This window comes from Populus alba, chromosome 2 (genome assembly GCF_005239225.2).
Source record: "Populus alba chromosome 2, ASM523922v2, whole genome shotgun sequence".
Lineage (NCBI taxonomy): Eukaryota > Viridiplantae > Streptophyta > Magnoliopsida > Malpighiales > Salicaceae > Populus > Populus alba.
The window spans coordinates 16,236,052-16,308,140 of NC_133285.1; the positions used below are offsets into that span (position 1 = coordinate 16,236,052).

Below are 72,089 nucleotides of genomic sequence, written 5' to 3' on the forward strand. Positions count from 1 at the left end.
AGGGACTTTTTGTAGGTATTGGTTAATTACTAGACATTATCTACTACTATTATAGCTATCGATCACCTTAGTTTACTAGACATTATCTGCTACCAACCTCCTAGACTTTTCATATCAAACCGTCATGTAAGCCCCACTTAAATATTTTGAGATATTAAAAATTAAACCCGGAGATAAAAAGGGTTAGGCTAGTTTTAAGGAAACTTGTATTAAATTCAATAAAAGGGGTGAAATTAAAAGTGATAAAGGAGTGCATGACACAAATTTTTAGAAGAGAAAATAAGTGGAGACAAAACAAACCAATAGAACCATGAGGGGTTAATGTGTAAATATAAAAAGTTGGAGCTATAAATATTCTATTTCTTCCTCCTCAAAATCAACAGCAAATAGAGAAGGGGTAAGAAAATTTTCAATTCATTTCACCTAATTTAGAGGAAAATCACAAAAATTAGCAAGGTTTATACGAGATTAATGTTACCTAGTAGGGAAAACTTCATCTAAGGAAGAAATTAACTAGATTAAGTAGAAGAGTTATGAAAGTTAAAGAGATAAAGGGGTTGGCCAAGAGGAATAATGAAGAGGAGTTGAAAATTTTAAAGAGGTTGGGAGTTGAAGCGCACTTTACCACCAGGTAAGAAGCCTTAGGCTTGAATATGCAAGCCTAATTGAATTCGATCAAGAATTGATGCTTTGATCATGAATTTTGTGTTAGGGTTTTAGGTGGATTTTAGGGATATTGAGGAATTGATATGAAATGATGGAATTGAGTTAGTGTAGAGTTAAAATAATCTAAAACCATGAATAATTAGAGAAAAAAATTGAAGTGTTGGGTTATATAGGGTGTTAGCCACCTTATGCTTGGGAAAAAAGAGTTTGGTTAATTCAATGATCTTGTTGATTTTTAAAAAAAATTGATGTGTTAATGTATAAATGAAGGCTTATAATAGATTTTATTTAAATTATATCATTGTTAGTGTGAATTGGGTTGGTTGGTTTTAGAAGGTTTTATTTAGTGATGTTATATGATGTAAAACATGGCAATGGCTGTTTTGAGTTGTGAGAAGTCAACTACATATTTTTGGTTGTTTATTTAACCCATAGATAAAAACTAGACAATTTTGTCTCTTTAATTCCAGAGGAGATTAGAGCATGAAAATAGTATGATTTATGATGGGTTCCTTAACAAAAGGTATAGCTAATGATATTAACTTTCCAACGGGATTGACCTCGTTTCATTTAGAATTTGAAAACTCTATATATGGATAAATAATCTAAAGGGAGGTTAGACTAAAATTGTATTGGACAACTTTAGCGAGTTACGAAAAATTGGTAGTCTTGGTGCGTAAATAGCAAAATTGGGTTTCCTTTCCTTTAGTAAAAATGTAGTTTATATCTTAGGTTTTTTAAGCAAATAAGCCATGTTTGAAAATGAAATTTATGACATCAGTTATGATTTAAATAAAAAATAATGTTCTTCAATGATTAAATTAAGTTGGTTGGAAGTTGGCTAATTTCTACTTTGTTTATATATTGTTCTTAATGTAAGACCGAATCAGTGGAGATTGCACGGATGAAGTTCATGTATGCATGAATGCGTACGGGGATTATAAAAGTTTCTTTTTAATTTGAAATAAACTAATAAAAAAGGATTAAGTGAGAAATTGAAATGAAAATGTCTTAAGCTTATAATGACATCGCATTCATGCTAGGAGTGATCCTTATTCTATCTTATATTTTGTTATCTAGACTAGAAATATTATGTGTTTACTTTAAAATTATTTTGAATCATGGGTAACTTGTAATGTAATAATTAAACTTTTGATTTTAGAGAAATATGAATTTAATACACACACTCACAAGCTTTCTTTTAATGCAAATTAATGTTCCGCATTGTCATATGGAAAGTTGTGATATGGAGGTCATAATTATTGTAATTAGGATTCATGATAACGTCATAATTTATTTTTGTGTTATTTTCTAAATTCATATTATTTCCTTTCAAAATAAAAAAAAAATAAATATTAAAAAATGTAATAAAAATAATAGCAAGAAGACTGGTGTTTTACCAAAAGCAAGAAAAATCAAGCTACAATTTTAGACAAAATCAAGAACTTGATTGTACCATATTTTACCCAAAAAATAAAGAGACAATACAGATTAAAGGTCAAATTAAATGATTATTAGATGAATCTGCTTAAAAATTAATCCTAAGAACACAAATTATATTTTTTATAGGCCAATTTGATTTAATCATGGGTCAATTTAAATTTTAATTATGTTTAGGAATTAATTTTGGTCTAATTAAAGGATTTAATTAGGTGCAAGGACTTAATTATACTTTAAATAAGTCAAATTAATTTTATTAGGAGCTTAATTGATAAAAAAAAAAAATTTTAGGAACCTAAATTTGGTATTAATTGAGAAAACTAAAATTTTAGAAGACCAAATTTAATTTTTACCATGTCAATTGATTGAATTCAAGGGTAAAATTACAAGAAAATCAAAGTTTTGAGGTCAATTAAAGACTAAATTGAAGAAATTCATAGCCAATGAGTATTGTGCAAAAGACGTCAAACTCTATAGACCTAATTGGCTGCATTCAAGGGTGAAATTAAAAAAATATTGTTAAAAAATTATACCTAAAAAAGTATCTAAGTTGTTAAGTCAAACTGGTATCTCATAGCAAAGCATAAAGAATCATAGCCTGAAGAATCAAATTGGTATATATATTAATTTTCTTGAGATAATTTAAATATAAAAAGTAAACTCTTAAAAAATCATTAAGAAAAATTTAGTTCACACATAAAATAATTCAAAATATCCATGAATATTGAAAAACTCTTACACTTATAGCTATTAGATTGATTTAAAAACATACCTAGAAAAAATATCTACTTTATTAAGTTACAAAGCCAACCCGGGTCAATTATTTTTATTAAAACTATATCATTTTTTTTAAAAAAAAATTAATGTTAATCAAAACAAGTTTAAATTAGAAATGGTGAGGTCAATAAGATTTTATTGATTCAATATCTTATAATATTAATTCTATATTTTATAAAGTTGAACTAAATTCCTAGCTCAATTCAACTTATAAATACGTAAATGATTGGGAGGATAACTTTGATTTTTGTTTTAAATTATGTTATTTTATTATTTTTTAAAAAAATAAAATGATGTGAAAGCATTTATAACTGTAGGTTTTTTAAGGGTAGTAATGCCATTTAACTGTTAAAAAAACGTAATAGACTATTATAACCCCGTTCAATTGTACAATGAGAAATAGATTCCGTTAAAAAGACTATTTTCCCCTTGAATATAGGCTTTTTGTGTTTAGGAATAGAGGGCAAAGATGTTTTTACACTGTAATAATTCACTTTACAATGAGTCGCGTGGTAAATATCAAGACTAAAAAGAAAACTATTTTAGGTTTTTTTTTAATGTTAAAAAGAAAACTCAAGACATTGATTTTAGATAAAGCTTAAAGCGTTAAGAGCAGGGGTGAGTAAAAAAGATGCTTTCTATTCTAATCCCAGCGGCCGCCTCCTTCTCCCTCTCCTTGCTTCTCTCTGTATCCTGTGAAATCTTGTTGCGACACCGGTCGTCTCCATCCAAAGGCTTGTTGTAAGTAACACTGCTTTCCCTATCCACATTTCTCAACGAATCTCTACTGCCATGTCGCAGATCCCTGCTATTTCGAGACATTCTTTCACCATCAGAGTCATTATCAACCATGTCATGGTGTCTTTTTCTTGTCGAAAGAGCCTTGTATTCAGTAAGGCTATGAGAACGCGATCTCGCCCTAGCTAGTAGATCTGGCGACATTGATCTACTCCTAGCGTGAATCGGTTTCTTTGATTGTTGTTGGAGAGAAAAATTATGGCTGGCTCGGTTTTTTCTAGATTTTTTTATCAATTAACAGAATCGAATATGATTGGTTTGGTTTGAACCGGTTTTAATTTTTGATTTTAGGTTTTAATTTTTTTTTAAATCAATTTAATTATTTTTTAAAATAGAAGTCAAATCGAAATGAAAATAATCATCCTCGACTGAGAGCAATGTGAGGGTTTTTAGCTTCCAAGCTTGGGAGCGCGTGGACATGGCTATACGTCGAACATGCAACGGTAAGAACATTTATACGAAATAAAACAACCATTACATTTTATTCACTTTCATTTTATTTCATGTCGTTCTCCCGTCACTAAAATTCTTTCAATTTCTATTTTGAAGAAAGAGATATAATTGAGTTTTATTTCAATTTATACAAATCAAAGACATTCATTTTATGTATTATATTCATAGTTATTAGATACAGGTTAAGGCTCGGGTTTTGATTGGTTAGATTTACTCAACATCAGCGTGTTAACCTGAATTTATCGTAAAATAATATTACTTTTATTTTTTAACATGAATAATGTTGTATTAGATAAAAATAGATATAAAAAAACTAAAACAATATTTTTATATAAAATTTTAAAAAAAAATTCTTAAAACCTAACACAGTCAAAATTCATTTTTTCTCTTCTTCTTTTTTTTTTTTTTTTAATTTATTTTTCAATTTAAATTTTTTCTTTAGTCTTTAGATAATTTCTCCCACGTAATTGTTTTCTCCTTCCTTCATTTCTCATTTACATAATTGTTTTTAATTTAACTTTTATAAAATTATTTTTAAAATTCATGATTCCAAATCACGGGTTTAACAAGTTAAGTAGGTTAACTCAAGTTTTTATTTTTTTTTTTTTTTTTTTCAATTTTATTTTTAATATTGGATTAATTAAAAATTAGATTTTGTGATTTGTTTTGATATGTTTTATATAAAGCAATCTTTATCTTATAACTTAGGTCATAAATTTAGTAAGTTAATCCTTATTGACTTCAAATTATTTTTTTTTTATTTTTTTTTTTCAATTTCTTTTTTCACTGGGTTGAACAAAAATTGAGATCATATATATTTTTTTTTAATTTGTTTTCTATTGAGTTATCATGATTTTATGATTTTGGTTGCAGGTTTGGTAAGTTAACTCCAAGTTAACTCGGTTAATTTTTATTTTTATTTTTTTTAATTAATATTTTTTTTAATTTTATTTTTCAACATTAAGTCACATATTAATATTTATATATTGTGATTATAATAATTAAAAGAAAATAAACTAATGATATGTTTGGTTGAGATTATGTTTAAACATATTAATTTATACGAAGACTATCAACAAACATGAAGGATTAAATGAAGAAATAAAATAACGAGTCCAAGATACAAAGTAAGTGAAGACTAGTTTTTAAGGATTCATTTTAGTGTTAATTATGTAAATTTTTATATCTTAATTAATAGTATAAGTTTAAATGAATTCACATACTTCACATTGCATGCATTATATGATTGATATTCATTTATTCAGTTCAAGATTTACTAGTTTTAAACTGTCAAATTTGGGTTATGAGTTAAATCAGTCGACTACTCGAACTGATACCAAGTGAATCGGTCAACTGCTTGTTCATCAAGAATGAACAACTAGAAATTTACAAGAACTAGTCAACCGATTGTCCTGAACAATATGAATCGGTCGACCATTTCATCTATTAAATAATGACTATAAAACAACTAATTGAATATATATATCTTATCTAATTGAAGAATTAAGCATATAATATCTTATTTAAATATATCATATACAGGCTATTTAGGCTATTTTAAAAAAAACCACAACTTTAAATCATCAATTATAAATTATATTCATATTTGTGCATTAAAACTTTTATATTTTTGTATAAGAGCATAAATTCTTCATTAACTACACTTAAACATCTTCATATGTTCTAAGTGTTATTTAATGAACTGTAGATATATAATTTCAATTGTATTATTTACACTAAGATAATGTTGCTACATTTCAAACAATTGTAATCTTTCAAGAATTTAAGTAAAAAAATCTTAGTTATTATCAAGTACATCATCAAGGTGAAAAATCTTGAAGAAAATATTTCTTTAAGTAGTGAAAAAGATCTTGGTGAGGATTCATACCTGAGGAGTGGATATAGACTTACTGAACCACATTAAAAACCAAGTTTGCAATTTCTATACATATACTCTTTACTTTAAACAATTTAATTTTATTGTTGGTTAATTGTGTTTAATTGAATTAAACGTAATATTTTTTATTATTAATGAAACACTTAATCTACTTTTCTTGAATGTTATTGTTGTCTTGACCTTAAAACAATAATAACACTTAATCTACTTTTCTTGGATGTTATTGTTGTCTTGACCCTAAAACAATAATAACTTGGTATGTTAATTGATAAATTAACTCGGATTAATCTGAATTGATATAATATTTTATCATCTTAATTTTTATTAAAAAAATCTATCTTGGATATTTATATTAATTCAAACTATATTTTTATTGAGCATACAAATTACTTTTAAAACATGTTAAAACTAATCAATCATCTCAAATCAATTCTCATTATATATATATATATATATATATATATATATATATATATATATATATATATATAACAACTACTTAGATATTGAATCTTTCCCGCGGCAGTGAAATAATCTAATTATTATACGACAACTCCAGTTACTCCGCTAGCTATGAAATCAAAGAATAATAATAATAATAATAATAAAAAAGTAAAGAAAAAGTCACATCAACATTCTCCTTTTTAACCCCAGTGAGCTAGGCAGGGTTAGCTAGGCAGAGATCCAGAATTTGAGACTTTTTTTTTGTACGTGATTCTGCACACATGGCTTGTCTGGATTTTACTCCCAAACATAGCAAATTTATAGGCATGTGATTGGGATTTGAGAGAGAAAAGAAAGAGGCTCGTCAGCTCCAAGAAAAGATATATTTCTGGCAGGCGGGCTTTGAAAATGGTTCTGACGACGGCCATGTGAAGGAGGTTGTCTGGTAGGGAAGTTAAAGCATAAATGGTCAAGTCCCCACTCAACTGTCAGTGCTTTCTTTTCAATATTTGCTTTCTTTTTCAGTCGTGGAGATTGCATGTGACTCTCTCTCTTTCGATAATGCTTCTCCTCCCATCACAGCCACAAGAGACCTTCTTCTAGTTGCTTTAAATCCTAGCTAAGCTCTGTCCCTCTTTTTTACTCGCATTGCTTGTCTGCATATACTAATCAACAAGCTCCGTCGCACAGTCTGCTATCCTCACTAAACGTACGCACCCCATGAAGATGCAGAAGCAGCAAGCTTTCACCTTCCTTCTCCTTACAGTATCTCTCACGTTTCCCTCTCTGATCCACTGTACGCGGTCCTCTCTCTCGTTTTCTCTCTTTCACACACGCATTTGCACATAATGCTGATGTTTATTAGAAGCAAATCATTGTTAAATGAGGAGAAAATTGACTTCGAGATTTGCAGGTTTGGGGGCTAAGTGTGCAACCAATGCTCCAAGCGTCCAACAGACTCAAGTGGGGAATGGTACTCCTCCAAGATTTATGGTTGAAGTGCAAAACAACTGCCCTATGTGCCCAGTTATCAACATCCACTTGAAATGTGGAAGCTTTCCTCAAGCTCTCGTCAACCCTAGGTTGCTCAAAGTGGTAGCACCAGATGACTGTGTCGTTAATGGAGGCTTGCCACTCTCACCCCTACAAAGATTTTCCTTCAATTACTCCCATCAGAAGTATCTCATGCACCCATCTTCTTGGTCCTTCCAGTGCGAGTAAACATATCTACGTGTCCTCCTTAGCCTCTGATGCACTAGCTAGTGGACCGTGTATTTCAATAATTTAACCTATGTTCTGCCCTTTGCATTTTCATTTTGTTTTCTCTTCTTAGCACTGTCTCTCCTTCTTGTATCAAATCTCTAATCTGCAGATAATGCTTTCGTATTATGAGTCACTTGGATGCCTTAAGTAGGGTTTGGAAGTATGTTTGTGAAGCTCTAATCTTAATTATAATCAAATACATCACACACAAGAGCATATATAGTAAAAAGCTCCAATAAATTTATTCTTTAAAGATAAATAATCAATAAATTCTACATATGATGTGTTTTTTTAGTTAATAAATTCAGTTTTCAGGATTTTCATCTAAATAAGCCCATGTCTTATTATATTAATTTCTTGTTTAAACACAAAACATTTAATTTGTCTACAAAGAACTCTTTTTTTTTTTTTTAATTAAATCAGGTGGTTATTTTTTAGTAATTTAGTTCAAATTAATATCCTCGAAATTGATTTATTCATTGGAATAGCGAAAAAAGACTACCTGTTGCAGGGAGTATCAGGAGCTGGAAAATGAGCAGGATCATGCGACAGAGATTACAAGTGATTGCACGATGTTTGGACCTCGCCGTATTCTAAATCATTCTCATCAAGTCCCAGCTCCTCTTGTTCTTCACAAAGCTTGACTAGAATTTACAATCTGATGCTTCAAAATTTAATTTTGAATAATTCTCTATTAGGGCTGATAAATAAAAATTGTAATGATAGCTTTGATTATGATAGAGATGTCTTTTTATTATTTTTATGTTATGATAGCTTTGATTCATCAAGGAAACAACAAGCAGTAAAGATTGATGCATGTTATATCTTAATTCTTTTATGATTTTAAAATTAATAAAAATAATTAATTTGCATCTATTAATTGTCCATTTTGGTTTTTTATGTTACATAATTAATTAGTTAGAATTAAAAAAAGAAAAACAAATCCATCACCAAACTATTGGGTAATATCAATTTTACACCTACACTGTTTTCATATCTATTTTGAGATTTCTCAACTTATGACTTCTTGTTAGAATTACTTCACAAAATCCATTAAATTTCATAGGAGTGTTAATGAAACGCAGTTATACTCGTGTTTTTTTAAAAAATAATTTTATTTTTTATTAAAAAAAAATTTATTTTTTATATATTTTTGTATAGTTTTAATGCGTTGATCTTAAAAATAATTTTTTAAAAATAAAAAAAAATATATTATTTTGATATATTTTAACGTGATAAAAAATACTTTAAAAATAAACCATAACCAATCTCAAACAGTCCTAAATATGCTCATAAAATGACATCATTACAATCCTAATGGAAAAAAAAAGGATGCTTTTATGAAAGTTTTCAAAACAATATTATTTAAAATGAAATTCTTAAAAAAATCAACGATTCAATGAACTCGGATTTTTAATTAAATTAACTTTTTTTTAATTTTTATTTTTTAAAACTCAACCCAGCACAGTGATTGCATGTTAATGTCAGTCCATGTTCCATAACAGTGGATTTTTTGTCCCAAAAAAAGGCAGAAGCCAGCTCCAATAAACGAAAAACAGGATAGCACCAATAATAATGAACATTTTTCATGCATGCTGCAATGATCCACGTGTATATATAAACACCATTGCTCAACTATCCAATGAAGTGAAAAGGAGAGAAGATAAGTACTATATCCGAGTACGATGTTGGCTAAAAGAAACAAGAAAAGAGAGCAGCGCCAAGGGACCCCTCTTGCAAGAATCATGCCACTTGAGCACACAAGCTCACACAATTACAACACACAGTCAGGCGAGCAGAAGAGTAAAGTTGTATCACACACACACAGAGCACACTCCATAGATTATTAATCAACCATGCTGATCTCTGACTTGGTAAACCTAAATCCCCTTTCCTGCTGCTATTCCTAAGTGAGGCGAGCATTTTATGAGGGTGGCATCCTCCTCGAACAGTGATGATGCTTAGGATCTTCAAACTCCAATTGTAGTTGATATTTCTGGATAAAGTTGAACACAGATCAGGTAGGCCATCGGACATTTGGATACCACCACATTTGCGATGTAAATGCGAGGAAGAGTGCTGTAAAATAATATAAATTATATCCTAAGATTTTAACTATAAATTTAAATTATTGAATTGAAATAGTTATTTGACATGGTATCAGAGATTTATGATCAAGCGGTCATGAGTTCGAATCTCACAATTCCTATTTATTTAATTAAAAAAATCAAGCACATATATGGTAATATAGATTTATGTAAGTTTTAAATCCAAAAAGTTTTTATTTAAAGGGGTGTGTTAGAGAATAATATAAATTATATTTTGAAACCTCACCTAAAAACTTAAGTTATTGAATTGAAATGGTTCTTTAACAGGAAAAACACGAGAAAAGCTTACCTCCTTCTTATGGGATTCCACCCTTTCTTTAAGTACTATTTTCCAAGCCATGTTGGATAAATGCATGCAGATTTCTATGCTTCATTTTCGATCCCTTTTCTCCACTCTGTTACCCGCATTTACATGTTCTGAATTTTCACAGGTCAAAATGGATGAGTGTCTTCGAAATCCCATCATATTCAATCAGGCTTCTGTGTAGGCTTAAGAGGTGGTGCTTTAAGCTAGACAAAGACAAATGAACCTTAAACCAGGAGGTGCATATTGTCAGAGACTTGTGTAATATAAGGGGACTTGTTCTATCAAAACTCAAATTAAATATAATCTTATAATTGCATCTACTAGAAGACCTAAGCCATGTAAAATATCTCTGTACGCTACCTGGGACTAGCTGTAAGCTTTGTGGGTTTCCCCTGTTCACAATGGGAAAAAAATATTACCCCAAGTGAATGTATAGTGAAAAAAAAAATTGTATTCCACCATTCATCAATAAATCTAATGATTTCTTTTTTAATATCTGATTTTCTATATCTTAATTTTGACCATAGCTATTCTGTATTGGTTGTAGCATTTCAGCAAACTTTAGTGTACTTGGCAGCAAAAACAATATAGCCCGTCGCACATGCAAACCACGAGCAGAACTAATGGAGTGAGAGCCTGCTAAATGTAAAGTTCCAGTCCGTTCATGCTGCACTTTGATGCTTGAAAAGCCTGAAATCAACAACAATTTCAGCGTAAAAATGGATCAGGATGCAAGAAAACTAAATTCTAACTGCATAAATGATTCTTACCAAGCAATCTTCAGCGATAAGTCAAAACAGTTGTAGCATTTATTCTCTGAACTTTCAAAAATTTCAGACCAAATCATGACAAGCAAGATCTTCAGCTTTTGGCTTGAGCGCAGCCAGTTCCAAGTGTTGAGGATTAATATGTGAATATCAAGCAAATTACAAACAATGATTCTTTCCATTCTAGCGATTTGATTAGAATCGATTGGTTCCTTCCTGAAATACTGATTTTTCAGTTTATATAGCATTAACACTAAACAAGGACCTTGTCATTCAAGCTCAACTAAATTGATCAAATCAAACGTGTAAAGAAAGCGATTCTCACCTTAACACGTCTGTAATTTAGAACAACTAGAAGCAGCAACATTACAGCTATAATTTAGCATACCTAAACGAAGGAAATTAACAAAACAAAGAGCCAGAGAAGGAGATCAAACTAGGATATAGGAATAACTAGCATTCGGTTGAAATTCAAAATCCAAACTGATTGATTGAACGCAGTTATTTCAATATGAAGTTTTAAAGGTTCAGATCCTTTTCTATTAAAATCTATAGTAATGTATTCCAGTTTATGCTACAATTAAATATCACTTCATGTCAAGTTAGTATGCCAGTCCCATCAATCTAATCTCAGCATTTCTTGAAAACTTATTGTATATCTAGCTTGGGTACAACAGGAACTTGATCCCCACAATAAAAGCAGAGACCGTAAGTTTTTCTTGATGATAACATGGGCATGTCTAGATAACACAAAGATACAACACAAGTTATCAAATCATATTCTAATATCAACAGCCACTTGCATAAGAAAGAAATGTAAAACAGCAAACCAGGGTAGGGAAAATAGTTTTAGGCTCGCAGTTATAATCAGTCCATCCAACGATCTGATTCTCAAGATCATACAAGACTAGCTTATTTGAAAGTACTAAATCTGCACAAGAAAATATAGTATGAGAAAGGAAATAGAAGAATTTTACAAATGATCAAGTTTCTACTGATGGATAATCTCAGCGGTTGTCCCCTTGCTCTGAATATTATTGATTTGTCCTCACTGTCAAATATGATTCTATAAAACTTCATATAATTATCACCTAAGGCAACTATGATTGATAATACTCAGTCCATCCAAAGGCCTGATTTTCAAGATCATACAAGACTAACTTCTTTAAAAATACTAGATTAGACATAAAAATAAAGTAGAGCAAGGATTAGGAGAACTTTGGAAATTATTGAAGTTTTAGCTGGTGAATGATTACAATCGCAGTCCCTTTCTACTGTATATTGATCCCTCACACTGCCAAATATGATTTCTATTTGATGATAGTTTACAATCATAAGAAAGTGATACCAAACATCCACTTTACATGGTAGACAAGCCTCCACATCCCTCTTCCTGATAGAGGAGAGTCAAGAATCTATGTATGGTGCTCGTGAGGCTTAAGCATTTCTTATTTTAAGGATTGAAGCAGTCAAAGAAAAAGTATGTATTTTGTTTATACCTTCCAAAAGTGTCATGTTCCTTCCATCCCTCGATTGCAGGCCACTGTTTTGCCATCCAATGCACCACATACCTTCCTGTAAAAGTCCAAATTTGTAAATGATCATTTATGCATGTGAAGATGTTGGTAACAAACACAAATCAAAAATTCGCCAAGGAATAAATAAAGCATTGTGCTCTACAAGATATGTGAAGAATTTTAAGAGAAGTCTCTCTTTTCTTAATATTACCCGCAGTATTTTGTACAATAAATAGAGAAAAAAAGCTAAACTATTGACCCTTAAAACATGAAATAAATACTAGATAGAAAAGTATCCTACACTAAACTAGAAAGCAGTAATCTAGAGAATCTGCATAGTTAATACCAGATTCTCTTTCCTAAACCATATATACTAAGATTTCTATAATATCCCAACTAATTTTGAGATTGATTTCCACACTCCCTCTCAAGCTGGGTTGTATATGCCCAACTTGTGACTCAATTCTTTAAAATTAGTCCTTGGTAGAGCTTTGATGAGGATGTTTGCAATCTGAGATTTTGTTGGAGTGTAGATGAGGTGAACAATGTTCTTCTCAATCTTTTATGTGATGAAGTGTCGATCTATTTCAATGTGCTTTGTCCTGTCATGATGAACTAGATTCTTTTCTATGCTTATGGCTGCTTGATTATCACAATGCATCTGGATAGGTGTCAATAATTCCATGCCAAGTTCCTTAACTAATTTTTGTATCCACATCCCTTCATAGATACCAAAAGCTAGAGCTCTAAGCTCAGATTATGCACTGCTTCTAGATACTACATGTTCTTTCTTGCTTCTCCAAGTTACTAGATTTCCCCAAACATAGGAGCAATATCCAAAAGTAGATCTCCTATCTATAATGTCTCCTGCCCAGTCTGCATCTATGTAGATTTCAATATTTATGTTGTCACATTTCTTGTATAGAAAGCCTCCAGCAGGAGTCATTTTTAGATACCTCAAGATTCTATTAATTGCTGCCATATGATCTTCTATCGGATTGTTTATGAATTGGCTTACAAAACTAACAGAAAAGCTAATATCAGGTCTAGTATGTGAGAGATAGATGAGTCGACCCACAAGTCTTTGATATCTCCCATTATCCATTGGTATGCTATCATTTTTTGCTCCTATCTTCTTTGTTGAATCTATTGGAGTGTCTGCAAGTTTGCATCCAAGCATTCCTGCTTCTTTTAGTAGGTCCAAGATATATTTTCATTGAGAAACATATATACCTTTCCTTAATCGTGCCACTTTCATGCCAAGGAAGTATTTGAGATACCCAAGGTCTTTGATCTCAAATTCCTTGGCTAAAAGTTTCTTCAATCTCACTAGCTCTTCCTCATAATCCCTAGTTAAGATGATGTCATCCACATATATTATTAGGATTGCTATTTTTTTATGTCTAGTTGATGTAATGGCCATTCTTGGTAAGCTGCTAGGGATAAAAGTACTCTGATTGTATTAAGTTTGGCCACTGGAGCAAATGTTTCTTGATAATGTATTCCATAGGACTAAGTAAATCCTTTTACAACCAGACAAGCTTTTAACCTTTCAATACTTCCATCAACCTTATGTTTGATAGTAATTAACCATTTAAACCCAACTGGTTTCTTTCTAGGTGGAAGTTTAGAAATTTCCCAAGTTATATTCTTGTTTAAGGCACTGATTTCATAACCCACTGCCTTTCTCCACCCTGAATATTTGAGAGCTTCTTCAATAAACTTAGGAATCTGTACAATGTCAATGGTTGAAACTAATGCATGGTAGGTTGGTGATAACCCTTCATATAAAACAAATTTGTTGATGGGATGACTTGTGCATGATCTAACACCCTTTCTTAGAAAAATTAGAATATTTTAATCATCAATAACAGAGGCAGTATTCTCACAGTCAGAAGTTTCCATACCTGAGTATATTGGGGTAGAATCTGGACTTGGTTCTGAATCTTGGTCATGTGTAAGAGGTATTGTGTGTTCTATCTCCTTTCCAAGTTTTTTCCTTCTAGAATAGGTAAGAAGCTCATGATTTGTGATCTGTTTTGGTGTACGATGAATCTAGTCAAGAGATTGGACTAAGGTTGGTGGTGCTGGGACTAATTGGATTGAGGTTGGAGGTGTAATGTAAGGACTCAAAACAGGAGAGCTAACAAGGGAATAACTTTGGGCAAGACTCTATTGGTTGTCTCCTGAGTTAATTACATGATTAGATTGTATATCCCAATTCTAATATTCTCTCATGGTTGCCCCTTGAAGATCAGACTTAGGATAGTATGCTTGATGTTCAAAAAATATGACATCTATAGAAGCATAAACCTTTTTATGAACAGGGGAATAACATTTGTAACCTTTTTGATGTGAATAGTATCCTATAAAAATGCACTTGAGAGAGGTAGGGTCTAATTTTCCTCTATGGTGTATATGAACAAACACTAAGTAGCCAAATACTTTAAGGTCTAAGGAAGATAGTAGTTTGGTGTGTGGAAAAGCTTGTAAAAGGACTTGGCTGAGAGTTCTGAAGTTTAGAACTCTGGAAAGCATTTTATTGATGAGATAGGTTGTTGTGAGTACAGCTTCTCCCTAGAATTTTTTTGGCACATGAGTAGAGAGTATAAGGGATCTAACAACTTCCAACAGATGTTTATTCTTCCTTTCAGCCACTCCATTTTGTTATGGAGTGTTAACACAAGAGCTTATATGGATAATGCCTTGATTTAGACAATAAGTATTAAGGCTAGAATTGAAATATTCTTTAGCATTATCAGTTTTGAGGATTTGGATTTTAGTATGGAATTGAGTTTGTATCATGGCATAGAAGTTTTGAAAAATCTGGTTGACTTCAGATTTTTCTTTCATAAGGAATAACCAAGTCAATCTAATATGATCATCATCAAAGGAGACAAACCACCGAGTTCCAGTTATATTGTGCACTTGTGAGGGCCCCATACATCACTATGAATCATTGCAAATAGATGTGATGGTTTATATGAAATGGTGGGAGAGCTACTACGAACATGTTTAGAGAGTTGACATATTTCACATTTAAGGAATTATGAGCTTTTATTAGAAAAGAAAGATGGAAACAGCCTTTCAAGGTACATGAAGTTTGGATGACAAAGATGATAGTGTCATAACAGAACCTCACTATCTTTATTGACATGAAAATTTAAAGCTGACTAACCTTTGGATGATACATACCGTTGTTTTGAGTTTGCCTTCTTAGAGGATATTAGCAGTGCCAATCTTCTTCCCCATATCCAGATCCTGAAATATACGCAAATGAGGAAAGAACTTAGCAACACAATTCAGGTCACGAGTCAATTTGCTAATTGAGAGTAGGTTGCAGTTTAGGTTAGGAACATGAATGGAATAGAGTTTAGGATCATGTCCCTTGTCAAGTCTGCTCAAGCATATTCCCTTAACTTGGGAGGAAGACCCATCAACTATACGGACTGTAGAATTATTAGTGCACTGATTGTATTAATTAAGAAGAGTGGCATCTCTTGCCGTATGGTCTGATGCTCCGGAGTTGATGATCTAAGGGCTTGAGTGTTTCTCACTAACAGTAAGGGCTGTCAAAAATTTACCTTTTTATGCTAACAGTCCAGATCCAGAACTAGAGGCTGACATATTTGGTTGAGACAGTGAATTCTGACTGAAGAGTTTCTGTAAAATCTCAAGTTGTTCCTTGTTAAAAGGACTTGTTTCTGCTGGCAGAATGGTCTTATTCAATTGTTATTTGAGGTAACATTGGTGACATGTCTGTCTTTGTCATTTATTGATTTTGATGATTTCCAATCAACAGGTTTGCAATGAATCTTCAAGCAGTTTTCCTTAACATGTCCTGGTTTGTTGCAGTGATCACACCAAGGTCTTCCTTTCCTTTGTCAATTATCATAGTTGTTGTTTGAATAGCCTCAAGCAGCAAGGGCAGATCCTTCCATTATTAGAGCTGAGTTGTGAGGTCCCGTCATTACTTTTTTTCTACTTTCTTCACGTCTAACCTCAGAGAATGCTTCTCTGAGATTTGAAAGAGGTTTGGTTCCCATTATTCTTCCTCTAACTTCATCAAGATTCTTGTTGAGCTCAAGAAGAAATTTGAAAGTTCTTTTCTGCTCTACAATTCGACTATATAAGACTGTATCTTCAGGGCAATTCCAGCTGTGAATTTCAAAAATATCTACGTGTTGCCAATGACGGTAGAGAGTGTTGAAGTATTGAGTAATAAACAGATCTTATTAGCATAGATCATGTAACACTCCCTTAATCTCAAATAGTTCTGATGTATTTTCAAAACTTGAGTAGGTTTCTCTTGTTGCTTCATAGATTTCCTTTGATGTTCCATATAGGAGAAAATTTTCTCCAATTTCATTGGTCATTAAATTGATCAGCCATGACATTACCATATGATTTTCAGTATTTCATGTTTGAAACATGGGATCATTCTTTTCTGGTATGATGATATCTCTTGTGAGGTAGTCCTCTCTACCCTTTCCACAAATAAACATCATGACTGATGATGACCATTAAAGATAATTATATCCATTGACTTTATGTCCTGTGATTTGGTGTGACGTGCCTTCAGTGCCTCCTAAAAGGCTAACATGTGAGGTTGTTCCTGGCTATGAGGTCACCTCAGAGAAAGAGCTTTGTCTTGTTGCTACCATACCTTAGAGAAGCATATTAGGATTCAGGAGTAGGCTCTGATACCATGAAGAATTTTGAGAGAAGTCTTTCTCTTTTCTTAATATTACCTATAGTATTTTGTACAATAAATAGAGAAGAGAAACTAACCTATTGACCCTCAAAACAGGAAATAAATACTATATAGTAAAGTATCCTACACTAAACTAGAAAACAGTAATCTAGATAATCTAGATAGTTAATACCAGATTCTCTTTCCTAAACCATATATACTAAAATTTCTCTAAGATCCTAACTGATTTTGAGACTGATTTCCACAATATGCATCTAAGAAGAAAGGCAAGGCATAAATAAAGGATTGGCCATCAAAGAATTGACTTTCTAGACTTATTACAATGCTTGATATTATAGACCAATATATACACGAGTTGTATTATAATTATTCTTATATAAGGCCCTATACTTATACTCCTTTAGTGTGTATGAGGTTATTGCACATGTAATTATGGTATTGTAAACATGATCTAGCAACCCTAAACACACCCACGCACATGCACACATATATATATAATTGTTTAACTGAAGCCATATATCATTGTTCGTTAATAATTTTCTTCCATGTGCTTGTTTGCTTAATTTTAACTTTGAGCAACTTTTACAAGACAAAGAGCTTCCCCAAAGAAGTTGTCTAAACAAAGATCTAACAAATTAGGCCTTGGATTAAGCCAAAAAATTGACAGGGAAGCATTGACGTACCCATTCACACACATACAAACAAAATCCAACCAGCCAGTATTTTGCACATTCTAATCACCTAAAATCACCATTTTCACCTACAAAATCATGTCCACAACATCTAAATATTACTTTTTAAACTTGATTTAATTTTAAATCAAGTCTATTACATATAATGCTGGATGATTCAGATTTGAGGCATGCGGTCTGCTAAGGTACTATATGGAGATGAGAAGCTATTCTAAAATAAAAGGAACAAAAGATGTGCTAGAGAACTGCACAACCAAAGCAGTAAGAATTTTTACAGTGAAATACTTGTAAAGGGAAACAAATACTCATATGGATAAACATTCAAGATAACTGAGTTTTCAAAATGGAAAGTGACATTAGGAAATCAATCATCCACACTGCAAATGAAAACAAGACATGAATAAACAACTGCATTTTGTGCCTTAATAATGTCTGAACAAAGTATAAGGCTACCATAAAACAATAATCAATTTCCCAGAATCATTATTAAAAAAATTAACAAGCTGAGAAACAAACTATAATCCCTTACCAAACATATTATGACTAATAGAATCTGAAATAGAGTAGTGTGTTCAATCTAAAAATCATTAAAGAAAGCTCAAACTGAATGGAATGAAAAGGAATGAATCAAATTTATGCACTTTTACCAACACACTCTTATACAGTAAGCATTGCTTTTCTCAAATTTATCGTTATAGCCTATACAGAAGTAGTCATAGGATTTGCTTTCCTGTTTTTCTTCAACATTAATCGTCAAGATAATACAAAAGGAGCCCTAAAGGCTCCTCAGAGTAGTGACACCTTACAAGACACTCAACAAGGAAACAAAGCTAAAAAGAAGAGAGTTAAGAACATAAACACAATTGCTATACCCTCTTCTAATATAAAACGAAAGCATGTATATGCATGAGATATCTATTGCCATTTTTTTATATGATATTTATTAATGAATTAGCCCTATACTGATGTTTGATGCACATTAAACAAATCAGATGCAGAAGATTTAAAATATATTATCTAAAATCAATACAATTTAAAAGATAACCATAGATTTTTCAAATTTAAATCTAAAGTTAATGTTTGACTACTCTTTGGATATCTAGTCTAGGTGTATGTTTCTAGTGATGAGAGGTCAAAACTTGATGCGAAGTTTAGACAATGTGTTTTTTTAGGGTACCAAAAAAGGGTGAAAGGTTTCAAGCTCTAGGATTCGTAGGCAAACAAAGTGGTGATTAGTAGAGATGTGGTTTTTTATGAAAAATTCATGTTATAGCTTACTTAGAAGAAAAAAAAAAAAAAAAAAAACTAGTGCCAGAAAATGACAACAATAATGACCATAAGGTGCAAGTGAAGCTAAATACTCATATGAAGAAAGAAATCATTGAGAATTCAAGGAGTTCTAGTTCAAAAGATCAGTAACATGACAATATAGCTTTGGGTATGCCTAGATACACTATCAGGCCACCCATTAGGTATGGACTTGAAGATTTGGTCTCTTATGCACTTATTACTAGTAGCGAAGATCTTACTAGTTTTAAGAGGCATTACACGATCAAGATAAAAATATATGGATGAGTATTATGGAAGAAGAAATATAGTCTCTACATAAGAACCAGATATTAAAGTTGGTTGAACTTCCAGAGAGAAAGATGGCAATAGAATGCAAATGGGTGTAAAAAAGAAAAAAGTCAATATATGAAAAAAAGGGTGAGAAGTTCAAAGCTCATCTAGTAACAAAGCGTTACTCACATAAGAAATGGGTTGACTATGATGAGATATTTTCCCATATAGTTACTTCCATCAGAGCAGTGTTAAGCTTGATGGCATATTTTGATATGCAGTTAGAGCAGATGGATGTCAAGACATTTTTTTTCCATGGTGATTTGAAGGAGCAAGTTTACATGGTACAACCAGAAGGGTTTAGTCAACCTAGACAAGAACACTTGGTCTGTAAATAAAGGAAATCACTTTATGGACTGAAACAGTCTCCAAGTCAATGATACAAGCAATCTGAATTTAACCTGATCGGGATTAACTATAAAAGATATGAGTATAACTATTGTGTTTGCATAAAGAGCCTTGATGGTGATTCTTTCATTTTATTTTTTATTTATTACTTTATGTGGATGATATGTTGATTGATGTAAAGAGTATGAGTGAGGTCAACAAGTTGAAGATTTTGTTAAGTAGAGAATTTAACATGAAGGATTTAGGTGCTACTAAGAATATTCTTGGGATGGAGATTCGTAGAGATAAAACTATTAGGCGATTACAGTTATCTTAGTATAGCTATGTTAAGAAAGTGTTGGAAAGGTTTAACATGTATAATGCAAAACTAGTGAGTACACCTTCGCGAATCATTTCAAATTATCTATTGCACAATGCCCGAAGATAGATGATGAAGAGAAAAACATGTCAAAGGTCTCTTATACTAGTGCGGTAGGGTGATTAATGTATGTTATGGTTTGTATAAGACTAGATTTGGCACGCTCAATCAGTGTGGTGAGCAAATTTCTATCAAATCCAAAATGACATAATTGGACAAATGGATCTTCAAATGCTTAAGAGGTATTACAAACTATGGTATCATATTTAGTAGACAATAGGGTAATCCTTCAGTTATGGGATATGTAGATGCAGATTATGCATGGGACTTTGATGACAAGAGGTTTATCATAGGTTATGTATTTACTCTAGTAAGGAGGCTTATTTGTTGAAAGTCTATGGTTCAATCTCTAGTTACACTATCTATTACTGAGTTAGAATATTAGCAGTGGCTAAGGCTGCTAAAAAAGCCTTGTGGCTTACAGGTTTGGTCAAAAAGTTGGGTATTCAGTAGAGTGGAGTTCAATTGCATTGTGATAGTCAGAGTGTCATTTACTTGGCAAAGAACCAAGTACATGGATGTGAGGTTTCACAGGATCAGGGATTTGGTTTCATCTAGTGAATTGTTGCTTGAAAAAATTCACTTTTAAGAATGCAGCAAACATGTTGACAAAGCTTGTTACCATAGATAAATTCAACCAATGCTTTAAATTAATTAATGCTTCCGTATACCAGATGGGAGACGTCCCAACTTATTGTTTCAGGTAGAGTTTTCCCTACTTTTCTCCTAAAGGTTGAATATTCACCATTGTGAAGATTGTTGTAGTTTGTGGCTCATAGGCAAATGACATAGTGAAGCAGAGTGGAACAACAACATTTACCTCTCTAGGATTTATTTCTTGTTTAGTTGTCAAAGACGATTAATAGGTTGAAGGGGTACGGTAAAGGGGTATTAGAAAAAATTATTAATACTCCTTGGATGGTTAAGATTTCTTGAGCGGGTAGGTTTCTTTGGAAGGTTTAGGATCTACTATAAATACATATCATGTAACCCTATTTCAATATAGTAAAAAAGTAAAAGCTCCTCACTCCAATGAACGTATGCACATCATCAAACCACGTTAAATCTTATGTTTTTTATAGTCTTTCCACTATTGCAATATTCATCAATAATTGCTGCAAGTTTTTCACAACAAATCTGTTGATTAATGAATAAATAAAACCTTCATTGAAAAAGACTGCACAAGCAGTTAAAGCAGCGATTTGGAAAGCAAACCAAAAAATATATAATGAAGTGAGCATCCCATGCTTATATTTAATCAATTAATTTAATTTAATTCAAAAAAAAATTATTTAAAAAAAAGATAAATTTAACAAAGAAAAAAAGATTAAAAGATCTAAGATAACCCGAATCATTTTCAAAATCCATGATAGTTCTTATAAAAAGCAAATAAAAAAACAATGGAGCCCAATCTCTACTTGAATAAATATTGAAGGATGAAATTGAAAAACATGAGCTTAGAAAAAGAAAAAAACAAGCAAACTTGGGTGAACCTCTAAAACCCGGGTTAATTTTTCAAACTCACACCCGTGAAATTATAGACTTTGGCTTAATCAAAATATTCAATTCCAACCAATTTAATATTGAAAGATAAAATAAAAAAAAAATAACAATCAAAATAATAAAGATCAAATCTGATAGGAAAAAAAAAAGCTGAATGAAAATAAAATAGTAAAAAATCAATTTTAGAATTATTTCAAATAATAATAATAATAAAAAAAAAAGACCACATGTACTAGTATTATAAAACTCATTTTGTTACTATAGTTATGGAAAAGCTAATAATTCACAAATTTAATGGATGTAATTTCAAGATTATTATATATTCATCAAAACATGTATAGCAATTCAAATAAACTACTTCAAGATAGATTTCATGTTCGTACCTGTAGCAATGCAAGAGCACATGGACTAGCATCATCTAATCCGCTCAACAAAACCTAACAATCCAAATGCTGACACAATGTTTACCCCTTTTTTGATTCAATGATGACCAAATTTAGACCAAGTAAACCATGTGTAATTTGGTTTTATCGCAAATCACACTCCCGGATGAAATCACCAATTTTTATTTTTTTTTAAGATTAATATGGATGTCCAGGCTAGATCGCATGCACCTCGACTAATCTCACGGGCCCTGAAGTTAACAACCATGTAAGCCTCTAATGGACCTAAGGTTTGTGGGACTCGAACTAGTGACATCTAGGAAGCAAACCTAGAACCTAACCAGTTGGGTTACACCCCTCAGGGCTAATCACCAAATTTTCTTGCTTATGATGGTAATGGGAATGAACTTCTCTCTTAGAAACCAAACTGCATTGAAATCCCTCTCACATGCCCCCAATGAAACAAAAATATAAACATATGCAAGCTATTCTCATGAAAGGACCACCGGTTAGCATATTTTAACCAAAACAAGTAAGACAATCCAAAAAAATTATGAATTTGCAAGCAACGTATTGTTTTAAGCAATGACATTGTGACATGACTCTCGATCATATCATGAAAAAATCTAACTAAGATCCAACGCACCTAGTAGTGGGAAATTTTACAATTTCTTTCCTTCAAGACCAATGGCATTGTCTTTAGATTTAGATCATTGAAAACATTCTTAAACAACATTAGGGAAAGAAAATCATTGCAAATTACTTGTAGTAATTCAATCAAATGTTGTAAATATCTAGTTAAAGCACAAAAGTGAATCGGGTTCCATTAGAAAATATTTTCCTAGTATCAATGTTATTTGTTGGGAATAATTCCAAATTGGCTTGAAAGATTATAATGAGTGAAAATCACTTCAAGTTTTGTTCTACAATTTTATGCAATATTCAATCAAATATTGCAAATATCTAGTTAAAGCACAGAAGGTTCGACCAAATATTGTACTCAGATTCTCAGAATAATCATCCTTCCTCGGTAAAAACCAGCACAACCCACATGTGTTGAACCAATTAAGTTATTCAAATGTATGCACTAAATAGCATTGTTAGTAGATAGGCAGAATACAATATTATCCTTTAGGAAATTGTAAATTGAGGAGATTGATTACATAAGAGGCAAGGAGTTAACTGGATCAAATTTCAACAAATTCTTCCTAGGGAGTGAATTCCATTTGTCTTCTTCCAACTGCAATTAATTCTGTTGAATAACTTCGAGTTTTTTTGTAGCGAAGTTCTTGATTGAATTGATCCTACTGCTAAAGCATAAAAAGCTATTAATAAACAGCATTACACTTCTTTAGTCTCTTCTGCATTTGAGAATGAAGTGTACCTAATGCCTACTTTTGTTGACTTGGCTCTATAATAGTAGAGTTGAAGTCGCTTGTGGGATCTTAAACTGCCAAATTACGTAAACATTATTTATTTATTTTAGTTTGTTTTCTTTTGATTAGTTGTAAATTTCCTTTTATGAAAAACAAAAAAAAAAGTTAAAGATGATAGTAAAAAAAAAAAAAAAGGAAAAAAAAATAGAGAAAAAAGTCAAAGTAGCGAAAGGATATTATTTAAGACATCACAAGAGCAACTGCATGAAATCAACAACAGCACGCGTGATCCAAGTAGTCTATCGTCAACATTAAATAATTTGTTCGGTAAATTACTTAACTCTTTAATTCGTTGAATTTCATTTCTTTGATAATACACTTGTTATTCAACTTATCATTAATAGTATTTTTTATGCTTGAAACAAAATATTATCATCTTATTATATATTCCTATATCTTGCTCACTTTAGATTTTGTCATTCAAATTTTATCATTAGTTTTTTTTATTAATTTTGGAGCTTATCGAAACTAATTAAATTTTTTGACCTTTTATTTGATTAATCATTTACACTTAGGGTATAACGTTGCATGCTTAAAAAAATTATGGTGTTTTCTGTACTTGATTAATCTTCATGTTAAAAAATAAAAAATAAAATGAAATTAGCTTTAGTTTTATATTGTGATTCACTTGTGAAAATCGTATGTGATCTCAATTCTATTTCTAAATTAGTGCCACATGCATTTGTGTCATAATCTAGTGTCCAAATTTAATTTTACACTTACTGTAGACTTGACCCTTAGTCTTTTAGGGCCATTTGAAAGGAACTGCAAACCTAGATAACCAACATATTTAAAAGAACTTAACCCTAAAAGGGCTCTTAAATAAGACATTCAAAAACCAATAAATATCACAGGAATAACCATTATAGACAAGTTCACCCTGAGTGCCACCAATATGACTCATTTAAGTTACTCTAAACATGACCTTGATAAATGTGTTTTGAGCCCTAACAAAATAAAAGCCTCTATTTTTTATGGTCGTCATGATCCTTTGATCTTTGATATATGGATTCATAACATTGATCAATTATTTGAGTGACAGAACTTGTCTGGTAATAGGAGATTTAGATTTGCTAAGATGATACTCATTAGTGAAGTCAAACTTTATTTTGGAGATGTTGAGGATTGTTTAGAGAAAAAAGACAAACCTCTCATAACTTATTAAACTAAAATAAATCAAAAAATACATGAGAAATACATATCCTAGTCTTATAGGAATAAAGTTTTAGACCCTTGAAACAATATAAGATAAGGGAACAAGTTTGTCAATAAATATAGAACACAATTAGTGATTACAAGATGAGATGTTCTATGAGAAAAAATAAAGTCAAGACTTTGTGTAGATTTTATAAAGGTTTGAATGATGATTTTAGAAAAGCGATCAAGCTCATAGATGATTTTACTCTTGACTAGGCCTATAATTGTTTGATCAATTATTTGTAGTGCAGGACTAAGAGTTGCTTATAAAGAATCAATAGATAAAGCATCAAAACCCTCGTAATACCTCTTTTAGATCTAAAAATAGAAATGATAGTTCTTTGTTAGGTGCTCTGTCATATAGATTTAATCCTAGTTGTGCCCAAATTTATAAATAAGATAAGAAAAAAGGTGTTGTTAATTTGAGGTTAGAGGTTTAGTGTGCCAAAAGTCAAGATTTTGATCATATCTTTTTTAACTACACCTTTAAACCCTTAATCATCAAAGAACATGAAGATAAAGCTGAAAAGGAAAACTATTGTGTGCAAGTATACGAACTCCATTCTAATGACTTTATTGATTTAAATGAAAAGGTTGTGCAAGAAACGGGACTTAACACTATAAGTACAAATAAATCTTAAAATAAGATTAATAAAAAATATAGTAATTTTGCTTTAGTGATAAAGAAAGAAGTTTTAGGAAACTTTATATGGAATCGTTTGAAGAGGTAAGTATAGTCTTAGAAGAGTCGTGCTATTAGTCATCTTAAACTGCCTGATTCCCCACCCACAACGCTTAATGTCTAGCACGTCAAAAGTTTAAAGCAACATGCTTATCACCCCCTCATGTTAAAAGTCCAACACATCATAGGTTTGGATTATATAATAAATTCAAGCAAGTAAAGAACAACATAAATTTCAAGCTTATTTATATAAGTATCATGATGCATTTTATGTTGAAAATTATTTCATGATACAAATTGAACCTGAACAATGTCCTTTGAAAACCAATTATAAATTTTAAATAAGTAGTGCTAGACCATTTAAGGTGTTGCAAAGAATTAAATCAAATAGTTATATCACTAAACTGACATTATATTTTGATATTAACTTTACTTTTGATATGAAGAAATCATTATACATAAATTACAAAATATCTTTGATGCTTTTTTGGATACCCCATTATCCTTACCATTATAACACAAAAACATATTAATAATACTTTGAATGCACAAATTGTTTTTACCAAGAATTATATATAAAATAAACAACCAGATTCAGACTATATTTAAATTACTAGAAAAACATCACATTAACTTGATAAGTATTTTTAGAGCCACCTTGACAAGACATCACATCCAACTTGTTTATATTATTTTATTAAATTTTTATTAATCAATAGGTTTTAAGCCCAAATTTAATTATGATTAGAGTTTTACATGTAATTTTCTTGACATTGAATAAAATTTACAAAGTAGTAGATTTTTTCCATCCCCGACTCTTTCTCTTCTTCACTTTTTTTTTTTTTTTTTTTGGCTTCTTCTTAGCTGCTGCTTTTCTTTTTTTCTTTAGCCTTTTATCACATGCTCTATTTGACTTTCCCGCTCATTAAAGTATTCCAGGTCTTACTCTTCCTTAAATCGGGAACAACAATCTTCATACATCAGTCCCCAACACGTTCCAGCAAAGGAAGCACATGGGAATCTTCATAGATAGTGCGGCAAATTGTGGCAGTAGCTGGGGATGAAAAAAGATGATCTCGCCTGCTGTATCTTTTCTTCTAATTTGAGACTTAAAACAAATTTCCAGAATAAAGAGAACCCAATACCAAGCAGCTTGGTATGTTCATGATGCATCAAATTTCCAGCCGAACCACAGATGCCACTAGGAATCACAACATGCAAGAAACAACTCGCATTATGTTTGTCCTGACTCATAAGCGCTCAAAAAGTACTTCAGTGACACTCCTCCACTCGACTGAATATCACAGAGAGATTGTATCCTCCTGGAGTTCACCTGGATAATTAGAATCAAAGATTATCCATGTCGCCACCAATAGCACTACTAAACTGACATAAACTACAACTCCCAAATATCTTAGAATCCATTTTGTGACTTATGATAGCGTTTTTCATGATTCCCAAGATCAACTCCGTGGCACAAACACGACGTAAAAATCACTCTATATCAATTACCAGTGCCAACTACCACTGTGAGAGGAGCAACCTGCTCAGAGTTTGCAGGATCAGTAAAACAAAAGAGAATAAAATGGACACCAAGTTTGAAGCCAAAGAAATCCGGACTTGGATTATCCATTCCAAATTAAGAATGCATGAGGATTCCGTAACATGAGATAATATTCACTCGCTTCAAGAGAAATTACTAAAAGTGTTTGTAAAAGATTCAGGAAAATGGACTCGGAAATTGGCCTAATTTTGATAGCATTCCCTGTGGCCAAATATTAATAAATGAAATCTATAGCTAATACAGATAATGCCTTCATCTATGAAAATCCAACTTCAACATAAATGGCAATCAATATTTAGTTTGGATAGTTTTCAATGATAAATTGCAAACTTGAAAAACGAAAAGCCTTAAACAAAATTATAAAAAGAAATGCAACGAAAAATCAAAAGTTTGGACAGATCATTGAAATGGATGAATAAAGGGTGAGATTTCATTTATATCTAATTGCTTAAATATTAGTGTACCTGAGAAAAGTTACAGTGTGAGGCAAAGTGCCCCCCTGTGAGCTGAACTAAGATATTTTATGGACAAGTGAGATCTCAATTTGTGAATCAAGGTTCAAAAGTGGGGAAAGAACCAGAGGAAAAGAAGCTGGATCACTTAATATTTCTTTACAGCGGTAAGATGAGAGAACAGTACAAGATTATAGGACCATGGAAACAAAAGAACATGACCCTTTAGCATCCACAGAATGGTATGCTAGATGAGCAAATTGTGAAGAAGAAACAATCAGTCTTCAAAAGGATTTCACACGGGCATACCCAGTAATTGAGAAATCTCTGCACAAAGGAATTGGAAAGGATTATCAGTACAGGGTGCCAAAGGAAAATTCTGCTCAAGCAGCATTTTGCCAAAAGAGTGACATGATCTCAAAAAAAAAATGGATTTGCAAGAGGAAAAATAAAAAGCAAGAAAAACAAGATCGAACTAGACAAACATGAGATACAATGGAAGATTTGACAGCATGCTCTGAATGGAGAAAGATAAAAGGGCAATACAACAAAGAAGTCTTGAAGACACACGAGTCTGGTAGTGCAGATGCAAGCCCATCTGTGGATGGTATCAATTTTCATGGAATGAGATGATGAGACCATGAGACATTCAATGGCTATATTCCTTGTCTTCAGAAATTATATCTACCACCAACTTATCCCAAAGTTCCCAATAGTGTTAGCTTCATGGCTTGCATTTATTCAAGTATTATACAAACTTGAGGAGTAACAATAATATTTTCTTTGTTACAACCTTTAAAATCTCTATTGACCCAAAGTGAATTATAGTTGATTCAATTAAACCGCATTTGTTTAGTTGAGAAACCAAAAACAATTCTTGCTAAAGGAAGTGTTGATTGCCTTATTCCCATAATTACTTGAACTCCATGGTTATATATTTCTAGAACACTTAATTAAAATGTACAACTCAACTCAACTAAGCATGGACCATAAATTAACTGGAATACACTACATTAATATCCTTCCTCTTTTTCACCAATTCTGAATTCATATTCGTTGGATTTAATAAAATTATATTTTCTACTATCAACCTACATATCTTTATACTGAATTGGGACATGGCATGGAGAGACATATGACACACTAAGGAGAAAAATGGATGAACTTCAATAAATTGGATGAGCTTAAAATAGAAAATAAGAAATGTGGTGTTGACTTTGGTGCATTTTGATAGTGCTTCATGACTTCTCAGAATTGAATATAATTGATGGAAGTGATTTGGGATAGAATAGTATGATATTCCTTTTGAAAGGCTTCATGAGGAGTTTCTTTAACTAATGCTTAGAAATGTTTCAGTTATTTGTTTGCTTTACTTGTAGGAGGATACCTCATACTCATACCCTTTGTTTTAAAAGCTAATTTATCTCTTTTACAGTTATATTTTTCCTTTGATAAATAAATTAATTTTTTTGTAGTTTTGCTTAATGGACAAACATGGGACAAAGGGAGTATATTGCTAAAGACCATTTCATTTTTAATACAAAAGAACATGTTTTGCTTCCAATAAATAGAAGGAAATAATTTAAGTACTTGTAAAGTTTGTGATTTCAAACGTTAGATTTTCATTGTAGAAGAGCATGTTTCTTTGGAACTCAAGAGCACAATCACAACAGATAAGCATATACGTATCACAGTTTGCCTATTGTGATTCAATTTGTGAATAACAAGTTAATTGAAAGGATTTAGTTGTGTTTCCTACCTTGGGAGAAATCCATCATCCAAGCCATTTAGCATTTTCACCTTAATGGCAGAAGGTAGCATAAGTGATGGTTTAACAATAGCAAAAGTAACTACAAAAAGCAAAGTGTTCAATTCTTCTCGGGTGGTCATTCAGCACCCAGGAGAACAAAAATTATCAACAAGTAGCAGCACATCATTAGCAGGTTTCATAAATCTAAGTATCCTATGCTTTGGGAAATTCATATGCTTGGGCACCAGGTTTATTAGAAGCATATACAGGACTGCTATATAGGTAGCATTAAAACATTTGAGAAAATTTTAGAGGTAGTGTTGTTATATCTGATTCTTTTCCTAAACCAGTTTGGATGCACCCCATACCTCATGGATTCAATGCTTTCATTGAAATGAAAAAAACATCTCTTCAACATTTTGGTTTCTGATCCTTTTCCCACCAGAATAAATCTATCATGGACACTTCTTCCTTGACTAAAAGAACTTTGAGTAATGGAATTACTGAGTATTTTAGTTGAGTTTGAGGGTAGAGGCCATGTGTTCTCTGCTAGAAAAAAAGAGGCAGAGGTAGACCAGTTTCATAATTCTGAATAAACTTTCATTCAACTCAAACTCTCTTAATTGAAACACAGCAGAAGACACCTAAATAGACTTGCTAGGATAACAAAGTTACAGAAACATGCTGCAGAACTTCCTGAATAACTAACCACTAACAAAGACACTATAAATATATTGCTAAAGAATCCCAACCACTTGGACATATACTGGCTCACACTACAAGAAAATAGTACTTGAGCTAAAAAGCTAGAACTTGGAAAACATAAGACCAAGTCAGCTACGTCGAAATGCTTCTAACATGTTCTTCCATCCTCATCTTTTTTCCTCGCACCCCTTCTTCCTGCTACTCTATTCTTTATTGCTACAGTAACCTCGGATTACTATTTACAGCTACAATAACAATCCCAATTTTTTTATAAAAGACATCATTAATCAATACCAATTCCACACACATCAAACTCTAACCCTGATTCTCATCTAAAATCCCAAATTCTCCACTGCCCACCACAAATCCCTTTGTGGGACAAAAACCAAACTTGTCCTGCATCAAGCTCCTTTCTTATTTAGCTTTCTCATCCAAGTTACATAAACTTACACAATGTTCTCATGCCACTATGACCTGGTGGTGCATATATCACTATCTGGGTTCTTCATGTGATTGTTCATGCCATTCTTTCGTGTATTATCAACCTTGTATTTTGTGCATTAATAAGCCACAATGGATTCAACAAACATGAAAGAGATGCAAACAGACTAAGCAGACCTTTAATTCTGCTCACCTCTTTTATTCTCCTTTCCAGTCTGTCAATTCACTGCGTGGAGCATAGAGCTTTGCCACTTGCTCCTCAGCTTCTGTGTCATTAACCACACCACGGCATCGAGGGAAGCCACAATAGCATGCTAGTTTTTCTTCAATTGAGAAAAATCTGTAAGAAATGAAGTCAGCATCCCAGGGGAATAAAAAGGAACTTTTGTCACATAGGAGTCGAGGGAAACCTATAATCATATGTGAGCTCTTCCCATCTTTTAATATCTCTCTTTGCAAATATAATTATATGCTCATCACCATTAACGCTTATAACTCTCGAATAGCAATTGGGCTGCAAAAAAAGCAAAAGGAGATATAGCATTTGGTAAAGCAAATGTAGAAATAAATAGCAATATCAGAAGTATATTATCCATGTGACCTTTCATCTTCAAGCAAGTTTGAAAAGTTAAAGCGAGAAAAATGCTATAAAGTTGGATAAATTTATCAGTCAAAACTTAATCATAAAGCTTTTCTATAAATCATATATGGCATAGACCTTTTCATACATGTTTTCATATCCAATAGAAAGGCTATTAAACAGGATGAACAGATGATACACACCTCACAAGAGTGATTAATCAGATGAGCGATACTTCCAGCCCTTGTGGCATCAATGACTCGTTTATCATCAATTCTAAACATGTAAGTCCCAGCACCCTACATTAACAAGGAAAAGAAAAGGTAAACTTCAATCTCAACAGCTTTCTAGAGGACTTCAACACAGTAAGCCAACCTTTCAGAAATAAACACATTAGTTTTAGAATGATAGTTTGTAGTTGTGCTAGATGACAAATACATGCATACAAAGAGTAAGGACAATGGCAACATTCTCAATAGAAACATACCACCAATGAATTGTATATAAAGCGCTCTCTCCTATCAGCTATTGGAGGTCTGACAAGTTCACCAGTATATTCAATCACCTAAAAAATCATGTATTTGTAAAGAATCAATTCCAAATACAAGTCGAAAAGAGAAATATCATATCACATCAGCAAATTAATTTACCATGTCCCCAGCCCTATGTGGATGCTTTGCAAAGATGCCGAATCCATGGATTCCTGATTTGCCTATGGCATGATATATTTTAATGATCAGCAAAAGAAAAAAAATGACAATCATGTAGAGTCCCAAATGCTCCTTCAAATAAACTGGAAAATTCAAATAGAAATTTGGAATACCAACTTACCAAATGCTAATCTCTTGCAGGAGGTCAGCCGCATGTGTTGATACTTTTCAGCCATAGAGAGAATGTTACTAGGAGCACTAAGCCGAGAGGCTTTTAGCCTTTGAAGACTAGAAGAGAAGACAGACTTTATGAGTCCATTGGAAGCAATTGTACATCCTGATGATTCATGTTGAGAGTAACCGCCAACCAAGTACGGCTGATTCTCTACAAACAATCGCTTCAAGGATGCAGCAGCGAGGGCTTCTGGTTCTTTCCTCCCCCTTCTCCCAAAATAATTGTAAGGCTCTGCAAGGATAAAAGAAAGATATAAACAAAAATACTATTCAGATGTTTTGAACTGATAGATTCTATAAAGCAGCTACACATGTAATAAGGAAAAGTTTGCCAGAAAAGATGCAATTTCTAGATACAACCAAAGTTATTAACAGTTCAGATAAAACTCTGCTGCCAACTCAAAGACCGGAAACAAAGCCCGAAGGAAGGCATGCTTGAGAGAGAGTGGAGATGGGTAAAAGGTTCACAAACACGTCATTGCACACACATAAGTCAGAGAGTAGAAAATAAATATTTTACGAAGTAATTGGCCTTGTAGTACTGCAAATAGAACCACACAAGAATACAGAAAAGCGTACCAGTACGAGCACAGCCAGATGGATTACATGGTGGGATGTAGTCAGAACACCGACGAGGAATTCGACCAACCCGTTCATCTGTGACCATACGGTCATTAGAAGGCTGCCTATGCTTCTTGCAAAAGGAAAGTAAACGAATGCACTGATCTGCATCATCTTCATCTAGAGAAAGGAGATAGAGTCTGTCCTCATCCTCAAGCTATGCAATCATAAAAGAAAGATAAAATATATAAATGCAGACATGCAGGCAAGGACATGTAAAAATGAGAATGAGCACACACACTTGCAAACACAGCACAAATCTCTGAATGCTTGATAAATAATACCTCGACGCAAAGGCCAGCAGCACGTGCACAAAGTGGATGATATGCTACCCGACAAGAATTATTTGAACACTGTATACAACAAGCATTTCAAAAGGGTTACAACTAAGTACTAAACAAAAAAAAATGAGAGAAAGAGAGGAAGGAAGGAAAAGGGCAAGAGATGATAAGATACAAGTGAATCATTAGTGCACCCAGTAGAAAAGGTTAGCCCTTTTAAGTGTGGGAAATTCATAAGAATATACACTTCTTAAATAGCTATACAAGACCCTATCACCTAATATGTGCCAGTTGTCACGATAGTGATGCATACTCATCTATTCTTAAATTACCCAATATAGCTAGAGATATGTGGGACGGACAGGCTTTTGATATTTCTAGAGAATCTCCAGAGATCCTGAATAAAAAGAGGAAATTGCATGGAAACACTTTATGAGCTCTAGAAGGAAAAGGCTTCTGAAGATGTACAATTTTTGCAATTATTTGCAGTATCTGGTTGAAGCAGAGGTCTTTGAGGACCAATCTCCTCCACAGCAATTATTAGGGAACATGCTAGTTTTACGAACTTTACAAAATTCTGATTCAAGAACTTCCAATATCTCTGAAATTAATGTTCAATAAGACTAGAAATTGCCATATTTTTTATTCTTACTTTTTACTCTAGGAGGATGCCCCATTCTCCTTGTAAGCCTTCATTCTCCAGCATAGTAATTCATTCTTATTCCATCCATAGTTGATATTTTATAAGAGTATTCATCTTAGAAAATGTAAAAAGTAGAATCCAAGGAAAAATTTTATACAACTGTTTTAAAGATTTAGAATCTCTCATGTACTTCCTTGGAATGGAGATTGCTCGGTCAAAAAAAGGGATTGCTGTCTCCTAAAGAAAGTATGTTCTTGATCTTGAGGAGACTAGGATGAGTGGTTATAGGCCAACAAGTATCCCAATAGATCCTAATCAGAAACTTGGTGATGATAAAGAAGGCGATCCAGTTGATACAACACAGTATCAAAGTTGGTGGAAAAGCTAATCTACTTATCACATACACGGCTTGATATCATGTTTGATGTGAGTTTAGCAACCAAACCATGCACTCACCCTATGCAAAACATCTTGAAGCAGTTTATCAAATCCTCAAATACTTGAAAAGTACAACAGGCAAGGGTTTACTCTTTCATAAGACAACTTGGCAGACAATAGAAGCATACATTGATGTAGATTGGGCAGGTTCAGTCATTGATAGAAGATCCACATCAAGATAATGTACTTATGTTTGGGGAAATATGGTTACATGGCGAAGTTAGAAGCAAAATGTGGTTGCAAGAAGTTGTGTTGAGGCAAAATATAGGGCTACGGCTAATGGAGTGTGAAATGTTATGGCTAAAGAGAATTCTTAAAGAGCTGCAAGTGTCTGAAAATGTCAATGAAGTTGTATTGTGACAACAAAGCTGTTATAAGTATTGCACAAAATCCAATACAACATGATCGTACCAAACATGTAGCGATTGATAGACACTTCATAAAAAAAAATTTAAAAAAAGATTGATAGTGGAGTTATATGCATGCCTTTTGTTCCTACCACTCAACAAACAGCTGATATATTCACCAAATGACTCTTTAGACCTGTTTTGAGTTCTTTACAAGCAAGTTGGGAGTGATGGATATCTATGCACCAACTTGAGGGGGTGTTGGATTATTAGAAAATAAAGTAGAAAGTGATATTGCAAATAAAATCTGGAATTATTGTTTCAGATTTTTATGAGTTTTTGTTTCCTATTCTCTACCCTAAAGATCTGCTCTTTAATTTGACTTCTTGATGTTGTGTCCTTCCTAATTTGGTGGCCTTTTCTACTATAAATCTTGTAATCAGAACAATTGAATAAATAAGAAAGAAAGTTAGTTCTTATTCAAAAAACTACAATAAGTAATATAAATACCGCCACGATTCTTGATAGTTTAAGTTTAATGTTAGGATCCCATTCAGTTTCTTGCAACTCAAAGCTCACATCTAGAATTTTCCTTTTGTACGTCACAGCTTGCCCTTTCTTTAAATAACTAAATAAAATTTCTAATGCATTTTTCATGACTGAAGTTCAGTGGTGAAGATCCAAGGGTATTAATTTGCTACATTTTATACAAAAAAAGTAAACTAAAGATCCATAAAGATGATAGCATCACCTGAACACCCTTTAAATGATTGTATTTCATTTACAACATTAATTAGAGAACTGAATATCATCCTTCTCAAAAAAGGGACATTAAGTAGCCAGTAGTTGAGAGAGAATTCATGGTCTCACTAAAAAGTTGGGCTGAGGCTTCTTATATTTCCGATCATGTTAACAGTGCGACTATTGGAAGAGTTGATGGGGCAGGCAGCACGTCAGCTGTGACAATTACAATACAAATCTCACTAGCATAAAAGATGGTCCAGTAGGAAGACACAGTTACCATTCACAAGATTTCAATTCAGGAATGTTGAGTCCCTAGCTTTCTCTGCTGGTCATTCAGAGCTTTTTAAAGATGTGCTGAATTTTTTGTGAGCTCCAGAAAATGATAAAACTATTGCAAATGTGCCAAAATAAATTAAATAAGGATGTTTAAACAAGAATAGCTACATACAAATAGGGAACACCAAAAAGGAACCAGGAAAACTACTCATAAGCACCTGTCCAGAAAGTCACAACGCATATTAACAAGTATATTATCTTTGGGTTAATTTTGAGCTTACTTGGATACAAGCTCCATAAGCTACGCCGCAGATACTACATAAGAGCTTCCAACGATCCTAGTCAATCACAAAAGCCAGATTAGAAGGAAAACACATGCACACTGCTTGAACCCAGAATATCATATTTTAGTGATTCTGAAGTCAAGAAGCACTTGCAATACTAGATTACTACAGTAGACCAACAAGTACTCAGAATTACTAGGTTACTGAGTGTAAAATATAAAGAATAAACCCACACCCACCACAAAGGGACATTCTATAGGACAAGAAAATGCAAAACTGATATAACAAGCTAATGTACCTTATTGATTCTATTTTGCCCATCAATGGGCTCCATTCTCTTGACATCAGATAGGCAAGTTTCTGCAGCACATAAGTGCGTCAATATAAGCCATTACAAGGAAAGATGAAACAAGGTGTAAATTAGATTCTAACCAGGAATCCATATGGCACAAGCCAAATGAGCCCAGCGCCCATCAGTTGTAGGCTTCATAGCACCGCCTGAAGGAAAGTCAATTCACAGATTCAGTAACATCACTTGTTGCTTATAAGAAAGGTGTTCTAAGACAATCACACACCAATAACAGGACAAAGGCAGCATGGTGGTGGGGAGTTAGGAGCCCCTGGTCGGCATAAATTGCATAACCACAGCACACCATCAACAGGTTCTAATTCCCCATAGCATCTGGCATGGACCTGAGCAGACATCAAATTCCGATTAACTTGAGGACGCAACTAGATGGATTATAGATATGAAATGAGATAGAACAAAAGGTAATGTCACTCCAATATGGAAGAGGAAAAGGTGTTGTAAACAAAGTTTAAGTATGCTGCTTATTTAACTAACAGTAGATGATGAGAAAACACTGTCAATTTTAAAAAACTGCAGTCATAATACAACCCATCATGCAAAATCCATGAAACTGATTGTAGAAAAACAAGTATAGAAACCCTTACCATCATTCTGCATTTATCACACTGCAGGAACAAATTGTTTTCATATTCCTGAAAACAAAGAGCAGCTATTAGAAATTTCTAACCATGGAAGTATCAAAGTGAGAGAAAAAGAAGAGGAAGAATTTCAATAGTTGGGGAAAATTGAAGACAAAGATGCCCAGAAAGCAAGACAAGTCAGAAAGATATGGTGTCAATCGAATAATTTAGGAGTTTTTCATTCATGGTTCTTTCATTCCCCGTGACAGGGCAAGGGGTAGTTAAGTAGCAAGTAAGCATGCTGCCCAACCAAACTAGTTCTATCCATGCATTATGGGAAGAAGTTGGCTTTTACCTCATCCATATGGCAGACATTGCACTTATCAAGGTCTTTCCAGTCAACACGAACAGGTCTGTAACCAACAGGTATGCCTTGATATCTTTCGGATGTTAACTTGGACGTAGACAGTTTGGAAGAATGTATGGATTTAGATAATCCCTGTTAGAACCATTGGAAATTAGAGTAAAGTTACAATTAAAATAAAAGGAATTTGAACAATAGACACTTGCAAGTATGCAATAACATCATAAGCTCAAAACACCTTTGAACTTCCATGAGCAAGAAAATAAACAGAACACTTTAGAGACATCATCAAATGAGCAAAAAGAAAGGTTGATGAGGCCAGAACTTTTGAAATGGTGGTATATTGCATAATACCCAAAACATCTCAATACTGCAAAGGAAAATTCAAGGAACTTGATCCAATTTAAGAATAAGAAGATAAAAGTTAAATTCACCAGTCCCTTTAAAAACAACCTTGCAACATAGCAGAACAACAATTTATCCTAGATGCGTGTAGCATAGTTTTAGCAAAGTTTTAATCTATCAATAGTGGGTGTCATGCCAACTCAGAGAATGATGGAATATTTGTGATTCTAAAGAATTCTGATTGGTGGTAAAAATTTGAATTTGAGGGTTTTCTTTGCTCTGGGGATAGGGAAAGGAGAAAACAATTTGTTGAATTACAGGAGTTATTGTAATTGTAAGCTAATCACATCACAGGAAAGTCTGGGTCTAGATAATTCTGTAAATTACTGTGACATATTTGTTAAGTCCTGCACATCATAAGTTAGAAGTTAATGTGCAATGTAGATTGGTTAACATATTCGGCTGCCTTGTTACAGGAAAAAAAAAAAAGGTTCACTAAGATCTCTTTGTGAAAATTTATTTAATGGTCAAAGCAAACCCCAAACTCCACACACACACACTCAGCCACAGATCCGAATTTTGTGCCCTCTGCAAAAACCACATTCCAAGAAGCAAAGCCATCATTTACAGCTGAACAAGAGCTCATCAAAGCATTTCTATCCAGAATCGATTTGAAAAGTTAAAGGAATTTATTTTAGAAGACCTCTTCCACACATTAATCATGCCAAAATAATATAGATTCCTTCTTCCTAGCTTAAAGCGAACAAAAGAGAAGTGCTCACATCCTCTTCTCAAGTTCCACACACCAACCATAGGCATTAGTAGCTTCCCTGAAGTTCCACCCATTATGATTCACATCCCACTAATACCCAGCTTCAACAACCAATCTATTTTAATTATTTGATTCCAACATGACCTTCCCAAGTGGATTCCAGAGAAGACCCTTATTGAACATGCAAGCAATTTGATTACCAAGTAACACAATAAGTGCATTTATGTGGGCATTCCAGAGAAAAGCACTCCAAGATTCTTTGGAGCTGCAACATGTTTGTGGTGACAGTGTGGTTGAGAGAAATTCCAGAATTATTAAGAACAAATTTATCTTCGAAGAACCATTAGGAGACAGGATGGTTATTTTAGCTTCCCAGAGTTTTCAACATTAGGAGATCTGGAGGTGTAATGTTACCATAGATGAGATGATACTTCCGAGGCAACCAAAAAGTATATTCTATTTTAGAGGATGTTCCCTTCTCCTTACTGTAATTTCACAAATTTTCTTCTTTAGATGAATAAAAAAAAACGATAGAACTCTCTAACACTCCATTATGTTTTTTAGATAACCGAATATTGTGTTAATAGCAAAAGGAATTACAAAAGCTTAAGGGAGAATAAATCATCCTCCCAAATAATTAAGCTAAACAAATTGCATAAAAGAGCTGCCCAATCCCACTGAATAAGCAAAAGAAACTCCCATAAAAACACCTGCAGCATGACACCACAAATAAGAAAGGAAAATCACCTACCCCATAACAATTGTCTTGAAGTGAACTGGTTTTTAAAAATCCTAGCATTCCTCTCCAACCATTAATTGAAGCACTAAGAAGTTTCAGAATCCATTTGAGATTTATACTAATGATTTGAAATCAAATTGCAAAGATGCAAAATAGCAAAAGTAGATTTCTATCCTGACAGAAATTATCAACAACATTTCACTCCAGACCATTCATTATCCATTTGGCTAGCAAATGGGTAATTCAGAAAAGGTTCTGACACAATGGCAGCAGATAAAAATTGACATCAATATAAAATAGGCTAACCATTGAAAATTTTAAGGTTACTGAATACCAAGAGGCAAACCTTTAGTAGTTTTATAACTTCAGGGTTAGAGAAACCAAACATGTCAGAACCAGATTTGAGTTTTCTTTCTCCTACACTTTCAGCACCAAAACCATTAGAATTACCATCTTGCATCTTCCTGATTTTTCTGTATATTTTATCCCAGCAAGCATCTGGAGTAGATCCATTAATCTGCAACAATAAAAAAATAAAATCTTCAGCTGCTACTCTTTCAGCAAGTTTGACACCATGTAGCCAAGCAAGCAACAGCACTGATGATGGAATGCCAATCATATTTCAGGTTTGATGGGTAGGAAGAAATTTATTGATAACAACATGCCAATATCAAGCAAGTCAAAAAATCACTGATAAGATCTATTCTATCCCATTCCCATCTCGTTATCTCTCAAGTATGAGGGACCATTATATCATGTTTTATAATGCCATTGAAAAAGATGCCATAAAAAGTTTGTGTTTCCTCAATCATCTTTTATCTGTGCATGAGAAGTGCATAGTAGCAACCTGCAAAAGGTGGTTATGACCTATGATGTATAGTACAAAGAATCATTTAACAAGATGAGACAAGGAATAGTTAAATAGGAGAATGACTTTGTAATGTATTTATGGTTTTAAGATTAGTTGATCACAACTAACCTCCTCTCCATTATCCAATGTCACTCTAAATAGAGGCCGAATCTTTGACTCGGCATCTCTCAACACTTCCATTTTATATATCATACGAACATTTGGATCTGAACCCCACAAAGTCGAAACCAAAAAAGAGAACAAGTCAGGGAACTAATACAATCAAGATGACTCAGAAAATGAAAAACAAAAATCTCAGAGAAATGAGATTATGGTGGAAAAGATGTGATACACAAAAGTCCCACTATGTATTTATAAAATAACCACCTTTTATTGAAGTAAACTTCCTCAAGGCAGTATACCCTTCAGGCCAGGTGAATCTGTTATCCTGGAAATGTTCAGAATCCTTGACAATCTTTCCTGTGAGGACAATGTACGAGTCTATAAGTGTAAATGATTGGTTGCCACAACGTAAATTAACTGCATATTGCAAAATACCCGGTCTCCCCAATCAAGTAGCAGAAACATATTGCAGGCACTGTGTTGCCATCAAGAACAAAAAGGTGATGAAATGAAATGCACAAAACATATTCAATCATGTCTTAAGCTAAAAAAAAAAAAAACACAAGAAGAAAACTTACCAAGGCTTATTATTTGCAAATCCCCAATTACATATGGAGAAGTACCCAGCCTAGCCAATATCCTTTGAATCCCTCCATCTTGCATGCAATCTTCTCCTGAATCTGTACTCCCTTCATCGCTACTCGCACTCTCACAGCTATCAGCTTTCATGCCATTTTGCAGTTGTAGCATTCTTCTCGAAAGCTTTTGTTCACTGAGATACCTGGTAAGAACAAAATGTCCACTGCATCAGGATCCTAACATTGCATGTAAATTTTGAAGTATTCTCACGGTTTTCTAAAAGAACTGCACATTATAGCTGTTCCAAGTGAGTGTATACAGTGATATTTCAGGTAAAAACATGATAACAAGAAGGTAAAGTGATAATGGAAGTGAAGGCCAAAAAAATATAATGTGCAGAGATCCAATATTGGTAACCAACTTTAGGGCCTGAGCAAAATCAAGCCTTCAGGACAAAATTCCAAGGATTTTCAATATAGAAAACAATTCAATTGTGGAGCCATTAAAAGGCTGCATCAAGAGCATTATTGGCACATGCAACCCTGTTTCCCAGGTTTCACCACAGTAATACATGCTATCTTACAAGGAGACAGGCACAAGATAATATGATCCCTGATATAATAACCTCCACCAACTCAACAAGTGACAAAAGGCATGTCATATTTATAAATTGATAACAGAATTCAGCAATGATACCTATACAGCTAGAAGGATTCACATTCACAGGGACATGATGACAATTCTGGTTAAATAAAAGGTACTCAAGTGTGAAACACCATATTATCATGCCACTTCAATGAAATGAACCCTTAAAATCAACCTTACATTTTTGCTTCTTCCAAGCTTCGAGTGAAACGAGGCTGCTTGCACTTTAGGTGGAAAGAAGAAAGAAGTCCTTTGAGAAACGAGATTGCCTGCTTTGGTTTAATTCTAGTAGTAGAATGATAAAATATAAAGTCAACCTCAAAGAGAAATAGATGTCCTACACACTGGGCAGTGATTGACACAAACAAAATCTCCTTCAAACTTAGAAGAACAGCAAACCTTGCAAAATCATGAGTACCAAAAAATTGAACAGATATTGATCCTCCTCCAATATTTTTGCTTATGCCTTTATGATCACCAATAAGTGCTCCATCCACAACAATTGCCGGCCACATAGCATGACCTGCACTAGAACAATTAAAAGATATAGTTGGTGTAAAACCAAGAGGGTAAATTTATTTATCCATAGTGTAATTACAAAGTTTTGACAAATTAATTGATGATAGAACCTGCATGTACATAACGGCAGAAAACTGCCCAAACATGAGAGTAGGAATCAAAAAATGCAAATGATCCTTTCCACTGACATCCTGGCTCACTAATGCATGGGCAAAAAAGAGCACCCAAACTCAAATGCATTAAAACAAGTTCTTAACAACATCATAGATCTTGTTTCCTTTTCCTTTTCTTTTTATTGCCTGGTAAACCTTTTCTGTAATTCCCTTGATCCCTATGCCAGTAAAATGACCATACATTCAATCAATTGTCTTTCTAACCCAGCACATTGGTTTTCATTGACCCTGAAACTATAGAGCATGATCTAATCAAGATAAGCATGTTGGAAGCAGTAAAAATATGTTTGCAAAGGCACACACAAGAAACAGTTTGATCATATGGTGTCAAACACTAATCTAAAGAAAAAGGATAAGATTTTAGCTTGCAATTCATATGAGTTACAGGACCTTGATATTTCCGAGCATCTCTGAGATGTATTTGGTTTTTTATGGCTAATGTATGCAAAGAGTGAAAACAGATAAAAAAAAAAACCCAAAGACAAAATCTGAGAAATTTGGTGCAGACCAGTAAGTTTGGCCCATATGATATCCCCAGGCTCAAGATCTTGGCAGTCATCCAAACTGGCAGCTAACACAACCATCTCATTATAATAATTTCTATCACCATCTGTACTTTTTACACAGACACTCAGGTTCAGCCGCTCCATCTCCTCGCCAGAAATAAAGAGCTTTACTTTCTCGTTTGAAAGCATCAAATCCTCTTTATCTCCATCTTCATATTCAATCTGCATTGTAGTTCATTTCTCATCAACAATAGTATCCCAACATATTCTTTATAATTCTAAAGCAGTTCAAATTTTAAATGAGAAAACAAATGGGGCATCAAGCCATACATTATATCGGTTAGTATCTGAAATGTGCCCAACAACACGTCCAGAATACCAATCAGCATCCAGTGGCCAGTAGACCTGTAAAAATCAGTTTTATCATGCACATAACGGAAAGGATAATCTCATAAATCAACAAAGAAAGGTAAAGCATAAGCTTGCCTTGCATGGCAACCCAACGATCAATTTTGGATCAACACCATCAAAATTCAACCTATTGAAGACATAATTTACACACATTAAACAGAAATCACATGAACAATCAGAAACAATTTGGAGGCCAAGGCAAAGAATTTTTAAAATTTATGCTACATTGTCTCAAAACCTAAAATGCAGCTTATAAACATTAAGAATTTTATCATAAAAATCCAAAATCCACCACTCTAATAACTAAAAACATCTACATTGGTGCCGAATCTTGTCAGTAATTTTCACTAAAATTCATCACAATTATTACATTAAGAAAGAAACCCACCTGACCCATCTTTTACTAGTATCTGGAAGGGCCGAAAATTTATCAGAATTCGTAACCAGAGAATCACGCTTCTTTCTCCTAAAATTTCCAATCTTACAATTACTATTGTTAGTATTATTACGGCAATCCCTCAAACGAGGCCTATCAAACCCTAGCAAAATATTAGAATCGACACCCAATCTCAGCAACTCATTACTCCCAATCCTTCTTCTCTTCTTCTCCTTGTTCAACTCAATCTTCGGCTCCTCCTCAAATTCACAAATCTCACTCTTCACCACCAGCTCAGGCTCAGCGGCGCGTGAAACCAACGAATCATGAAACGAAGAGCGGGGTGGTCGTTTTGGACGGCGAGAATAAACGTAGAGTAACGAAGGAGGATTGTTGACACGTGGATTGTGGTTGGGAAGAAACTTCCGGGCTTTTACTTTCTTTGACATGACGTTGGATGATCCACAGAGAGACGCGGCTGAGTAGACGCGGTCCAACGACACGTAGCGTATAGAAGTGCCCCCGGCTTCTTCTTCTTCGAAATCGAGAGGTGATTTGTGGATTTTGTCTTCTGTGTGCGGTTTGTGTAGAAGTGCCATGAGTGAGGAAGATAACCTGACCTGTCTGCAATTTGGAGAAAGGAAAGAAGAAGAGTTATGGTTAGGGTTTGGAGGGAAGGATGTTCCCAGATTATCAGTTTCCCGCCCGCCGTGTGCACTCCAAGAGAGAGGGGGGGAGGCCTGGAAGCCAGTGAGCCTGTTAATCAAATGCCTCGTTGATTTTTTTAATTTATTAATTAATTTTCTTTATTTTAATTTTTTGGGGACTGGTGGGAGACTTTTCATAACACAATATCTGGCAAAGTACTTTGCACGTGCCAGATATCGTGTTATGAAAAATTGTTATCGTAATGACAAAATAGTCCTGAAATGTTTTGGGAATTTCAATTTAGGTATGGTATCAAAAGTTGGCACTTGTTCTTGTGCGATGGCTTCACCGTTTTTCCAGTGGGTTCGCCGGTCCTGCTTCGTGAGGACCCAAAACCCTACGACGTGTTATAGTAAATTACTATTTACTAGAACTAATTATTAACAAAAGGCTAAAGCTGTTGTTGATTTTACAAGACTGGTTTATTATTTATTTTAATAGTCTTGCTTCTTATCATTTCCTTTTTAATCTTTATTTAAGGGATAGGGTGACTTTTTTCACAAATCTTTTGAAAATTAAATAAGGTTATTTGGATAATTGTATTTATAAATACACGGTAAAATAACGAACTTAACCGGAATAAAATAATTTAATACTTTCTGCTCAAGAGCAATATTATATTTTCATGTGTTGGTTAAACAGTCGAATTATAACATTACTCATGTCATTCCATTTTTTTTAACCTTGCATTCAAGGGCTTTGTAGTAATTTTCACATGGTCTGTTTGTTATTGTTGATTGGTGGGCATTTTTTTATTTTGTGCAATTAAAGAAATCAAAAGGTGATTGGCGTGTGCGACTAACTCCAATGATTGTACTAGCGCTTCCTCCACATTATTAGATTCATCTTAGTATCCTCTTCCTCCATAAATGACACGTGTATGATGATACAACATGGTTTGGCTGGAAATGGCTTTTCTTTTTTGCTTTCTTCCTGGATGCATGCAGAAAATCAAACCAACCCTTAATTATTATTTTTCTTGCAATTCAATCCATCTTCTCTTATTTATAATTTTTTTATTTACATTGATTGTTTCTAATTGGATTTTATTTTTTATTTTTTATTCCATCCCTTGTTATTTGATCTTTGAAATTTATTTTCAAATTTGTTGTTCATTCTTTAAATTGCTATTTATTTTATTTTGAATTATTTTCTTGATTGATTTGTCTTTTTACAATTTCACCTCAACCATTTTTTCATTTAATTTTTGTGTCAAATTTGGTTATGTTTCTTTTAGTTGTTATTTTTAAATTATTTTCTTGATAAATTGGTTTTTTATAATTTCACCCCTGAATATTTATTTTCATTTGATTTTTATTTTGGATTTAGTCCTAATTTTTTTAATTGCTATTTTTTTTTTTGCATGGTTTTTTATTTCTTTTTTTCTCAATTTCATCCCATGATGTCAAATTTGGTCCTAATCATTTTCTTAATTTTTTTGGGATGATTTTGAAATTTTTTTCAAATTTTATCTTTATTTGTTTTTTTCCTGTAAGATTTTAAGCCCCTTTTTTTTGCTATTCCTCTTCTTCTTCTTTTTTTGCAAGTTTTTTTATTAGTAGTTTTTTCAATGATTCCATCATTCAAAATTAAATTGGATGACATTTAAGCTTTTTAATTGAACTCTGGTTTATGATCTAACAAGTTGTTGGTTTTTTAGATTAGATGAGGTTTAGGAGATTTGTTTGAGATTTTATTTTGTTTTTCCCTTTTTAAAAAACTTTTTTTTTAAAGTTTGACTCTTTTTGTTCAGGTTTTTATTCAGTTAGGTTAGCATCGAATTATTTGATAATCCATATAGGCTCGGGTGTGGTTCTTTCTATCCTTTTCTCATTATTTTTTGGTTAGTTTATTTATTGTTGTTGTGTTTTGTTTTTTTCATGTTATTTAAATTGCACTTTAACCAATGACTTTGAACTTGAATTTCTTTTATGCTTGTCATTTTTTTACATCAAAAAAATATTATTCCGCCTGCAGCTAAGCACGAGCAACATATCTAGTTAATTACTAATTATTGTTACATTGCTAATTGGTATTTTTTATATTAATAATTAATTAATAAAAAATACTAAAAAATATAGCTTTTAACTTTTTCATTACTGTACATTAGTTATGGTTCAATAGTTACCTCATAGTTTTTTAACGGTGTTTTATTATTTGTATGAGAAGTGAAGCATCTTAGTATATTTTTTTAATTGTTTTACAATAGATCCAAATCGCAACTTAACGGTTAACATGAGTGTCAACCAAGAAGTTATGAGTTTGAACACTAGTAGATATGTTTAATTTCTTAATTGTGACAAACAACGTGTCATCAATCATTTTTTTTTTCACCTCAACAAAAAAACAATTATTATATATTTGATCTGAAAATAATAATACTAGTAATAAATTATTTATAAAGTTTTTATTGAAATTGGTTGTTTATTATTAAAATATTTAAGTAGATTTAGAACATAATTTTATAACATCTATGATTTTTTAAGCTTTCAATCACATAAATATGGACATGATATTTTAATATTTTAAAAAAAGCTTGTTTTAACAATCATAATTTAAAAAAAAAAATATAGAAACAATTCTCTAGTTAAAAATATTTGCATTGGCTAAAATGAACAAGAGATATATTGATGAGAAAATTTATATCTATGAAAGACAAAATCAAAATGGTTGTTTTTTTCAAGTTTAATAATAATACCAAAAACAATTGAGACCTAAAAATTTTGTATACATTTCAAGAAAATTAGGTCCCTTACCGTGTAATATTGACATACAAACTAGTATTATGCTCATTGTTGAAGGTGATGAAATTTTTATCTAGAAAAAACAAATGAAACAGAATTATGTATCAAGTTCTAACATTTGTTCTCTTAGGAGCTTTATATTTTGATACATAAATTAAGAATTTTTTAATTGATGTTGGGTTCAATAACTAATTTTGTTTATGTTGTGTGTTTTGAATACTTATCTGAATAGTTTATTCTTCATGTATGAATTAACTTGAGTAATAAAAATATTTTAGAATAATTTATTTAGCTTATTTTATAATTGAGTTGATTATTAAGTGATGACATGCTAATTTTAGAATATTTTTTTTATATATTTTCATCATTTTTTATTACTTTATTATATTGAAATGAACTTCAATGAGAAATGATTCTTGTTTTTTATTTTTTTTTATTTTATGTTTGGTGTTTATTTTTCCTTTGCCTTCTACATATTTATTTAGTATTGTTTTGATTGTTATGGCTAATTCGCTTTTTTATGATATTGTTTTTTTGTTTTGATGTTTCAAGTGGGTTTCTCTTTATAAAAGTTTGTTGATATTATATCCTACTATTTTATTTAATAAATTTTTTATATTGATTTGCTCACTTTTATTTTTTTATGGTTACTTTTGTTTATGCAAAGGGTTAAAATCTGATTTTTGTTGTCATAAATTCTATTTTCTCATGCATTTATCTCTTTGATAAGAAATAAGTTGGGATTGTAAGGCATCTAATGAGTGGAATTGATTAGGTTCTTGTCTTTTTTTTTCTTGGTTTTGTCTTTAGTATTTGTTTTAGCTACTATTGCAATGTTTACCAAAAGCTCACTTTATTTTCTAATAGTTCATGTGATATTTTTTTAATATTTGAATCATGAAATTTTAAGTAAATGGTGGAGAAATTATAGGCAAGTGATCTTACAAATACCAATTAAAAGGTGAAAGATATAAAAAAAAAATGTATTGATTCATTGCCGTTAGTGCCATGTTTTTCTTTTTTGGCTTTTTTTATTTTTCTTCACTTCAATCCAACAATTTCTTGCCACGGTTGTATTTTTCTTTGAAGATGAGTTGTCATAAACCCCGATAAAAAAAGAGGTAAATCAAAGTTATTGAAAGTAGACTGAAAAGGAAAATTGCTATAATTAGGATAAAAAGACCCTTAGTAATTTACTTGAATTTCAGATGGAATAAAAATCAGTGATTGTGAGAATTAAAATTTCTATGATTATCTTCACTTCAATCATACATTGTTGTTTCTTCAAGTTCTTGTAAAAAAATTGAATTATTTATGTTATATGATTATGTTTTAAACTTAAAGAGAAATCGGTGATGGAAAAGTAAATAAATCATTATTGTACTAATTGGAATTGTGCTGAAAAGTCATGCTAGGTTGTTGTAAAACCTGCATTATTTGGAAATAAATTAAAAGAATAAGAATTGATGTATAAAAATAAGGGGAAACTCAAAAGAACTGGCATAGTTAAAACTCAAACTTGATAATGGAGGGATTCAACGCATGTTTTAAAAAGATGAATATATTAAAAAAAAAATCTTAAAGGTGTTATGTATGTGTGTGTAGATACACACACATGTGTTAATGGAGTTTATAACATGTATAAAGTGAAGGAATTGAGAAGGTACTTAGTTATTAGTGTTAGATTAAAACAATTAGTAGATAATAATGAAGTATTAAAAAAAGAATTTTATGACAATGTAATTTTAAAAGAGTGGTTATGAAAATGTTATTGAGACTCTAGTTAGCAAACTTGAATTTGTTAGGTTGTGTTCCAAGACAATATTTATTCTAGAAGTAAAAATGTGATGAAAGATTTCATGACTTCATTATAACAAATGCAAGAAATTGACTAAGCTATATTAAAATCTCCAGTATTAAGAAATTATATAAGAGTTAACAATGAAAGAAAATTGTTGAATATATGCAGAAAAGATTTGTACATATGTATTTATATTATGTGGCGTGTGTGTGTATGTGCACGCGTGCTAATGTATGATTAAGAGTAAAAATACACACGAACTATAATTTGAAAAACTATTATGTAATTATGTTAAATGATATTAGTATGAATAAGTTAAGTGTGTAATAACTAAGACGAGAAGGATATTAATTTGGTACCTTTCTTTTTTAATCGGGAAGGGCAATCAAAGTTGGATCGCCCGCGGTTGGAGGAGTAGGTAGGTACTTGACACCTTATTCTAACTTAAATTTTAATAAGTCATCTTAATGCGAAAATTTCATTGATAGTAAATGATTTCAGTCCTAAATGTTGGAATCGTAAAGAGAAATATCTAATGTATCAAAAAAGTAAGCTGCCATCATAAAAGTAAATTGGCAACCGTAAAGATAGCTAGTGTTATTGGCCACCGTAAAGGTTAGTTGGTGTAAATTGGCAATTGTAGGGGTAGCTAGTGTTACTGGCAACTGTGAGGGTTGGCCATAATAAATTGTCAGTCGCGAGGGTTGGTTGGACTTATTGACATCTGACATTCATAAAGGATAGCGGTAATCCTTTATAATTGTTAGTGATCATATCAATGGAATTCCATGTGTGAATTTTAATTGATCACAGTTGTAAAAATAATTGTGCAAATATAAATTATCACAACAACGGTAATCAATGCATATTCTTAATTTACCACAATAATGGGAAAATTATAGATGAAATCTTATTCGATCCCAATTGTGAAAGTTGATATTAAGTAGTGTGTGATTTAACAGTGAGAATTGATGACATGTGAAAAAGACAATAGACGGTATGAAAAAAGTATGTTGAAAAATGTGATTACTTAAAGTGTGTTTGTTTATGCAGTTGCGGCTGTGTTTTAAACAAAACGCAGCTACCAGATGTTTGGTTACACAAAAAAATGAATTTTACTATCCATGGATCTCATATTTTTTAGCGTTCCAACCACAGCTCTCATGAAGCAGCTCCCAGTTGCTTTTGTTTCAACAGTAAACAATGGTTCTTAGAGTGTGTTTGGTATTGCGGTAACTGTTGTGGTTATGGTTTGAAAAAAGTTGTTTTATAAAAAGTACTTTTAGTTGAGGCTGGTTTGAAAAAATAGGTGTTTGGTTAAAACTGTGGTTGAAATTGAGGTTGAAGAAAAAGTAGTTAAATGTGTTTGGTTATAATGTTTTTAAAATTAAGGTTATAAAATATATTTTTTTAAAATATATTAATATTGATGGTTTTAAATTTAAATATTATAAAATTAATTACTCCTATTACATCATGAAAAAAATAATACTTTATATAAAATATTTTTTATTATTCTATTAAACTATTTATAATTCCATTACGTACAAAATTCATCCGATAAGAACTACAGTTTTCATAATTTTTTGAGCGTGTAATAAAATTAGATAAAATATTATAAGATATAAAATTGATATTACTATGCGAGTGAATTTAATTCATTCTATACTAGTTTTTCAAGAAAAAAATATTGTTCACATCGCGAATGAATTTAATTCTCTAAACTAGTGTTTTTTTTTTAAAAAAAAAATTAATACAATTAACACACTTAACCAAAAAAAAAAAAAACTACGGACAGTGCAAGTGAATTGCACTGTTCGTTAATTTTTATCAGCTACAGTGCAAATAAAGCAGATTTTTGTAGCTTTTCCTTTCCGACGTTTGAAACGCAAAAAACACGTGGGTCCCATGCACAGTTAATCGCTTTCTTTTGTTAACAAACAGCTGCGGACCACGTTTTAAATAAAACGCAGCCGCAGCCGCGTAGACAAACACTCTCTTATGCACTGTATTAGCATGAATAGTGCAGCTTGGCTACACTGTTCATGTGAACAGTGTAGCCAAGTATACTGTTCTTGTTGGACTGGTTCTGGTTCAAATCTTAAAATGCATTGAACCAGATCCGACCCAATAAAATAAAAATTAATTTTTATTTTTTAATTGTGTTTTATTTGAAAAACTAGTGTTTAACATTATTCAATGACACTACATAAATTAGACAGAAATCGCTTGATGATGTAGCATTTGCAGAATGTGATCGCAATCTCAATTTTGTTCCTGAATATATTTTACCAGATGTTACTGTGCGCTTAAAAAACCAAAAAAACTGTAGTCCTTATCGGATATATTTCATACGTTATAGAATTGTAGATATTTTAATGAAACAATAAAAAATATTTTATATAAAGTATTATTTTATTTCATGATATAATAGTAATAGTTAAATCTACAATATTTAAATTAAAAACCATCAATATTAATATATATTTTTAAAATTATTTTATAACCTCAATTTCAAAAACATTCTTAACCAAACACATTAAACTACTTTTTGTTCAACCTCAATTTCAACCACAGTTTTAACCAAACACCTATTTTTTCAAACCAACCTCAACTAAAAATACTTTTTATAAAATATATTTTTTAAAAACTACAATCACAATAACCACCACAATATTAAACACACTTTTAGTTAGCCATAAACACGGGACTATAGTTATAGAATTATTTACAACCATAATCTACCATAAAATGGGGCTAAAATTATGAATTTATCATTATTTAGTCGATTGCGTATACAGGGCTGAGGTTGTAAAAAAATTAATGTTGGCAAAGTTTAAAGAAAATGAATCAAGCATGTATTGTCAATATCAAAGTACACGGCCACGAAAAAATTAAACTAGAAAAATATGTCATGAATTAACATGAGAAATGAATGGGTCGAAAATGTGATAATGTACTATGATTAGATATGAAAAATTATTAAGTAGGAAAAATGTTGGAAGGATTTTAATAAACATATGAATGATGATTTTTGTTAGGATTATTGTAGTATAAATATTGCCCACGAGCAAGAACTGAGAATTTTTGCTAAATTATGCTTATAGGATGAGAAATAAATAATTTTACAAATTATATCTATGTGATAAGAAATAATTGATATGGGAATTGCGTCTTTAGGGTCGAAAAATAAACATAGCATGAATTATGCTTAAGAAAATAAAAGGAATTCAGGTGTGAGAATTAAATGGGCATAAAAAATATTAAGTTTGAATTATAACATTAGCGATATATCATGAATGAGCATGTAATTTGTTTAGGATGAAATAAAATATCCTACAAGTTATTTGGGCGTAAAACATAGGAAAATGGAATAAATATTTGTAGAAGTCATGATTATATGTAAATGAGCAATGAGTTATTTAAGGATGTTTAGGCATAAGAAAGGCATGCGAATGTATCTATGATTTTAGGATAGAACATGAAAACAGAAGAATTGCGGGGCTTGAAATAAGAATATGTTAAAGTATAAGATATTAAAAACGAGACAAACATTTGGGGAGCAGGAGAAAAATTTATATTTTTTGTGCAGTTAAAATATAATTTTAAAAATTAGGAATAATCAAAACAAAGTTTATTAGTTTAGGTTAAGGATGTATTTGTAAAATATACAAAAAGTTCAGGGATGATATTGCAATTGCCTTCTACTCCAAAACAGAACAGGTAAAAGTGAAATTTCAAATTTTGATTCGTTTGCTCACGCTGGCGCCCAAAATCTGAAGCTCCTCGCTCCTCTCTCTCTCTTCCTCTCTCTTCGCCATGTTGTTCGCCGATTCACAAGATCCCTACGACGATCTCGATCTCATAGAAGAAGAAGAAGAAGAAGAAGAAGAAATACAGTCAGCAGCTCCAACCCCGCATCATCTAATACAACAACGCTTATGCTGCTCACAAGGCCACAGATCCACCTTCACTATCCAAACAGAACAAGGCGGAGGAGGAGGAGGTGGTGGAGGTTCTATCTGCCTCCACTGCTTCTCCAACCTCATAACCAACCCTAGCGCTCCCACTTTCCATGTCTCCTACGCTCTCTCCCAACTCTCCCTCGCTTTCTCTCATCCTCATTTCCTCCGTTCCCTCCTCTCTCTCCATCCTCACTTCCTTATCTCCCCTCTCCTTCGCTCCCTCTCTCTCTTCAACGACGATTCTATCGCTCGCAGCCTCATTTCTCTAATCACCAATCTCTCCTCCTCCTCCTCCTCCATTTGCTCCGAGTTTGTTACCAGACTCGCTCATCTCATCTCCTCCTCCTCCTCTACTGCCTTGGCGGGGTCCACCCCCTCTCAACTCTACCTGGTAGGTATTACTCGCTCACTTACTATTATTTTTCTCTCTCGTTTTTCTTAATTTTAATTTTTAAATAATAATTAAATCAAAACTACAGCTTCACTGCTTTGGGATTTTACTCTTGAACTGCGAAAGTAGCAGCAGCAATCCTTGCTATGTTCATATCAAAGACGAAGACGCTCTTCTCTCTAATCTTGTTGCTGCTCTTCAATTGCCAAGGTATGCCTATTTCTTTCTAACAAATCACTAATTCTCAAAATTAAATTAAAAATTAATCTTTTGAATCTCTCTTTAACTCAAGCAGCAGTGAGGAAATGAGGGGAGAGGTTCTGTTTGTTTTATACAAACTCTGTGCTATCATCCGTAAGGATGACAAGGGAGTACCCCCTTCTCTCTTAGCGTACTGTCCTAAGCTCTTGCATCTGCTGTTGGAGGCCCTCTTGAAGACGCACAATGATACTGTTCGCTTCAACTGCCTGGGTGGGTGGGCCTGCTTGTTTGTGACTCACTTTAACTCAGATGAATCTTTATCTTCTATATGTTAACACGTTGATCCTTTTCTTCTTGTTCAGCGCTTTTGACACTTCTTGCTCGACAAGGGTGTTTCGAGAGCGCGTATACAAATGGCATAAGCAGCAGCAAGAGTTGGGATGAAGAAGCTGATCATTTGATAAATGTCTTGTTTGCTGAGTCTGTTAAAGGACCTTTGCTTTCATCAGATACCCAAATTCAGATCAGCACTCTACATCTCATCTTTCACTATCTTTGTTGTGTTTCTCCTGAACAGATTCAACTTTTGGTGGACGAAAACATTGCGGACTATGTTTTTGAAATAATAAGGCTGTCAGGTTGGTATCGTTATTAAACTCATCCTGTTTGCAATAATAATAGAGCCCGGTGTTACAATTTGAGTTGCTGAGCTAATGAATTTCTGCTATCAATGGACAGAATGTAAAGAACCAGTTGTCAACTCTTGCCTTATGGTTCTTAATCTTTTGTCAACTGCTGAGAAAGGCTTCACAGAAAGGCTTGTTGTTGGATTCTCAACTTTGATTCCAGTACTGCGTTATGTTGCTGAAGTTCCTTTTCATCCTGTTCAACATCAGACACTGACACTCGTGTGGAAAGGCATTTCTGACAGCCCCGGAATAGTGTCGGTTTCCCAAATTGAGGAACTAGTTATTGTTCTGGCAAGGATGTTTAAGTGGCACAATGATGGGGAGATGGGTTTGCCTGCAGAGACATTCATAACGGCATGCTCAATTTTTGTAGCTCTTCTGAATTCTCCTTCTTTCATCTGGACTTCTAATCTTGTAACATCACTTCAAGAAACAGTAACTCATGCTATTGTAGCTTGTCTAAATATCTCCGAGAAAGATCCCAATCAGTTTTTGCATGCTTTATACCTGCTTAAAGAGGTATATGCCTGTAGCCCTGAAGAGGTACCCATGAATGACTCGAGCATCATAGAACTGCGAAGCTGTGTTGTAGATATATGCAAGTCACATTTATTACCTTGGATTTTAATGGCTATTAATGAAGTGGATGAGGACATCGCCCTGGGGATATTGGAAACATTTCATTTCATACTGCTACAGAATTCTGATGTGCAAGCCCCACAATTTGCGGAGATACTGGTTTCATCCTCTTGGTTCAGTTTTTCATTTGGATGTCTAGGATTATTCCCGACAGAGAAGATGAAATGGAGAGTATATCTAATGCTTAGTTCACTTGTGGGGATTCTCCTGGAAAATGATGCTGGGCAACCGATTAGAGAAGTCGCTTCAAATCTTCCTACTGATCCAATTGATTTGCTTCTTCTTCTTGGGCAGAAGAGCTCCAAAAATACATTCCTGGACTCATGTCAATGTGCAGTTTTGCTGATTTTGTATACCAGCTCTTTATATGATGACAGGTAATTGAGCTACTGATCCCTCATCTCCAGTAGTTCAATCAGTTTTCTGTATATGGTGCATAACAACTTCACTGCCATCTTTCATTTATAACCCACCTGCCCTCATGCTGTTGGTATCTTATTCCTCAGGCTTGCGGATGAGAAGTCCATGTTAGCTTCTCTGGAACAGTACATTCTCGTGAACAGCAGTGATTTATTATGTGGGATCGTAGATCCATTGAAAATGACGCAATTGATAAATCTTTATGGTCTTTCCCGTGCTGCTGCCAAGATGAACCACCAAATTCCCTACAGTCCTGAAGCAGAGAGGATCTTGTTTCATCTACTGAATGAAACTGAATGGGATTTGCCTTCTTCAAGAATTCACTTGGAGTCACTTGAATGGTTGTTTCAACAAGAGAAGATCAGCAAGCCATTGTCCAACCAAATACTTAAATTCTGCCGAAGCAATAGCTCAAACAGAACCCAGATCATTGTCCACGGGGAAAATCAAATTATGAACTTGCAAGTGATTTCAGAGATGGCATCATCAGCAGATAATCATGTAGCAAGACTTTGCGTATGTTTGCTGATTCAGCTTGTAGAGGAGGAAAGCCAGGAGCATGACATTATATCACTAGTAAAACTCATGGCAATGATCATTAACATCTTTCCATCCGCATCGGACCAACTATGTTTGCATGGCATAGGCCATGCTATTCGAACTCTTTATCACAATTCAAGTTGTGGTTCTTCCCCACAGGTATCCATGGCCATGACATATCTGATGTTCAATATTCTACAATCAGTGCATCCTGAAGCACTGTGCAATGATGAAGCTTGGCTTGCAGTGACTGTGAAGGTGCTATTTTAACTCAGCCTCATTTAAATATGCTCAGAATTCCAGATAACTAATTGGGCTTTTAACGTGTTTTGTAGTTGATGGGCAGCCTGATCCCCGCACAGAGCGTGAAATGTTGGCCTGATGAAGGTCTACGAGTAGTCGCCATGTTTTGCTTGATTTTGCATCAATCCACCAACAAAGTGCTTGTAGAAGCTTCAAAAACTATATTTTTAAGTACTTCTCTGGCTTCTACAATCAACAGCATGATCCAAGCAGCCTGTTCAAAAGGGCCTTCTTTGCTTGATTGTGATGAGGAAACAAGCACCGGAGAAAATCTGATGTTCGCACTTCTACTTTTCTATTTCTCTTTAAGAAGGTAACTGCTCTAATAACAAGTATGACTTAAAGATTGCAAGCTGTGATTCTAACTTCCTTTCGTTTTAGTATACACACTGTTGTCCCTGGGACTGTGGACTGGCAAAATTTTTTCAATCCTTCAAATAGGATGCAGCCTATTTCCACGGTCAGCATCCACTGCCATGACTTGTGCAGGCTGCTGCACTTTGGATCTCCTCCAGTCAAGCTTGTAGCTTCATATTGCCTGTTGGAGCTCATCACAAGATTATCAGAACAAAGAAACACAAGGCATGAAGAACTAAAAAGTTCCGTGGCTTATTTGACGTCCATTATGGTGATATTAAAAGGACTTGTATTTTACAGTGACATCAGAGTGTCTACGAACTGCAGCCTCTGCCTATCAATGATTTTGGGATGGGAAAAGCTGGACATGACAGGGGCAAGAGTAATTGCAAAGAATACTTGGTGGAGGCTGATTGTAGAAGAGATGGCAATATCTTTGGCTGCTCCATCGTTAGCTTCCAAATCTTTCATTAATCATCACAAACCTGCTGTGCATGTAGCTGTTGCATTGCTAAAGCTTCAGAAATCTCCTGAGTGGATGAGAACCGTGTTTGATGATCCCTGCATTTCTGGAATCATTAAAAACCTTGAAGCCAGTAATATTAGCTCTGAGATGGTGCTTTTATTTCGAGAGCTACTAAACTCCAGGTTCTTAAAGGATGAGCAAATTGCTTGTTTAAATCGGATACTTCAGGTATAAACTTTTCTGTTCCCTTGGTTTCCTCGGACTGCCACGTAAAAAAATAGTTTTTTTTTACGTTAGAAGGTTAAAAATTCAGGACTTTTCACCCCGAATTCAGTTAGTTTCTTACTTTCAATGGATAAAAAGGCAAAGGAAGGAAAAAGTAAAGGTGCTCAAGCGAGTAAAAAAAGTAAGGCAATTATTACCCCCCAATTTTGACTGATAGTATTTGAAGAACAACGGTTAGGCATGATAGTTCTAACTGGCAGCAATAGTTCCATAGTGGCAAGAGATTGGTACTGCTCGCTTGTCCACAAAATGGAAACACCAATTGGTGAAAAGATGATGCATGGTATCGATTCAATAAGTTTTAGCTTTCTTTGTTTTTGCAGGAATGCAGGAAACGTCTATATACTGAAGATTGTCAAAATGACTGCACAGATGCAAAGATAGAGAAGAGGACGATCACAACAGATGATTTGGGTGAAGTTTGTGAGTATCTGATTCATGTGATGTCATCTGCAAAGTCTCTAGATGTGGATTGTGGAGATCTACAAACTTCCAAGAGATTGTTAGAAGAGATAGAATTGTTTTTCAAAACTTCCAGTAAAGAGGGCGATAGATAATGAACTGACAGCAACAGTACTTGCATCAAGTCTTCAGGTACTCTTACCTAATTCACCAATGAATAGAAAAACTGAATATAGGAAGCTTACATAATTTTGTTACATATGAACAAGTAAAATGGAAGCATTTATATAGCTATATCTAACCGACCTGCTTAGAGCATTGTATAGCAAGCTCCTATCCTGCATCTTGAATTAAATTGCAGGGTATAAATTTTATAAATATGCTTGGTTTTACCAACAAATCAGTAGAGCATATTTTACCAATCCCAGCTCACTGTCTTGAGTGTGAATCCCAAATTAGCAAACGATTCACGAATAAAGTACAGTACAACTAGTATACAGGACAGGAGCAAGGTAGCTACACTGTATTGATGGTTGAATTTGCCTTTTTCCTTCTTGTATCTTGCCTTCTGACTGGCTAAACTGTATTGCTGGTTGTATTGAAGTAATCAAATGTCACAGTTCTCCTGACCAAGCTTGAACTTCTGAAAAAATTCATGCTACTGAGTAGGGGATTGCGCGAAGCCATGAAGGAAATGCATAGAATTCTCTGTCGCACTAATGCCCAACTAGGTGACCCGTAACAGGGCGCTGCCATTATACATGCTCATCTGTTGTGCTGCTAACAAGGTGACTGAACTGGTTCGGCTGAATTTGTGTTCCCACTTTAAAAGCCTTTTTGCTTGTGAGGAGATTGAATGCTCCTCTTCCAACGGAAAATAGCTGTATAATGGTATAACTCTTTCCAAGCATGATGTAATAGACTTATAGAGATCATCATCAGCTTTCCAATCCACACCAGCTTTCCTCTCATGTTGCATGGATAGCCAGCCAGTTGTTACGATGACAGTGAAAGGGATCCTTGGGAAAGCACTTCAACCCGCGTTGCTAAAAATTGTGAAAATTATTTTTTTATTTAAAATTAATATATTTTTAATGTTTTTGAATTATTTTGATACACTGATATTAAAAATATTTTTTTATAAATAAAAATATTATTTTGATGTATTTTTGAGTGAAAAACACTTTGAAAAGCAATTGTAACCACACTCTTAAATACACCTGAAGGCAAATCAAGCACGACATTGTTTTATGAAGAAATTTTTTAAAAAACCATTTGAATCCAATAGTTTAAGCTGTTAAGTGAAGTTTCAAGATATGATTTATATTATTTTTTAACATACCTCAAATGAAAGCTTTTTTGTTTGAAATTTGCACAGACTATATTATCTTGTGCTTAATTTTTATCAAATAAATAGAGATGGTGAGATTTGAATTTGTAATCGCTTGGTTATTAAGATTCTGATATTATATTAAAAAATATATTAATTTAATAATTTAAATTATTACATAAAATTTTAAAATATAATTAATTCATACAATTTTTTTATAAATTTATGATTAATCTAGTCAGCCCAATAAAATATCATTATATTAGTAAGAATATGAGAATAGCATATGACTACTCGTCCAACGTGTAAATAGTTGCATCTCAAATCGAAATGTACAGTTTAAAATAGCCTAAATCCAACAAATTGCATTTATTATTGTCTATTGCTCTAGCTTTTTTTAACTAGGAGATAGCTTTCTATTGGAATTTCGAACTTGATCTAAGATTTTTCCTACCAAATAATAACTTGATCTGAGATGTGAGACAGAGAGGAAAATGTGAATTCACATTCATCACATTGTGTGTGCACATGCGTCATGTGGTCAAGGTCCTAGAATTAATCTCAAATCCAACTAGAAAGACACGTGCAGAATTTATTGTTGGTTTTAGTTTAGAATATTTTTTATTTTTTAATATATTTAATAAAAAATTATTAAATTTTTTTCTCAATATTAAAATTTTTTAAATATACTCAAATTCAGTTTCAAATATAAAAAGAAATCATCTCTTTCGGTGCCTATATCATCAAGGATGGTGACACCTGGCAAGTACTGTACAATGGAGTTAATGATAGATATAAATGCATTTGTTGAATTCTATGAATTATTTAAATGAAGATGGTGATGTCGCTGTAGCTAGAGGACATTCCGATTACAAAGCATGAAATGTTAGGTGACACTTAATTAATAATTTTATATTATTTATTGTTATATTTTTTTAATGAAAACTCTTTGAAATTGTAGTTTACGTAAATTTATCATTATCCTTGATTTTATTAATTTAATTAGAATAAACAAAAGTAATGGGTTCGAACTCCGAATATTTTACCAAATAATTATTTTAATTCAAATGTACAATGAATAGTTTTTACATTATTTGAATACAAGTGGTTATATTTTATATTTTTACTCAGAAAAAATATAAAGTTCAGTTTCAAAAGACTTGATATATATTTTTAGAAAAAAAATATAAAAAAAATATTGATATTATTTAAATTATTTCATAACAAGTTATCAATAATATATAATTACCTTGATAGTAATTGTGATATTCCACAGCCATCACCATAAATACTACTATCACCATCACCACTATTATTATTATTATTATTATTATGCCTTATCGATATAATAGTCACAAATATAAGTACTATAACCTTTATTAAGAAACTTGTATTTATTTTATTGTAAACAAATACACAGTTAAAAATACTATCTTGTTATATAATATGGTTTTTTTAGTAAACTTGCATTTATTTCATTTTATTATGAACTATTCATAGTGTTAATCATGCAAGCAAGTTAATTTTTATATAACTTTTAAGTTCGATATAAATGCAAGTATAAAAATTATTTTTATTATTGTGATATTTTAAAATTTAAAACGATGATGCTATTTCTTTATTAATCTAGCTACTAAAAATCTTATAGTAAATTATATATGTATTGAAAAAGAAATCATACATTATAACACCATAGTTTATCACCGAACATTTAAATTACTATGTTTCATAATATAATAATCAAAACACAACACATATATCTAGACACATATTGAGTGTATCTATCACTCTTTCACTACTTTTTTCACACTTTAAAACTTAATCAATCTTCATATTTTATCTTTAAAATCTTCGAATCAATTTAACATCCGACCTAAACATATTTTATAAAATACTTTGAAATGCAAGAAGCCTAATCATTTCAGGTAAAATATTAACAGAAGTCAAACCTCCCTCCATTTACAGTGTTCACTCTAGCATTGCAATAAGGATTTGCCCCTCCATAAAAAAAAAAAAAAAAAAAAAATAACACTAGCTTTCAAGGATATTTTAGTATTTTTATAAGGCTCACTAGTAATTACTAAATTGATAAATTGTTCTAAATATGCACTGAAATGAACAAAATACCTTTAAAAACAAAAAAAAAAATTAAAATTGGTATCAGGGAACAATTTCATATTTTCACAATAGTTTTCTTGTTATTATCAATTTAGTTGAGGAGAAATTTGGTGTTTGACTAAGTATAAAAAAATACAGTGAAACAACCAACATACTCTTAAAAACATAAATTTTAAAGCTAGTGTCAGGGGGCTTTAATGTCTTTTCATAATAGTTTTTTCGTTGTTATTAAGTCAACTCAAGGCAATTTGGTATTTTGTCATATATAAATATAAAATAAAACAAACAAGAGGTTGGGTCGTGTGTGGTGCACTTTCCCACGCAAAGGAGGCACTGATGCTTTTCAGGTGGCGCGTGAGGCGCCTTTAAACGTTAAAAAAAACTCATTCCATCGTGTTGTTGGAAATGCCACCGCTTTCTCTTTCTGGTGGTGCGATGCGTGCATGTATTGGTTGTTCGGTTTATTGACAGCAGGCCTTTCTTTTTTACTTTTTTTTCCATTTTCTCCTTTGAAAATTACAGCTTGATCCTTTTTGTTTATGATATTTCAACTGCAATCCTTATTCTTTTGATTTCTAATTTTTGTTCTTGACCCTTTCATATAAGTTTTATGTGTTTTTAATTTCATCCTCCAATCATAGTTTGCCATATATTATATTTTTCAATCTAGTCCTTAATTCTTTTATTTTGTTTTTGGGCTTTTTATTGAATTAATTTTCTTTTTAATTTTACCATTCAACCAATTTTTTTTGTTTTTAATTTCAATTTTGATTCTCATTTTTTTTATTTTTTTTGTTTATTTTGTTCAATTAATTTTTTTTTTAATTTCACCCTCCAATCAAAAATAAAATTAATTATGCATTTCAATGTTGATCCTTATTCTTTTGATTGTCATTTTTTGTTTTGGATCATCTCACGTGATTTATATTCTTTTTCTAAGTTAATCCTCTAACATTTAATTAGCTAAGAGTTGAGCTTTGTAGTTTTTCCAGATAAGGTACTTCAGGTTTAATACCCTGAGTCACATGTTTAAGAAGTTAATGCGGATTGATATAATTTTTTTTGAAAAAAAAATTAACTTGTTTTCTCTCTAACTTTGTGATTTTTTTATGTTTTGTTTTTTCTATTGAGTTATTCCGATCTCATGACATGAATCGTGGGTTTGGCTGATTAACCAGGGCTAACTTGCCTTTTATTTCCATAGTTAGATGTTTGTCATGCTAACTTAGATTGACTCAAATTAGTTTTTTTGTCATTTTTTATTAAATTTTTTCCTTCCGTGTTTAATGAGTTAAGAATTGAATTAAATTGTTTAATCTCTTTTTAATTTTTTTTGTCTTAATCTTTTTTAATTTGATTAATTTGTTGTTATTATCTATTTTTTTTAATCATTTGATTAAAATTAAACCAACTTATTTGACTCTATTCGATTAATGACTTGAGTCATATTGTTTTTCTTATTTAAAATATGTTTAGGCTACCTGAATTACATAACTTGTAAACCCTGAGATAATATAATAGAAATTGAGATGCAATGCAATAAAACAATAAAAAGAAACGAAAAGGGAGATAACAAGATAAAATGAGAGAGTTTTTGGGCGAAAATGCATATTTTTCCATTAAAAAAAATGATCCAACTATTTTGTGAAACTACTAGACCCGTTTCAATAAAATGATCAGATCATTTTGGCTACTATTTATGTTATAACTCGATGATCTACAACAATATGAAAAATGGTAAATTCATTTCCTCTTTTTTTTTCCTTTCACATTGAATGACAAGAAATTCATGATTAGAAGTAAAAGAAAAAGTGTTTTGAGATAGAAAAACATAATTACCCTAGAAATTTAGAGTGATCATGGAAAAAAACAGGATAAGTTAGAGTGAGAAAGTGAAGGGAGAGAGAAAAAGTGAGAAGCTTTGGAAAAATATTGAGGGGTTGACTTTCTAAACATGTTTAGAAACCATGTAAGGTGTTTGAAACCCTTCAATATCGATTTGAACAAATGTTTAATGATTTTGTGCAAATTTGGTAATTTGAACTAGAGTTTGTTAGATGAAATTTGGGGAAAATTGAAATTAACTGTTAATTATTGTTATGAATGATTAAATGACTATAAAAAGTATGAAATTTGTTAAATTGAATAAAAATATTAGATGGATAATGAAGCTTAAGGGTCAGCCATAAAGAGTCAATAAGGCATGTTCGAAGAATTTGTGTTATTCTTGTAAATTGTGTTGAAATTGTAGTAACCAAACATGTGTGTTGTACTTTAGATGATTTATCATATTTCTACATGATAAATGAAAATTTTGATGTTTTAAGAATTCAATGTTTTTGAGAAATTAAAATGAATCATACTTTTGTAATACTTTTGGCGATGTGATGAAGGGTTGATTGGCGATATGATGAAGGGTTGATTGTTGATTTGATGAGAAATAAGTATAGTATAAACTCTTTTTATTAATCAATTGAAAAACATACACAAAGGAGGTTCCAATCGAATGATTTATCCTTAATAGCTCATTATAAATTTTTAACATGGTTATATTAATTATCTTATTTTAGTAACATCATACTTTTAAATATTGTCAAAATTCATGATGTTAACTTATATTAACAATAAATCAAGTTTCTTTCATAGCATAGGTGTAGGTTATACCATATGATTGGTTATGAAAGTGCCAAGCATTTGTTGTATCAAGTGGTTTACAACACAAATCTAGATTAACCATTTAACAAGTAAAGTATTAAGAATTAACAAGATAAAAAGATAAGACATGTTAATAAAAAACTTTCTTGGATATAAACATTGATGTCCATGTTGAGTTTATATTATACCTATTTTAACACCATTAGTGAAACATTTTCACATTGACATAATAAACTTAGCTAAACATTGTGAAGAAGATAAACATAAATAAACTAAATAAGAATATAGTTATGATAAAAAGCATAAACAAGGGGTTAATGAAAACAAAACTTAAACATTACAAAAATACAGAGAAAGAAAGCAAGAATATGATCTTGATCTAGAACCAAGATGCCTAAATGCATGAAAAATACCTACTTTTATAGGCCAAAATTCAGAACTATTAATTTGTTGACTAATTGTTGAGTGAGTGACCATCTCTTGACTTGGTAACAATCCTTATCTTCTTATCTGTAGAAAACGCCATTGCTAATATCAGAATTTGAACAGATAGCCCCATGAAAGTTATGAAAAATTGTCTTAGCTTTCCAACAAAACAAGAATGAGATCATTTGGACTTCTAGAGCTTGAGATAAGAGTTGAACACTAAACAATATTTGGGCTGCCGGATATATTCAGACTTCTCTTTTGATGCTAAGATTTGGACTTCCAAACAATATAATTGAGTTTTGGACTTTTCATGAATGTTTTAGGCCCATGTCTTAGCTTTCTAGCTATATAAACCAAACTAAAATTTGAGATCTACAGCTCCAGATATAATCTAATGACTGAACAGTGTTCCAATTTGAATTGAATCGTCATCTCTTTTTTAAGCTTAACTCTCTCTTTGTCTTTTCAATTTCAGTAGTTAAACTTATCAATTAATTCTTTGATTTATGTGATAGACCTGCATTTAAAATGAGCATTTACCATAAATTAAAGGTATCTTATATTAACAAACTTGTTATTATAAAACATGCTCTAGTTAAGGACTTATTGATATTTCAAGTGCAAAATGATGATATAAAACCTTGATAAAAATGCACTTTTAAGTACTAATTATCAACTAAAGATAAAGTAATGATATTGTCGTAATAATTGTTTTTGTATTGACTTATTGAGAAAAATTAGTTAATATAAGGATATAAGAGGTTTAACGTTGAATTGTTAAAATTGCAGAAGAAATTGCGAAGGGGGTACAAAGACAAGATCACACATATAGAGCTCGAACGTTAGGTAGGTGATCGACATCTTATTAGTTTGACTCTATATAAAATTGTTATAAATATCAAAGTATATTCCTTAATACTTTATTATATTAATATTTGATGTGAGATTGTTGTCCTGTTCGGGGTTGGATGAATAGTTCTTGGTTTAATAACTAATGCCAGGGCTGGAGATAATTAGTTCTTGGTTTAAGAACTGATGCTCTATTCTGGATTGGATAATTAAGTCATTGGTTTAAGGATTAATGTCTTGTTTTGGGCTATGAAACTGAATACCCTGAATAAGAGTTTATTACCCGAGTCTGGTTTAGATAGAAAATCTTTTGAATATTTGAGGGATTGATGTAATTAATAAAAAGAGGAATCAAGTTATTTATTAACATAATTCTTAATGGAAATATATATTTTAGTTACTATTAAATTCATTAGTTTATATTAAAAAAAAATGTTTGTCATATTAATTAATTAATGGTGGTATAAAATGATTTCAGGGTCCTCATAGTTTTTTCAGGATTAGTAGTTCATAAAGCCCTTTGTGTTTTGTATTATAAAAGAACATAATTGATATTGCATATTTTGTGTAATTTTAGGATGATAGCATGTATGTTAATTATTTTAATGTAATTATTATCATGCTAGGAATTTTAGGAGTTGTTAGACTTAAATACTAGTTAAATCCATGATTACCTAAAGTATAATTTTTCCTTGATAATGTTTGTATTAATTTTAAATATAGTAGTTAAATGATACTTACTATTTAGTTTAAATTATATGTTCTTGTATTCTGATTATTGGGTTGATAAATTTTAGTTTAATTCATCTAGTAGTTAAAATATAATTGATGTGATGAGATGAATTATAATATGATGCGTTAAAAAGTATTGAATAATAAATGAAATGTGAATTGACTTTGTTAAAATATAATATATTCAGTTGATAATTTGAAATTTTTTGAAATTTTAGTAAATTCTGAAATCATGATATGAAAAAATTACAAAAATTTAGATTTATTACATAAAATTTTACCAAAATATTAGGAGATGTTACACAAATAGTCTTATTTCTATTTTTATCCCTTGATATGACAAATGCAATATCATGGTGAAATATATTCTTTGAATTTCCTCCCAAATATTCTCGAGTAAAACAACAACAACAATATATTAACATACAAACACTAAAAGTTCTAATAAATAAATGGTAAAAAGTAAGGAATCCATGTGTATACGTGTACATGTCATGTTACGTACGTCATTAATCCTTTTAGTTAAACAACCGTAAAACCCTAATAATTTAAGTACTGCATCCACTAGCTGTCTCTCTCCGCAGCCCCGACACGCACGCGCTTACCCACTCTCTCTCTCTGTCTAAACCCTAGTTGAAGAAGACGACGACGACGACGACGACGACGACTATCCAGCTAGGGTTTAGACAATAGACATAACCAAAAAAAGAAAAAAAAATCTCCTCGATCGATCAACCACTCCTTATCCTTTGATCAGTTCCATAATCATAACAAAAATATGGACCTCCCTAGCCTCGCTGTTGTCCTTCAAGCTGCTCTTAGCCCCAATCCTGACGAACGCAAAGACGCCGAGCAAAGACTCGATCAGGTTTAAGATTGAATAATTAATCATTTCTTGTTTAATTTTGCTGTTAAAGGTTAAAATTTTGTTTGATTCTTTGTGATTATACTGCAGTTTCAGTACACACCTCAGCATCTTGTGAGGTTGCTGCAGATTATTGTGGACAATAATTGCAACATGGCTGTGCGTCAAGTAGCAAGTATTCACTTCAAGAACTTCATTGCCAAGAATTGGGCACCCCATGAGCCTGGTATGCTGTCTTCAATTAGTTATGCCAACTGTTTGAAAATTCTTTTTGTTTTTTATTAGTTGATGATTGCTATTTCCTTGGTTTTGCTGTTTGTTGTAGGTGAGTTACCAAAGATCTCTGCGAGTGATAAAGCTATGGTGAGGGATCACATCCTTGTGTTTCTTGTGCGCGTTCCGCCTTTATTGAGGTATAATTATTTGTTTTCTACTGTTTTTCTGATCATTTTGGTTTTTAGTTGTTGGGATTTTTCTCTCCTGAATTTTACAATATCTTACTTTTAAGCTGTGTTTCGTTGGATAAATATGATTTCCTGATTTTTTTTCTTTTAAATTCTCAAAATTTGGTTTTGTTTGTGGAATGTGCGTTGGAATTTAATGGACCATTGAGGGTTTTCTACTTTTGCTTTCTCCAATGTTAAATGTTATATCATGATCTATATAGGGTACAGCTGGGCGAGTGTCTTAAAACAATGATCCATGTTGATTACCCAGAGCAGTGGCCTCACCTTTTGGATTGGATCAAGCTTAACCTACAAGATCAGCAAGTATATGGAGCTCTATTTGTGTTGAGGATTCTTTCTAGAAAATACGAGTAAGGATGTGCTAATTGTTGACATTTTGATTTCAAGATAATATGCCAATCACTATGCTTTTTGACTCTTTCTCTAGTTCTGAACTTGCTTGCGGTTCTCTTTTATTGTTTCTTAAACATCCAACCATTGGTGTTGGGATCATTTTCCCACTAAAAACAGGAAAGACATATAAGTAACTAGCATATGGCATTTGAGCTTGATGTAATGACCTGTTTTGAACAAGTGGCCCGCGGTGCTGGCGAGACACACCATTATATAATTTATTTGCTTGTGTATCTTTGGGCATACAAAATAAATAAATAAAACACCATGGTCATTTATTTGCTGGCTATATAATTGGCACACATACCTGTGCTTTTAAGTTGGTTAGATTGCGTGGTTTGGTTTTCTGTTATTTCATCAGGGATGCTTTTTATTTCATTGAAAAGGATCCTTTGCTGGACAAATAAATGGTGGCATGAGAATCTTGGGACACTTTTCAGTCCTCACTCTGGGTTTCCATGCTTTAGTGTACTACAATGTCTATGAATGCTTTATCTGAGCTGCTATACTAAGTTGACTTAAGGATTAGAAATTTAGGTTTTGTTCATGTTAGACTGCTTTGTCACCCAACTTATTCTTCCACGCAATGAACACATTGCTTGTGAGTCTGGTTGCAAAGCTCAATAAATTGTCTGAAAATTTTGTTTTCATAGGTTCAAGTCGGATGAGGAGAGGACACCTGTTTATCGCATTGTTGAGGAGACATTCTCTCATCTTCTCAACTTATTCAACAAGCTTGTCCAGATACCGAATCCTTCTCTGGAAGTAGCAGATTTGATCAAGCTTATTTGTAAAATATTCTGGTCATCTATATATGTAAGCTCTGAAATGGCAGTTCAATAGTGAACTAATGTAAATTCTGTTTTATGGATTCCTTGATTATTTGATGTTACTGTTTATTCATCATGGTGAGTCGTGTTTCACTTTTGTTTTGCTAATTGACTTGATTTTGCTCATCTTGAGATGCCATGTAAGCCACACTGAAGTTCCCCTACTTGTTTATCCTTCAGTTCAGCTAATGGCAATTAGGAAATCTGCTCTCCTTTAGTGGTTAAAGCTGTTTTGTACATGTTCTAATTTGTAGTAATCCAGCATATACTCTTTAATTACTTACTGCTGTGCTAGAAATAGAGCTAATATTGTCACTATGCATATGGATTTTAGTGTACAAAAATAGTATGCATCTTAAACCCTTTTAAGTTTCCATCATATTTCTCTGGTTTTAACTACCACTTAAAGCTTGTGCTATGCTTTTCTTCCCTGGTTTAGGAATAAAGTAAAGTTTTTGATTTCATAATACATTAAGAGGTATGCTGTCAATGATACCAATATTATTTGTTTGAACTAGGAAAAATCCCAGTGCTGTATGTGATTTGTTTTCCTAGAAAATTTCTGGGGACATAAGCTTTTTATTTTTGTGTTTATGATTTACAAGTTTAATTTATTGTCTCTGATTGTCAGCTGGAGATTCCAAAGCAACTCTTTGATCCAAATGTCTTCAATGCTTGGATGGTTCTTTTCTTAAATGTTTTGGAGAGGCCTGTTCCTGTAGAGGGCCAGCCTGTGGATCCTGAGCTTAGGAAGTCATGGGGATGGTGGAAAGTGAAGAAATGGACGGTTCACATTTTGAACAGGCTATACACTCGGTAATGTTTTGGTGTTTGAAATGAGTTTAGAATAGTTGGGACGAGCATGTAATTTATAGTGTCATGGCCATTTAAAACACTTGTAGGTTTGGAGACTTGAAACTTCAAAACCCAGAAAACAAAGCTTTCGCCCAGATGTTTCAGAATAATTTTGCTGCGAAAATTTTGGAGTGCCACTTGAATCTATTGAACGTGATTCATGCTGGTGGCTACTTGCCTGATAGAGTTATCAACCTAATTCTTCAGTATCTAAGCAACAGGTTTGTGAAATATGCTTTCTCACAAATACTGCAGTCATATTCTTGTTTCTTCACATTTTATGTCCCATTGAATCTTCCCATTATCATATATATCATCTTCCATTGTTTTAAACTTCTGATTGGCAGTGTTCCAAACTATTTTGTTTCTTCATACTCTTTGGGGTCAGGAACTTGTGATTAAGGCTTGTTGTTGTGATTGCACCAGTTTGGGTGGGTTTGAGATTGAGGCTTAGTTATTGTTTTTGTTGGATGCATCAATTCGGGTGTGAATGGCATGCTTTCTTTAGACCCAAACTGTTGCACTCATGGAATTTTTTTCTCATGGCTTCCCCTAGGGTTTGGCTGTCTTTTTTGATAGCAATTTCATCATCATCTTTCTACTTGAATGTTCTTATCCCCTCCCCCCTTGCTCTGTAAGCATTTATCATTTGATCACATGATAAAAGAAACTCAAGCTCATGCACTCAACAGAAAATGAATGTGCCTGGTTTCTAGAGCACATTAGACCCAAACTGTTGCACTCATGGGATTTTTTTCTCATGGCTTCCCCTAGGGTTTGGCTGTCTTTTTTGATAGCAACTTCATCATCATCTTTCTACTTGAATGTTCTTATCCCCTCCCCCCTTGCTCTGTAAGCATTTATCATTTGATCACATGATAAAAGAAACTCAAGCTCATGCACTCAACAGAAAATGAATGTGCCTGGTTTCTAGAGCACATAAATTTATGCCTTTTGTATTGTGACAAGTTGGTCATCACAGTTTTATCAATATTTTTAATTGGGTTTGTCTAATGGATGCCCTTAGGGCACTTTTTAAGCTTAGTTAGTGTTAGATTGTTTTAGTTAAATTTTGTAATAATTAGACAATTTCAAACTTTTCATCTAATCGCATTGCAAATCCAATGCTTGATAACCAAACTTACACATTTTGCAAACTTTTCACTGACTACCAAAAACTAGTTCCTTAACTAGTGCCCTAAGGGCATCCAATAGCATTTCCCTTTTCAATTCTGTGTTTTGTTGCACTGCTGGCTGCTGCTATAGTGTATTTTTGAAGGCTAATGTTGTAATACTGATTTTTGTTTACGTGCAGCATCTCAAAGAATAGCATGTATAATCTACTGCAACCAAGACTTGACATTCTTCTCTTTGAGATAGTTTTCCCTCTTATGTGCTTCAATGACAATGATCAAAAACTCTGGGATGAAGACCCACATGAGTATGTGAGAAAGGGTTATGGTGAGTATCAAAATCTGTTTCCATTGCTTGAAAGACTTAAGATGCATAGGCATTATTGTTGGACTTGTGGGAGGTAATCACCTTGCCATAGAATGCAATAGACCATTTGGTTATAAAAAGCCCTGAGTTTCAAGATTATTTTTTGTCTCCAAAAATAATTTTGAATAAAGTTTTGGAGAATTATTAATTTGATGCTTTTGGAGGTGCTTGAATTGATAAACAACAAAAATATCCTTGATAGCAATTTGTTTATTAAATTGTCTTTCTTTCCTTTTATTTTTAAATTGAACATTTAACACATTAACAGCATCATTACCAAACACTTTCTTGAACAATCGTATACCCTTCACAGCCACAGCAGCTCTTTCTCCATAAACACTAGTCATCATGATGTACCTTGTTGCAGATATCATTGAAGATTTGTATAGTCCGAGGACTGCTTCCATGGACTTTGTCAGTGAGTTGGTTAGAAAACGTGGGAAGGAGAACCTTCAAAAGTTCATTCTATTCATAGTGGAAATTTTTAAGAGGTACTTTTCATTTTGAGGTTTGCAATAGATGGAAATATGTTTCGGTACTTTAATGGTGCTCTTATTGCTGGTTTTTTGTAGATATGATGAAGCACCAGTGGAATATAAACCCTATCGACAAAAGGATGGTGCTCTACTTGCTATTGGAGCACTTTGTGATAAACTGAAACAGACTGACCCTTACAAATCTGAACTGGAGCGTATGTTAGTGCAACATGTTTTCCCCGAGTTCAGCAGTCCTGTTGGCCACCTTAGAGCAAAGGTTTATTGCTCAGTTCTTTTTTCCTTGAACATATTTTTTTGTTGTTTGTTATTTTATATTTTAGCTATACCCATTGCTATGGACTCCAGGACTTTAATCTTAATTGGGTTTTCCAGATTACAAAGCATAAATGTTAGTTTATTAAGAGTGAGCTTATGCTTTTCTTTCCTTTTGGAGTGGGTATTAGGCTGCATGGGTTGCAGGACAATATGCCCACATTAACTTTTCAGACCAGAACAATTTCCGTAAATCCTTGCACAGTGTCGTTTCTGGGCTGCGTGATCCAGAGCTTCCTGTGCGTGTTGACTCAGTTTTTGCATTGCGATGCTTTGTTGAAGCCTGCAAAGGTATGAAGCTGCTGCTCTCTAGCTCTTTTTCTATATTTCTCCATTCATCCATCCTTCTATCTAAATGGGTTCTGTGCATGACAGATTTAAATGAGATTCGTCCGATTCTTCCTCAACTTCTTGATGGTAAGTGGTTATGCTCATGTTATTGACATTTCATTTTTGTTTGTGACATTAATTTCTGAAGTCAGTTAAATAGAGCTCACCTTCTCTTTGTTCACAAGATCTTTTTTTGATTTACGTCACTGCATTTTTTTGAAGTTTTTCCTTTCATTCAACTCTACTGGTTATTAATAGAATAGATCAATTAGCCCTTGTTAAAAAGGTTCCAAGAGTGCTGATGTGACTGGTTTCCTTTTCTTCCTCTCTTCCAGAGTTCTTCAAACTAATGAATGAGGTAGAGAATGAGGACTTGGTCTTTACTTTGGAAACTATAGTGGACAAATTTGGGGAGGAGATGGCACCATATGCTCTCGGATTATGCCAGAATTTGGTAATGCTTATCAGTTCTGATTAGATGCTATATTTGTTGGACGTTTCTGTCTAATCGAGACTGACATTATACCTTTATGTTCAGGCAGCTGCATTTTGGAGATGTATGAATACCGCAGAAGCTGATGACGAAGCTGATGATCCTGGTGCTTTAGCAGCAGTTGGTTGTTTGCGTGCAATAAGCACAATTCTTGAGTCAGTCAGCAGGCTACCTGATCTTTTTGTCCAAGTTGAGCCAACTTTGCTTCCTATAATGCGTAGAATGTTGACAACTGATGGCCAAGGTATGTGTTCATCCGGTGGCTTGTCTTATCTTGTCCAAGTGGTGCCTGCTGATGTCTTTGATGTCCGCTTGGGGATATATGAACTTGCATGTGTGATTTGCTCTAGTTAATAATTTTTTGAATTTTTTATAGTTAATTTGGTTGTGCTTGCCTATCTGGTTGTCTCAGATCCAGTGAGATTGGTTTGCAACATTGTTTGCAGGCAACTGAGGAGTTCTCTTTCTCTGAGGAACTCCCAGTAATCCATTCTTCGTTTCTGTTGCTTCCCTGGGAATGAGACATCTATGCCTTCTAGCATTATATGCTGTGGCAGCTTGTCAATTGATTGAAAATATGCTAAAGCAAGACCGTCCAATGTTTTGGAAACTTGAGGCAATTCTATTCTCTGCGCTTTTCCTTAAATTTACATTAGGATTTTAATTTTTTGTCTGCGATGTCAAAAGTGTTGGAAACAAATTATCAATTAAGGTCCTTAAATCTTGTCGAAATCTTAATTGTTTCTGATTG

The 72,089-nt window shown here is 32.7% G+C and overlaps 3 protein-coding genes and 1 long non-coding RNA gene across 10 annotated transcripts in view; 2 read left to right on the plus strand and 2 right to left on the minus strand.

Annotated features, from left to right (window-relative positions):
• Positions 1-9,352: 9,352 nt before the first annotated feature.
• LOC140955267 (uncharacterized) lies at positions 9,353-12,321 on the minus strand. The gene is made up of 3 exons (XR_012169172.1): positions 10,924-12,321; positions 10,136-10,843; positions 9,353-9,817 (listed from the first exon to the last, which is right to left on the minus strand). It is a non-coding gene; the product is annotated as an uncharacterized lncRNA (long non-coding RNA).
• A 13,778-nt stretch (positions 12,322-26,099) lies between these two features.
• On the minus strand, positions 26,100-43,570 carry LOC118043542 (histone-lysine N-methyltransferase ATX2). Of its 7 annotated transcripts, none has more exons than XR_012169084.1 (27): positions 42,785-43,570; positions 42,472-42,523; positions 42,316-42,390; positions 41,988-42,207; positions 41,187-41,310; positions 40,968-41,072; positions 40,142-40,344; positions 39,828-39,920; positions 39,570-39,667; positions 38,937-39,107; positions 36,726-36,869; positions 36,395-36,442; positions 36,016-36,133; positions 35,873-35,938; positions 35,739-35,800; positions 35,438-35,494; positions 32,712-32,780; positions 32,386-32,584; positions 31,754-32,038; positions 31,573-31,634; positions 31,410-31,487; positions 31,126-31,221; positions 30,753-30,856; positions 30,536-30,682; positions 29,206-29,246; positions 27,459-27,773; positions 26,100-26,752 (listed from the first exon to the last, which is right to left on the minus strand). XR_012169084.1 is itself a non-coding variant. In XM_035051567.2 (26 exons), the coding sequence occupies exons 1-24, from the start codon at positions 43,369-43,371 to the stop codon at positions 30,541-30,543; spliced, it is 3,258 nt and encodes a 1,085-aa protein (XP_034907458.1). In that variant the 5' UTR covers positions 43,372-43,567; the 3' UTR covers positions 27,397-27,773; positions 29,206-29,246; positions 30,536-30,540. The 7 variants fall into 7 exon arrangements, 5 of the variants coding, with proteins under 5 accessions (XP_034907469.1, XP_073263456.1, XP_034907458.1 ...); XR_012169083.1 differs by having other exon boundaries at positions 26,100-26,763; XM_035051567.2 differs by lacking the exon at positions 26,100-26,752 and having other exon boundaries at positions 27,397-27,773; positions 42,785-43,567.
• Positions 43,571-51,798: 8,228 nt separating this feature from the next.
• On the plus strand, positions 51,799-56,852 carry LOC118044045 (protein PUTATIVE RECOMBINATION INITIATION DEFECT 1). The gene is made up of 9 exons (XM_035052198.2): positions 51,799-52,381; positions 52,470-52,591; positions 52,677-52,852; positions 52,945-53,220; positions 53,321-54,287; positions 54,417-55,128; positions 55,206-55,486; positions 55,555-56,224; positions 56,605-56,852. Exons 1-9 carry the CDS (start codon positions 51,845-51,847, stop codon positions 56,836-56,838), a joined length of 3,975 nt encoding a protein of 1,324 aa, XP_034908089.1. The 5' UTR covers positions 51,799-51,844; the 3' UTR covers positions 56,839-56,852.
• An 8,499-nt stretch (positions 56,853-65,351) lies between these two features.
• Positions 65,352-72,089, plus strand: part of LOC118043532 (importin beta-like SAD2) — a 12,101-nt gene continuing 5,363 nt past the window's right edge. The window contains exons 1-14 of the mRNA XM_035051549.2: positions 65,352-65,664; positions 65,752-65,887; positions 65,987-66,074; positions 66,329-66,478; positions 67,175-67,337; positions 67,983-68,167; positions 68,254-68,427; positions 69,522-69,667; positions 70,074-70,197; positions 70,279-70,459; positions 70,647-70,806; positions 70,891-70,932; positions 71,181-71,299; positions 71,384-71,582. Coding sequence (XP_034907440.1) covers positions 65,575-65,664; positions 65,752-65,887; positions 65,987-66,074; positions 66,329-66,478; positions 67,175-67,337; positions 67,983-68,167; positions 68,254-68,427; positions 69,522-69,667; positions 70,074-70,197; positions 70,279-70,459; positions 70,647-70,806; positions 70,891-70,932; positions 71,181-71,299; positions 71,384-71,582 — 1,957 coding nt within the window. The 5' untranslated portion in view covers positions 65,352-65,574. The remainder of the gene's footprint in view (positions 65,665-65,751; positions 65,888-65,986; positions 66,075-66,328; positions 66,479-67,174; positions 67,338-67,982; positions 68,168-68,253; positions 68,428-69,521; positions 69,668-70,073; positions 70,198-70,278; positions 70,460-70,646; positions 70,807-70,890; positions 70,933-71,180; positions 71,300-71,383; positions 71,583-72,089) is intronic.

Bases quoted from the DNA above. Each gene is read 5' to 3' on its own strand.
- LOC118043542 (XM_035051578.2), bottom strand. From the start codon at position 43,371: ATGGCACTTCTACACAAACCGCACACAGAAGACAAAATCCACAAATCA. The intron at 42,391-42,471 runs GCAAGCTTATGC...TGATTTTTACAG, and splicing joins TCGTTGGGTTGCCATGCAAG to GTCTACTGGCCACTGGATGC. The intron at 42,208-42,315 runs GTATGGCTTGAT...ACTACAATGCAG, and splicing joins CAGATACTAACCGATATAAT to ATTGAATATGAAGATGGAGA.
- LOC118044045 (XM_035052198.2), top strand. From the start codon at position 51,845: ATGTTGTTCGCCGATTCACAAGATCCCTACGACGATCTCGATCTCATA. The intron at 52,592-52,676 runs GTATGCCTATTT...TAACTCAAGCAG, and splicing joins GCTGCTCTTCAATTGCCAAG to CAGTGAGGAAATGAGGGGAG. The intron at 54,288-54,416 runs GTAATTGAGCTA...CTTATTCCTCAG, and splicing joins AGCTCTTTATATGATGACAG to GCTTGCGGATGAGAAGTCCA.